Raw genomic sequence first — 72089 nt, 5'->3', positions numbered from 1 at the left:
GCACGTGGAGTGAGCGCAGTGGTCTGGAGGCAGAGGGTGAGTGCCGCCCATGTCCACGTGGCTGGTACTGCCTGGCTGGGGTGTGGGGGCCGACTGGGAGGTGCAGCTCTGGACATTACTGCCCTGAAGGTAAGGACTGAAACACATCCATAGGAGAATAGAGTAGAATATAGTATAATGGAATAGAAGCCCCTTTTCTGAGTAGATATTTTGGATAGAAATATACAGTATAACGATAATGAAGAAGCCATGTCTTTTATATATCAAAATATATGCACTCACTAACTGTAAGTCGCTCTGGATAAGAGCGTCTGCTAAATGACTAAAATGTATATATAAATATAAATATATATATATACACTACCGTTCAAAAGTTTGGGGTCACTTAGAAATGTCAAAGAGGCACTGAGTTTGAAGGTAGGCCTTGAAATACATCCACAGGTACACCTCCAATTTACTCAAATGATGTCAATTAGCCTATCAGAAGCTTCTAAAGCCATGACATCATTTTCTGGACTTTTCCAAGCTGTTTAAAGGCACAGTCAACTTAGTGTATGTAAACTTCTGACCCACTGGAATTGTGGTAATGTGAATTATAAGTGAAATAATCTGTCTGTAAACAACTGTTGGAAAAATTACTTGTGTCATGCACAAAGTAGATGTCCTAACCGACTTGCCAAAACTATAGTTTGTTAACAAGAAATTTGTGGAGTGGTTGAAAAACAAGTTTTAATGACTCCAACCTAAGTGAATGTAAACTTCCGACTTCAACTGTGTATATATATATATATATATATATATATATATATATATATATATATATATATATATATATATATATATTATACAGTACCAGTCAAAAGTTTGGACACACGTACTCATTGAAGGGTTTTTCTTTATTTTTAATATTTTTTACATTGTAGAATAATAGTGAAGACATCAAAACTATGAAATAACACATATGGAATCATGTAGTAACCAAAAAAGTGTTAAACAAATCAAAATATATTTTATATTTGAGAGTCTTCAAATAACCACCATTTGCCTTTATGACAGCTTTGCACACTTGGCATTCTCTCAAACAGCTTCACCTGGAATGCTTTTCCAACAGTCTTGAAGGAGTTCCCAGATATGCTGAGCACTTGTTGGCTGCTTTTCCTTCACTCTGCCGTCCGACTCATCCCAAACCATCTCAATTGGTTTGAGGTCGTGGGATTGTGGAGGCCAGTTCATCTGATGCAGCACTCCATCACTCTCCTTCTTGGTCAGATAGCCCTTACATAGCCTGGAGATGTGTTGGGTCATTGTCCTGTTGGAAAACAAATTATAGTCCCACTAAGCCCAAACCAGATTGGATGGCGTATCGCTGCAGAATGCTGTGGTAGCCATGCTGGTTAAGTGTGCCTTGAATTCCAAATAAATCACAGACAGTGTCACCAGAAAAGCACCCCCACACCATAACGCCTCCTCCTCCATGCTTTATGGTGGGAACTAGACATGCAGAGATAATTCGTTCACCCGCACCGCGTCTCACAAAGACACGGCGGTTGGAACCAAAAATCTCAAATTTGGACTCCAGACCAAAGGACACATTTCCACCGGTCTAATGTCCATTGCTCGTGTTTCTTGGCCCAAGCAGGTCTCTTCTTATTATTGGTGTCCTTTAGTAGTGGTTTCTTTGCAGCAATTCGACCATGAAGGCCTGATTCACACAGTCCCCTTTGAACAGTTGATGTTGAGATGTGTCTGTGACTTGAACTCTGTGAAGCATTTATTTGGGCTGCAATTTCTGAGGCTGATAACTCTAATGAACTTATCCTCTGCAGCAGAGGTAACTCTGGGTCTTCCATTTCTGTGGCGGTCCTCATGAGAGCCAGTTTCATCATAGCACTTGATGGTTTTTGCGACTGCACTTGAAGAAACTTTCAAAGTTCTTGACATTTTCCGTATTGACCGACCGTCATGTCTTAAAGTAATGATGGACTGTCGTTTCTCTTTGCTTATTTGAGCTGTTCTTGCCATAATATGGACTTGGTCTTTTACCAAATAGGTCTGTCTTCTGTATACCCCCCCCTACCTTGTCACAACACAACTGATTGGCTCAAATGTATTAAGAAGGAAAGAAATTCCACAAATTAACTTTTAAGAAGGCACACCTGTTAATTGAAATACATTCCAGGTGACTACCTCATGAAGCTGGTTGAGATAATGCCAAGAGTGTGCAAAGCTGTCATCAAGGCAAAGGATGGCTATTTGAATAATCTCAAATATAAAATATATTTTGATTTGTTTCACACTTTTTGGGTTATTAAATGATTCTATATGTGTTATTTCATCGTTTTGATGTCTTCACTATTATTCTACAATGTAAAAAATTGTAAAAATAAAGAAAAACCCTTGAATGAGTAGGTGTGTCCAAACTTTTGACTGGTACTGTATGTTTTGTAAACTTACCATCAAAAAGTACCATAATGATTGAGTGTCCATATAGCTGTACTATGATATTTGCACGTACTAAGTAAACCTCCAATTGTTCTCCACTATTCCACCCGCTAAAACCTCCCCCCATCCCATGTTGGGTTGTCGTCCCAGTGACTGGCAGACCACCCCTGTCCACCTGGATCCTAGGGCCTTTGAGAGATTGGGACCCATCTTTTAAAAAGAGCACACAGTGGCACCCACAGAACTGAAGCAGATTAACTGCCAAAAGCATTTCCAACACCCTCATCTCGATTGTGTACAGTTTGTGTACGATTGTGTACAGTTATTTAAAAATATTATATATAAAAAAATCTTGCATATCTTCATTTATTTTCACATTTAACTAATAATATGCGTAATAATGTAGGCAGTTCATACAAAGGATTGTTACCTATAACCAGGATTGCCATTACAAAAATTACATTTTTGGCAAGCAATAATTAATTTGGCAAACAATTATTGTGATTCATCCTATATTGTCCGGAACATCATTACCCCATAGCAACAGATGTGGTATACACCCACACACACACACACTCATACACACTCCCCATCCTTCCCCCACAAACAACCACAAACTCAGATGTTCAACAGTAGATCCATCCCCGAGCCCAACTCAAGAGAAGACTTGATGTGCGAATGCATATGCAGTTGTAGCTGTTTGAGAAGGCATGCAAAATTTAGCAAGAATGGGGAGATTTGATGAATCAATGGCAAGTCCTAGCTAATGGAGCACAGATACACCCCTTTCCCATGAAACACACACGCTGGTCCCCCGTTGAGACCATTTTCCCAAGCATCTCTGTGCAGTCAGACCTTTCGATTATTTTGTGCAACCAGGGCCACAATAATTTGCCCCATCTGATTGTCCGAGTGTGACCCCCTCCCCATGGGTTACTGCAGCTAGTGTTGGAAGCCATGTCTTTCATCTGTACTCTTGTCCCCAGGAACAACGTATGGCACACAATTTCCCTGCCCCCCTGGCACCTACAGCACCAAGATGGGCAACGGACAAAGAGAGGACTGCCACTTCTGTCCTGGAGGGTCGTACTGTCCAGAGGGCACCTCCAAGCCTACACCCTGCCCACCGTAAGAGATGGTGATGATGAATGATTTGAAGGACAAGAAGGAAGATAATGGGGATGATGCTACAAGTCATTTACTGCTGTTTCCGGTCTCTTCTAGCTCTACATTTCGCCGTCTGAAAGGAGGGCAGAGCCTGGAGGATTGCTCTGTGTGCCCAGCAGGCTATTTTTGTCCCCTCCGAGCCACCATCAGCCCCAGAGTGTGTGGAGCTGGCAGTTACTCTGTAAGGCCCAGTTCACAACATGACGTCCCCTTTGAGTGGTGGACCGACTGCAAGACAAACAGAAATATACATGTTTTTCAGGCTTTTTCTCATAAGCCACTCTGATTGCCCTATTTCAATACAAAGGTAGACATGTTCCTTTTCTAATTGCTGGGGCACTAAGTATCTTAAAAAGTAGCTCTTATCAGTAAAACTATATTTTTAGTCTTGGTTCTGTTTTAAGGGCTAGCAATATCTGATCTTTCACTTTCATTGTGTGTGAATTCTATGAGCCAAGGTTACAAATGTGTGTAACCCTCTGGTACCTGCTGCCACCCAGACTCAACCCTGAACATGCTTAACGTATACATTTCCTCTTTTCTCTTCTCTTCTCACTCTCTTTTCTTTCTTTTCTTTTATTCAGGACAAGGGCTCGGTGGAGTGCTTCCCCTGTCTGCAGGGCCACTACTGCAGTAACGAGACGACCAGCGAGGAGGCCATGCTGAGTGTCATGGTCTGCCCTCCAGGCTTCCTGTGTTCCCAGGGCCTGGCCAGAGAGCCCCAGAGATCTGCCATCCTCTGCCCCCGAGGCTTCTACTGCCCTGGGGGAGGCATCGTGAGTCAGTCTCTGTCAGATTCAGATTCAGGTTTAAAAGCTCTTTATTGTCACATTAATGGGCAATTTGGTTACAACAGAATAAAAACATCTAACATCATTAAAAACAACAAAACAGAGAAAACATAACATCAATGCAGATAAGACTAAAAGGTGCAAAAGTGCTTAAGGCAAGTCAAAAGTGTGAGTCAATTAAAGTTTTTTACAGGTAGAATACAGGGTCATGGTTATTCAACGGTTTGTTCATAATTTTGACGTTTGCCCTCTGTGTTATTGAAGGACCCAAACCCCATTCCGTGTCCAAACGGAACCTTCAGCAGGCAGCCTGGTCTGCGTGACCTCACAGAGTGCGCAGAGTGTCCCGTGGGAAAATACTGCTACTCCCAGCAGCCACAGGAGCAGCCTATTATTGAGCCAGTAAGTTGTTGTTATGTTCAGTGACAATTCTTTCACTTTTGGCCCTCTCTCTCACAATGCCCATCTCTTGTTGAGACTTGTACTGTATATGCCCCAAGGCACCAATAGGAAAAGGTATAAGTAATTATTCTGTTGGGGCTTTTTTCCCCTTTATGTTTTTGTCTTTTTCCTGGTATTTTTTGCCACCCTTTCATTCAACATGGTTGTGTTTCAGACAGGGAGCTGCCCTAATGGCCATTACTGCCCTCTGGGTACTGGGTATCCATACACGTCCCCCTGCCAGTCTGGCTTCTACAGGAACAACTCTCACGGTCACCATGGGGATGTGTGTGTACCATGTCCAGCCAGGTACTACTGTGCCAGTCCAGGAACATCCACACCCACTGTCTGCCCACAGGTAGGACTACTGCTCACTGTATTCATTCATAATTGAATCCAAACACTTTCCTCCAAACAGTTTTTAGGTTGACAGCGACACAAATACTTCATTGTACAGTATGTTCTATTTCTACATTTTATATGATAAGTTACATCTATATTTTGATATTTTATATTATTATAGGGTTTCTATTGTTCTGAGGGAAGCACTGTTCCAAGGCCTTGTGAAGAGGGCACCTACAGTTCCCGTCCTGCTCTCAGTGATGTGTCAGAGTGCGCTCCCTGTGGCGGGGGCCGGTACTGCAGTGGAGTAGGAAGGACTGGGCCCTCAGGGGACTGTGGAGAGGGCTTCTACTGCAGGGAGAGAGCCTCGTCAGCAGTAAGAAAATGTTTTCTATCATTAACTTGGCTTCACTGGCCTTACACGTAACTCGTCCCACTGTAAAGACAAGTGTTTGATTTGGCTAGGATCTAAACATGAAGAAATCCTTTAAAAAATAACATTCTGACAATATCCTTTACCAGAAATGATGCATTTTGAAGATTTTCTGTCTTCTGCAGACCCCATCTGATGGGCCAACTGGTGGCTTGTGTCCAGCAGGAAGTTACTGCCCCCCAGGCTCACCCTACCCCTCCCCCTGCCCCGCAGGCACCTTTAGCAACAGCACTGGCCTCCGCAACTCCCAGCAGTGTGTTGACTGCCCACCTGGGTAAGAACTCATAGTTAGGGCCTGGTGTTTTTTCCCAGTCAGGTCACATGGTCAGAAAAACTCCTAGCCCCATCTATTTTCGAGATCTGATTCAGCTATACCTTTTAATGTTGTCATATGAAAATTATAGAAAAGCACCCACTGTATATATCATCATCAATGTGTTTCTTTGTGTTAGGTCCTATTGTTTAGGTTCGAATAACACCTCTCCAACTGGCCTGTGCTCTGCTGGTTTCTACTGTACGGGTGGCTCTGCATCGCCTGCTCAGAATGAGGCTGAGGAGGGTCATTATACCCTGGAAGGGGCCATGAGACCTGAGCCCTGTCCCCTTGGCACCTTCCAACCGGTACAGTACATATATAATCATGTAGTGCACGATGTAGGGAGTGAGTGCCGTTTAGGATGCCACGCAGTCTACTGACAAACAGGGAAATGTACTATTTCACATGGACAGTATTTCCATGTATTTTTTCTCCTTCAGGGTAGAGGCTGTTCATCATGTTTGGAGTGCCAGAGAGGCAGGCTGTGTAACCAGAAAGGCATGTCACAGCCTGGACTCTGTCCCACAGGACACTACTGTCCCCCCGGATATGCTGGGGCTCACCCCTGTCCTCCAGTGAGTAGCCTATGACTTGACCTCTGGTGATAAAAAGTGACACCCGCTCTGACATTTTAATGGATTTTATTTTGGTGTGTGTGTATTTGCGTATGTGTGTGTGTATACGATTGTGTATGTGTGATGTGTGTGTGTGTGTGTGTGTGTAGGGCTCCTATGCAGATCAACCAGGGAGAGAGGAGGTGCAGCACTGCAGCCCCTGTGATGCAGGCTGGTTCTGCAGGAGGGCTGGTCTCTCTGCCCCTCAGGGTCTCTGTGACCCTGGCTTCTACTGTACCTCAGGGGCCACCACCGCCACCCCGGTAACTAGTATACATATCTAATACATGTCACCGAGTTGGATGTCGTTTGAATGTCGTCAAGAGGTCAGTTGGCTTTTCATAGCCGAGCATTCAGAGGTCGAGACAGCAAGTGCGGTAGAGAGAGAGGGAGAGAGCGAGAGAGCGAGAGAAAGACAAAAACAGCAGGTCTGGGACAAGGTAGCACATCTGGTGAACAGGTCAGCATAGCTGAAAACTGTTGTGCTGATTAAAGAAGCAATAAAACTGGCCTTCTTGAGACTAGTTGAGTATCTGGAGCATCAGCAATTGTGGGTTCGATTACAGGCTCAAAATGGCCAGAAACAAATAACTTTCTTCTGAATCTCGTCAGTCTATTCTTGTTCTGAGAAATGAAGGCTATTCCATGTGAGAAATTGCCAAGAAACTGAAGATCTCGTACAACGCTGTGTACTACTCCCTTCACAGAACAGCGCAAACTGTCTCTAACCAGAATAGAAAGAGGAGTGGGAGGCCCCGGTGCACAACTGAGCAAGAGGACAAATACATTAGAGTGTCTAGTTTGAGAAACAGACGCCTTACAGGTCCTCAACTGGCAGCTTCATTAAATAGTACCCGTAAAACCAGTCTCAACGTCAACAGTGAAGAGGCAACTCCGGGATGCTCACCTTCTAGGCAGAGTTGCAAAGAAAAAGCCATATCTCAGACTCGCTAATAAAAATAAAAAATTAAGATGGGCAAAAGAACACAGACACTGGACTTCTTTGCAACTCTGCCTAGAAGGTCAGCATCCCGGAGTCGCCTCTTCTCTGTTGTTTTGCGGGTACTATTACATTTTCCAGGTCAAGGTTTGGCTTTTTCAGGAGAGGCTTTATTACTGCCATTTCTGGTGAGTTTGGTACACATCCGGAGGATAGGGAGCTGTTTATTAAGTTCAACATAGGAGGGCCAAGCACAGGAAGTAGCTCTTTCAGTAGTTTAGTTGGAATAGGGTCCAGTAGGAGGCTGGAAGGTTTCGAGGCCATGACTATTTTCGTGAATGTGTGGATAGATACAGGATTAATATACTTGAGTGTCTTCATTGATCCTAGGTCCTGGCAGTTCTGTTCAGACTCAGAACAACTGAGTTTTGGAGAAATAGGCAGATTCAAAAAGGAGTCCGTAATTTTCTTTCTAATGATCATGATCTTTTCGGCGAAAAAGTTCAAGAATTCATCACGGCTGAAGTGAAGGCCATCCTCTCTTGGGGAATGCTGCTTTTTAGTTAGCTTGGCGACAGTATCAAAAATACATTTTGGATTGTTTTTATTCTCCTCAATTAACTTGGTAAAGTAGGCTGATCGAGCAGCAGTGATGGCACGGTACTGTCTTTCCAAGCTAGTTGGAAGACTTCCAGTTTGGTGGAGCGCCATTTCCGTTCCAAGTTTCTGGAAGATTGCTTCAGGGCTCAGGTATTTTCTGTATACCAGGGAGCTAATTTCTTGTGACAAATGTTTTTTGTTTTTAGAGGTGCGACTGCAAGGTTAAATGTAGATCCTCGGTTAGGTGGTTAAATTATTTTTGTACTCTGACGTCCTTGGGTAGGTGGAGGGAGTCTAGAAGGGCATCTAGGAATCTTTAGGTTGTCTGAGAATTTATAGTGCGGCTTTTGATTATTCTTTTTTGGGGTCCTGATCAGATTATTTTGTTGCGATTGCAAACTTAATAAGATTGTGGTCCGATAGTCCAGGATTATGAGGAAAAACATTTAGATACACAATATCTATTACATGGGACAAAACTAGATCCAGGGTATGACTGTGGCAATGCGTAGGTCCAGAGACATGTTGGACAAAACTCACTGAGTCGATGAGGGCTTCGAAAGCCTTTTGAAGTGGGTCTGTGGACTTTTCCATGTGGATATTGAAGTCACCAAAAATGGGAATATTATCTGCCATGACTACAAGGTCTGATAGGAATTCAGGGAACTCAGTGAGGAACGCTGTATACGGCCCAGGAGACCTGTAAACAGTAGCTATACAAAGTGATTGAGTAAACTGCATAGATTTCATGACTAGAAGCTCAAAACATGAAAAAGCAGTCATATTTTGGGGGGTAAATTGAAATTTGCTGTCCTAAATGTTAGCAACACTTTCGCCTTTGCGGGATGCACGGGGGATGTGGTCACTAGTGTAACCAGGAGGAGAGCCCTCATTTAGCACAGTAAATTCATCAGGTTTGAGCCATGTTTCAGTCAGGCTAATCACATCAAGTGTTAAGCTATGGTTAAACCCAGCACTCAGAGAAACAAAACACAACTAAGGGAGTGGAAGAAACAAAAATTATTTTAATAAAAGTTCAATTTGTCTTAGTCCAAAAACAACTGAAGAAAAGGAACAGAGTGGGCTAGTCGGCTCCGGAGGAAGGAGAGGCTGAGGCAGGCAGGCAGGCAGGCAGGCAGGCAGGCAGGAAGGCAGGCAGGCAGGTTGGGAGGTATGTCTGAACTGAAGACAAAACAAACGACAGGTTAAGGAGAGTAAAGAGCCAGGCTGAAGACAAAGACAATTTAACTCTACTGGTGAGCCAAGTTACCGCTCTAGTAAGAACAACGATCTGGCGCCGGTGGAGAGCCATGCCCAGGAATTAGTAGTGCAGGTTGATGAGAGAATAGGATGCAGCTGCGTAGGCAGGAATCACTGGAAACAACCCGCAGCTGCACAGGAGAGGCAGATCCTGAGCACGCCCCCCGATCCACTCCAGACACACACCGGCAGACGCACCAACATAATGGGGACAAACACACATACAGATACAACAGACAAAGAGGGGACAAAACAAGGAGGAAGGGAAACAGAAAAGGGAGAGACAAGCTGCCCACATAACATCAAGAATATGATCAGTGATTAGTTAGTTGACTATGACTGCCTTAGAAGTGAGGGATCTAACATTAAGTAGTCCTATTTTTAGATTATTAGTATTATTATTATTATTATTATTATTATTATTATTATTATTATTATTATTATTATTATCAATCTCTTTCAATAATGACAGGAATGGATGAGGTCTGTATTCCAGTGAGATTGCTAAAGTGAACACCGCCATGTTTAGTTTTGCCCGACCTAGATCGAGGCACAGACACGGTCTCAATGGGGAAAGCTGAGCTGACTACACTGACTGTGCTATTGGCAGACTCCACTAAGATGGCTGGCTGGCTAACAGCCTGCTGCCTGGCCTGCACCCTATCTCATTGTGGAGCTAGAGCCCTGTCTATGTTGATAGATAAGATGAGAGCACCCCTCTAGCTTGGATACTCGATGCGCACATCTTTCTAGCAAAGTAACAGGCTTAAGTTCTATATCGTGGAGCTCCGCCCCATAGGGGAGCTCTGCTCCTATTGGTTTACCCACTGCCCTAAGGCAGCATCAGCCTGAGACAAAATTATGCACACACCTGCAGCCAATAGGAGTACAGGTGTCCCTACAAGAGGGGATGCCTCCCCTCAATCAGCCTCCTTTTATCTTCAGCGACTGGACTAGACTGAAGAAGCCAAGAAAAGACGAAGAAAAGAAGAGAAGACTCAGGACGAGAACGCCGTCGAATTTCCAGTCATCGACGTCGTCCTAAAATGAGCACACCAGGAGATTTTCCACCCCCAAAAGCTCTTTTCAGAGCTCAATGCAGATGCTCCTCCATGGCGGCCGGTGACTCCCACGACTTATGTTTCGTGTGTCTAGGGTCCCAGCATGCCAAAGAGGGCGTCTGCAGTCCCCCTAACTGCGCCTCCTGTGCCCTCCTTTCTAAAAAGGAGAGGAAGCAGCGTTGGGCGTTTTTTTTAGGGAGGATATCCCCCTAGAGGACGTGCTGTCGATACTAGCCTCTGCTTCAGAGGCGTCATCCAACGGCGCAGACTCAGGGGATGATGGGGACTATGAGGAGGAGGCTGACATTCCAATGGAACAGTCAGTCCCCGTCCCTCATACATTCAAGCCCCCCCTTTCCTTTGGTTAGAGAGAGGGCTTGTAGTTCCTACAGTGATGACGACACGGGCTCTGAGAAGTCAGAAGCCCTGTCCTTCACCGCAGCGTCTCTGAGAACGGACTTTCCGGGTCTCATTGAGAGAGCTGCTAGACGGCTGGAAATACCGCTGCCCCCTATTCCCTCCGCACCGGAGGTTGACTTAATGGAGGGCGGCCCCTATTCCAGGCCAAGAAGAGCGGCAGAGCCTTTAGCTCCTGCCATGCCTTCATTGGCGAAATACGTCGAGGGCTCATGGGAGGCACCTTTAGCGGCGCGTTCGCCGGCTAAAACGTACCTCCCATTCACTAGAGTGGAGGGAAGGTTCCAGGGCCAAGCTAAGGGAATCCCCAGGTTAGAGAGTGCCATGGCGGCGTATCTCGTACCGGGTTCGAGTCCCTGGCCCTCTTCCAAGAAAGCCACGTTGCCATCTCAGAAGGACCGTCTCACAGCACAGCTGTTAGAGAAGTCCTTCAATTTGGGAGCCCAAGCTGTAGCAGCAGCTAACAACATTGCCCTCTTGGCAGCCACTCTGTCCCGTTTAACCACGGGTAAGACAGAGCTGGAGCCAGAGGAGGTGGAGGAGGCGTCTAGAATTTCTGGCGCCATCCTACACCTAACACAGATATCGGCCGTCTGCTCGGGGAGGTCCATGGCCACCTCGGTGGTCGCGGAGCGACACCTCTGGTTGTCACTGACAACCATGAAGGAAGCAGACAGAACGTCCCTGTTGAACGCCCCCCTCTCTAACGACGGGCTCTTTGGAGTCGCCGTCAAAGAGGCGACTGAGAGGTTTTCCAAACTGGACGAGGAAAAGAAGCAGCTGGCCAGACACCTGCCACTGGCAGGGAGGTTAGGCCCTGCACCGTCTCATAAACCATCCACTTCCGCCCCCCAGAGTAGACAGGGATCTACAGTGAGGCGGCGTATCCGGCGTCAGTCGGCGGCCACAGGAGGCAGGAGAGCGGGCCCAGCCCCCCCAGCAGCCATGGTGGCCCCATTGCAGCCGGCGAGGGAGGTGGTGAGAGCGCCGACCAGGGCCCCTAAGGGAGGCCACAAGAGGAGGCGCACATGACGGGACGCGGGGGAGCGAATGGAGGACACGCCATCCTTGAACGTGACCACTGTTCCCCCCCACCCTTCGGTTGAAGGGATGGGTGATGATGTAAATGCTTTTGTTAATGTGTTTAATAAAGAGTTGGCTCCACCTGACTTTGTCAAAAAAGAGCCCCTTTTCCATAATACGTCCGAGAGCTTTCAAATCTCACCCTCTCTCCCTTACCACTCTAAGCGCCGTTCAGCCCACCAAGGGTGCGTTGCTGAACAGGCATTCAGAGTAGGTTCACATAACACTTCAGGTATAAGAAGTGCTTCACATAGCAGACGGCAGTCTCTGTCAGACTCTGACATGATGACGCAGTCGCTATTTGGGGATGGCGCACTATCACAGACTAAGGTCTCTGTTAGTATGACCCAGACCCATGCTGCGTTCAAGGAGGGCCCGATTACCACGGTCACGAAGGTGCCCAGTGTATCGGCGCCCCCACTTTTTTCTGAGCGCGCCAAGGCTCACCACACTGAGTGTAGTTCAGCCCACCAGAGGTGCAGAGCTGAACGCACACAGGAGGTGAAAGGAGGAATAATACCTAGATGCCGTCTTGGTTTATCTCAAAGAGACCTCACATTACAGACTCCAAGGAGTACTGTAGTGAGTGCCTCTCATAGCAGGCTGCAGTCTCAGTCAGGAGACATGATGACGCAGCCACTATTTGGGGATGGCGCACTATCGCAGACTAAGGTCTCGGTTAGTGCGATTCAGACCCATGCTGCGTTCACGGAGGGCCTGATTACCACGGTCACGAAGGTGCCCAGTGTATCGGCGCCCCCACTTCTTTCTGAACGCGCTAATACTCACCACACTGAGCGTAGTTCAGCCCACCAGAGGTGCAGAGCTGAACACACACAGGAGGTGAAAGGAGGAATAATACCTAGACGCCGTCTTGGTTTATCTCAAAGAGACCTCACATTACAGACCCCAAGAAGTACTGTAGTGAGTGTCTCTCGTAGCAGGCTGCAGTCTCAGTCAGGAGACATGATGACGCAGCCGCTATTTAGGGATGGCGCACTATCGCAGACTAAGGTCTCGGTTAGTGCGATTCAGACCCATGCTGCGTTCACGGAGGGCCCGATTACCACGGTCACGAAGGTGCCCAGTGTATCGGCGCCCCCACTTTCCTTTGAACGCGCTAATACTCACCACACTGAGCGTGACTCAACCCACCAGAGGTGCAGAGTTGAACACACACAGAAGGTGAAGGGTAAGACGGTATCAAGGCGCCACCTTGTGTTACCTCATAGAGACCTCATATTACAGACTTCGAGGAGTATTGTAGTGAGTGGCTCTAATAGCGGTTTGCAGTCACCTACGATGACGCAATCGCTTGCTGGGGATGGTGCCCTGTCACAGGCTGTGGCCTCGGTCAGTGCAATTCAGACCTGCGCTGCGTTCACGGAGGGCAGGAATACGACGGTTACGGGTTTAACTGACGTTTCTGCCCCCCCTTTTGGTTCAGAACGCACTAATGTTTCCTCTCCCTTTCTTGGGAGGCCCGCCTTGGGCTGTTCCACCACCTCAGTGTTGGGGAACAGCGGCGGCAAGGGCCATAGAGGAATACAGGTCCTTCCTACTGAATGTACCACAGCTTCGCGCTCGGCCGCTTTCTCTGTATTGCTGGCAGTGGCAGCGAAGCTGCACCCTCTCACGCTGGCTACAACAGACGTTGCAGAAGGGTTATGCTCTCCAATTCCACCGGACCCCACCCCCATTCAGGGGAGTGGTGGAGACGGTGATGAAAACGCCCAAAAAAGTGGCCGCTCTGGTTTCAGAGATTACCGAACTTTTGGCGAAGGAGGCGGTCACAGTGGTTCCCCAGGAGCAAAGGAACAAGGGGCTATATTCGCCCTACTTCCTAGTGCCAAAAAAGACAGGGGGAATGAGGCCAATATTGGATTTACGCATTCCCAACGAGAGCGTAACCAAACGGCCCTTTCGAATGCTAACGACAAAACGTCTGCTGGAATGTGTCCAGAAAGGAGACTTTTGTACGAGCATAGACCTAAAGGACGCGTACTTTCATGTGTCGGTACAGCCACGTCACAGGAAGTTTCTGCGATTTGCCTTTCAAGGGGTGGCGTACGAATACACGAGGATGCCATTCGGGTACGCCCTGGCACCTCGCACGTTTTCCAAGTGTGTGGAGGCGGCATTGGAACCGTTGCGTCGTCAGGGAATACGGCTACTAGCCTACCTAGACGACCTACTGGTTCTCGCCCCGTCAGCAGAGCTGGCGATCACTCACACAACACAGACAGTGATTCATCTCACACGTCTGGGGTTCGCTGTGAATTGGAAAAAGAGCACGCCCTGGCCCAATCATCAGATTGTCTACCTGGGGATACAGCTAGACACTGTAATGATGAGGGCTCGAATTTCGGACCCCCGAAGGGTAGCCTTGTTGCTAGCCCTGAGGAAGTGTCGTCCGAATCACACGGTGACGGCGCTGTCGATCATGTCACTCTTGGGTCTCATGTCGTCAGCCCACTCTGTGGTTCCGCTGGGACTCCTGCACATGCACAGGATGCAGCGATGGTTCGCCCAACTGAGACTAGACCAGTTGCGTCAACATCATCGGTTGGTGGTGGTTCCCCTCTCGCTCAGTGCAGATCTGAACTATTGGAGAAACCCGATAGGCAAAGTGTCCTCTTACATCCCAGTGTTCACAGATGCGTCTCTGACGGGATGGGGAGGGACATGTCAGACCCAAGCGATAGGAGGTGTGTGGCCTCCTTCGAGTCGCCACATCAACCTCTTGGAGTTGGAAACGGTTCGACTGGTTTTGACCCACTTCGCGTCTACCCTTCGGGGTCACGATGTGCTGGTCTGGTCAGACAACCGGACCACAGTAGCCCACATAAATCGCCAGGGAGGAGTCAGGTCTCCTGCTCTCCATCGGGCGGCAGAGGAATTGTGGCTGTGGGCTCACGAGCACCTTCGCTCATTGAGAACAGCACACATTCCGGGCTACTTGAACGTAGGAGCAGACCTCATGTCAAGAGGGGGTCCTCGAGACGACGAGTGGTGTCTGCATCCGGACATTGTTCTCCAAATTTGGGAACAGTTTGGGAGAGCCGAGGTGGATCTATTCGCGTCACGTGTGAACGCGCAATGTCCCCTATGGTTCTCTCTAAGGGAACAGGAAGAACCGCCACTAGGAAGAGACGCCTTTGCGCATCACCCGTGGCCGAGAGTTCTTCTGTATGCATTCTCTCACTGTTAGCCAGGGTGAGATCAGGAGGGCTGTCAGTGATACTGGTAGCCCCCGATCGCTCCTTGGTTTGCGGAGATGAGTCAGATGTTGATTGCGCCACCTTGGCCAATTCCACATCGACGGGACGCGTTGTCTCAGGCGGGGGGCACAATAGGGCGGTTGCCTATAATCGGCCAACCACTGAAGGCCTGGCTGCTGAGAGGGACAGGCTAGAGCGCCGTGGGTTATCTGATGTGGTGATCAGGACCATACAGGGTTCACGTGCCAGTTCCACTTCTAAGATGTACGCCAGTAGATGGAACGTGTTTTCACAATGGTGTGTCACACAAAGTGTAGACCCCATGAGCTGTCAGGTTGAGAGTATTCTCTCTTTCCTACAGCTTATGTTTGACAAGCAGCGATCGCCCGCCACCATTAAGGTGTTTGCAGCGGCGATTTCAGCTTGTCATGAGGGGTTTGGCAGAGACAATGTCTTTAGCCACCCTCTAGTGAAACGTTTCCTATTAGGAACGCGGCGGCTTAGGCCAACACCTAGAGCCACGCTTCCTCAGTGGGATTTGGCTTTGGTACTCGAAGCGCTATGTAAGTCGCCGTTCGAGCCATTGAATCAAATACCCCTCAAGATGCTGTCTTTGAAGACAACGCTGTTCCTCGCTTTGACTACGGCTAAGCGTGTTAGTGATTTGTGTGCTCTTTCGACGAGACCCGACTGCCTGGCCATTAATGGCGATCTGAGCAGAGCGGTGTTACGTCCTAACCCGGCATTTGTGCCGAAGGTTATTAGGAGTTCATATAGATCACAGACCGTGGAGCTGTGGGCTTTTTCTCCTCCTCCTCATAGAGAGAGGAGTGAAGAAAGGCTCCATCGCCTGTGCCCAGTACGCGCCTTGGCGTGTTACGTTGAGCGCACAGCAGCGATTAGGTCATCGCCTCAGCTGTTTGTGTGTCATGGTACGGCTGCACTAGGTAGACCACTTTCGAAACAGCGTCTGTCTCATTGGCTCTGTGAGAGCATTGAGACAGCTTATGAGGCAGCAGGGCGACAGTTGCCTCAGGGTATCAGAGCTCACTCCACTCGTGGAGTAGCAGCTTCTACTGCCCTTTTCAGAAGAACAGGGGTAGAGGATATATGTAGAGCGGCGTCATGGTCAACACCGTCTCCATTTATCCGTTTCTATCTCTTGGATATGTCTTCTAACTCTTTGGCTCAGTCTGTACTCAGCGTGGCTGAAGGGAGACTTTGAGCTAGGAGGAGAGGAATGCAGGACTGTGGAGACAGGGTCTCTATCAGGTCCGCTTCCGATAGAAGGACATATTTTTGGCATGACTCCTGACTGACATGTTCAGTACAGTAGAAGGCATGCATTGATCTGCCACCAGTGAATAACTGGGTTGAGGCGGGATGATGAGGGATAATAGTAGTAACCTGGGTTACGATACTATTAGACCGGTCATGACAATTGGACGGAATGTGACGTCATCTATCTGCTTGTTCAGATTAGTATGAATCATGTTCTGGGATCTGCCCACTAATCTCTGGGGTCCATTGATTGAGTGAGGCGGCCTACCGTGTACACAATGTAGAGTGACACTTTGTGTCATTCCATTAGTGGTCGGTAGTATTGTAACAGGATACTGAGGTACCATCTATCTGCTAGTTCAGATTAGTATGGCCTGTATTCTGGTGATCTGCCCACTAGTCATTGGTGTTGCCATTGGACTAGGTGGGGCGGGTCTTTAACCGATGACGCGGTATATTGTGACGCCCGTATGGGTACAGTGGTTACAGTACTGCGGGAATTGGTTGCAGCCATTGCTAGGCCTGACCTTTTCATTTTGATGGGAAGTGTTGGGCTCGGCAGGGAGTACATTTTGGAGCGCTACGCTCCGCCTTAAACCAATAGGAGCAGAGCTCCCCTATGGGACGGAGCTCCACGATATAGAACGATTAGTTACTGGAGTGTAACTCCAGTTCTATGAGTGGAGCGGAGCCCCATAGGACTTAAGGCCCTGCCGACCCTCTCTAGTCTCGCTGAAGATAAATATCTCAGGAGGCTGATTGAGGGGAGGCATCCCCTCTTATAGGGACACCTGTACTCCTATTGGCTGCAGGTGTGTGCATAATTTTGTCTCAGGCTGATGCTGCCTTAGGGCAGTGGGTAAACCAATAGGAGCAGAGCTCCCCTATGGGGCTCCGCTCCACTCATAGAACTGGAGTTACACTCCAGTAACTAATCGTTATGTTGCGCTTGGTGACCTCTGACTGTTTCATCCTAACATCGTTGGTGCCGACGTGGATAACAATATCCCTATACCATCTACACTCCGCAGTTTTAGCCTCAGCCAGCACCATCTTCAAATTAGCCTTAACGTCGGTAGCCCTGCCCCCTGTTAAACAATGTATGATCGCTGGATGATTATTTTTAAGTTTAATATTGCGGGTAATTGAGTCGCCAATGACTAGAGTTTTCAATTTGTCAGAGCTAATGGTGGGAGGCTTCGGCAGCTCAGACCACGTAACGGGTGGAGGGGAGACTTGAGAAGCCTCGGGCTCTGACTCCGACTCGTTGCTTAGTGGGGAAAACCGGTTTAAAGTTTCTATCGGCTGAATGAGTGACACCAGTTGACCATGCCGAAAGCATTTCTTTCCTGAAGCCATGAGAAAATGGTCCGGCTGCTGGGACTGTGCAGGGGGATTAACACTACTACCTGTATTTACTGGTGGCACAGACGCTGTTTCATCCTTTCCTACACTTAAATTGCCCTTGCCTAACGATTTCGTCTGAAGCCAAGCTTGCAACTCGGCTATCCTCACCATAAGGCGATAGTTCTCCTGTATATTAAGAGTACAGCGACTGCAATGAGAAGACATCATGTTACGTAGCTTATTGTTTTTGGCCTGAGGAGGTCCTGCAGATCGATGTCCAGAGAAAGCGTCCGTGGTGAAAAAGTTGAATTAAAAAAGTTGTGAGGACAAAACTAAGACCTTAGTAAATTTGTTAAATACAGAGTTTGATTAAATAGTTATTAAGAGTAAAAAGCAAAGAAGTTTGACAGGTAGCACACACACTTATAATTTTAAGTCATAGTCTGACATGATGAATGGTTGTACTTTGAACAGATTGCGTTAGGTAAACGTTTTATGTCAATGTGAATGTGTATTATCTGATCTCTCCAGGTGGGTGTAGACTCTGGTGATGTGTGCCCAGTGGGCTATTTCTGCCCACTAGGCACCAGGTTTCCCCATGAACACCCCTGTCCTGCTGGGACCTGGAGTAATGCAGTGGGGACCCAGGGCCTGTCCTCCTGCTGGCCGTGTCCTCCAGGCCTCTACTGTAACACCACAGCCCTCACACAGCCCTCTGGGATTTGTGCTGCAGGTATATATTATTATGAGGGTATTAAATGGACATTTCAAGCGATGCCGTAGGACACGGTTTTATCCTGTCATTAGACTACTTTAGAGGTCTGAAAACATCTGACACATTTTTTACCTATGTCTTAACCAGGCCAGCGCCAGGGCCAGTGCCATATAATGGAATTGGGACAGCACTGCATTTAGTATGGCTAGGATATTGATGCTTTATGTTATAGCATACTGTATGTTTTTAGCTATCAGTGTTTCATGAACTCTGTGAATTACAGGGTTTTACTGTTCAGGTGGAGCAAAATCCCCAAAGCCGATAGATGGAGTGACAGGGGACACTTGTCCTATTGGATATTACTGTCCTAAGGGCTCAACGTCCCCCGTACACTGCCCTGATGGCTCCTACTCAAACACTACAGGTATAGCATTGCCAGATTCCATGGCATCCCTTCCATACTGTACGCATACATGCGCTTGACCCTTTTTTCTGTTTCTGTTTTGATCTGAATAATATCTGTCACCCTACTAAACCTCCACCTTGTGAAATCAATACAGAAGACCAGTGTATTTTAGGCATTTTTCCCTTTTGAATGTCCTGTATACTGTAGGTGCTACAGAATGTCTGGAGTGCCCTCCTGGGAGATACTGCCTAGAGGGGGAAGGTGTTCAGCTCTGCCCCAAGGGTTTCTACTGTCTGGGGGGCACGGTGGAGGACGTATTGCCCTGTCCACCAGGCACATACAGCCAACAACCAGGACAGAGCCAACTGGAGCAGTGCCTGCTTTGTCCAGCAGGTGAGAGCATTGTCTATTGAATTCAATGAAAACCCTGCCTCGGCTACAGTCACTATTTCTACTGCAGTTACTACTTCTGCTGTCACCATCCCACTAACGGCAACTATCCCACACTATTTATAATACAGTCACTACTTCTACTACTACACTAGCCTCACTTTTTCAACACTAGCCTCTAAAACCCTTCTAAACTTCTTCCACAACCATAAAAATGATCTTAAGGCCAATCTTGTGTGGGATGCCACTTCTCACTTTTTGCTTGTTTCTCTCAACGACAGGAATGTACTGTGAGGACTGGGGATTGGCTGAACCAACTGGGCCTTGTCAGGCAGGTTACTTCTGTTTAGCAGGTAACGTACCCTACCACTAACACTGCTACAGTGCAAGGTATCTCTTTAAGGACAGTATACCGTGTATTGGTTTAATACGTTTCAATAATACATTTTACAGTGTAATACGTTTCACTCAGTACTCAAAAAAATAACTACAAATAACATTTAATGTCCCCAGGTCTAAACTTCAGGAACCCAGATGGGAACATCAGTACAGGAGTGGGGGGAGCCTGTCCAAAGGGTCATTACTGTCCAGAGGGCACCAGTCTACCTCTACCCTGTCCTCTGGGGACCTTTTCTAATAGGTTATAAACTGTTTATTTATGGTCTTTGTATATGGACACATAAAGGCACACACCTAGATGGGCTTGAACACTTATAAACCATTTGTATAATGATAATCAATATTCATGAATAGATGTATGTGACTAGGATTTAAACCAGCGTGTTTGTGTGTGTGATTGACTGAATTGAAATGGAATTGACCCCAACCCTGTAAGTTTGGAGCTTACACAATAACCAGCTGTCTACAATTGATAAGCATTGCTCAGGAGAGGAGATGTCCTCAGTAAATAGTCCATGTGTGTGTCTGTGTGTCTGTGTGTAGTCTCCATGTGACAGAGGTCTCCGGCTGCAGCCCGTGTACTCCAGGACAGTTCTGTGGTTCCGAGGGGCTAACCCGTCCATCTGGAGCCTGCCAGGAGGGATTCTACTGCCCAGGGGGGGATCGCTTAGCCACGGGTACATTATAATCAGAGCACATTCATTATCATAGGCCCTGCGATACACTAGCGTCCTGTTCAGGGGGTGTTTGTGTGTGTCAAGCTGCTTCACGCTACAGAATCAGGAGATAGGCTCCTGCCCTATGGGCCGTTCTGGCTCGGACAAGGCTTACTTGTCCAAGGCTTGCTTGCTTACTTACTTACATTCATTATCACAGTCAATCTAGTCTCTTCCCACAGCCTCTGTGTCTAGACCCAAGAGTTTGGCAAAGCGAGACTACAGTCAATGATATAATCAGATCAGTTAGAGTTTTAGATGATAGTCAATGAATACATCCCAATTACACATTGATTTGATCAATATTAGCAGCTCTAATCACTGTTTCTAATTGAAATCTCCTGTGCAGGGTTTGAGGGAAGAGGAGGAAGAGAGGGAGGAGGAAGATGGGGAGGGCTCTGCCCCCCAGCCCATTACTGCTCCCCTGGCAGTGCCATCCCAGTGCCCTGCCCAGCTGGCACGTATGCCAGCCTGACAGGCCAGACGCAGTGCCCCCGCTGCCACGCTGGTTACTACTGCCCTGAGAGGACCAGTAACTACACCCTGTTCCCCTGTCCCCCTGGCTTCTACTGTCCTGATGGTAGGAAACCATATCCTCATGTCTTATTAAGGTTTTCCAGCACATGGTTGGTTGAAAAGGTTTGAGTCCTAAGCAAGTTGACCAGTGGGTGAGTCCATGTTGTTTGAAGTGATTACCAACCCAACAACAGTACTCTAGCGCTGTGTTTCTGAACCCTTTTTTGTACGAGGGACTGACAAGTTGAGTGTGTTGGGACCAGCCAGAGTTAAGCAAGTGTCAAAGCTGAGTGTGTTGGGATACCTTGTTAGTGTGACTGCACATAGGTCAGGATTAAGGTTGTGGTGCTTATTTTGGGGATTTCATTAAATAACTGCAAAATCTGTCTATTCCACACAGTATGGCCATTATCAGTGGTGTTGTGTTGTGTGTTACAGTGTGTTGTGTGTTACAGTATGTTGTGTGTTACAGTATGTTGTGTGTTACAGTATGTTGTGTGTTACAGTGTGTTGTGTGTTGTGTGTTACAGTATGTTGTGTGTTATAGTATGTTGTGTTGTGTTCAAGGCACGCGGCATGCCACCCAGTTCCCCTGTCCCCGTGGCTACTACAACCCTGAGCCCATGACCCAGAGCCTGGACAGCTGTCTGCCCTGTCCCCCTGGACACTACTGTGAGAAGGAGAGACTGACCGCTGTCTCAGGGGAATGCAAAGCCGGTCAGTTGATAGGCCTCTATTATCTGAAAGACTCTCTCTAGGGCCAGGGGTTCTCCCATACCATGTGATCTGACCAGAAATAACTCGCAGCTGTATTCGTAAATATAACTAGGGCAGGAAAACCTGCTGGCCTTATGCCCTTCATATGAGTGATTCAGGATACTGTGTCTTGTATGGCTCTCTCTCTCTCTCTCTCTCTCTCTCTCTCTCTCTTACACTCGCTCTCTCTCTCTCACACTCTCTCTGCCCCTTTCTCCATCACCCCCAGGTTGGTTCTGTGTGTCCGCTGCCTGGAACTCCCAGCCCTTTGACCTGGACAACTACACTAACGCCAACTGCCTGTGTCCTGCCACCTCCACCGGGGGGCGCTGTCAGGAGGGCTTCTACTGCCCCCAAGGAAGCCCTGAGCCTCTGCCCTGCCCTCCAGGGGCCTTCTGCAACATCTCTGGTAGTGTGTGTGTCACACCCTATTGTGTCACCCCAATCAAGATTCCTTTTTCAGCTTGTTGCTCATTAGAGTAGAACACCACATGCGGGCCTTATGTCTGACACCCCTGTGGGTGGTTTGAGTACATTTTATTCTGAGAGAAAATATCTCAATTGACATGACTAAAACCAAATTGAAACTGTGTAGAAATGATAATGGACCTACATTTATAGTCTCTTCACTCTGTCCAGCTTGCTAACAGTCATCGAAACGAAAGATAGAGGGTCAGCGAGCATTGAAAATTCCAAAAGCGATATAGGATGTTTTTTTGCTAATTTTGACAGCAAGAAATATAACACATTTTAAGTGCGGCCCTTCGGGCCTCGGTGAAGACCGAATGCGACCCGTGGTGTAAAATTAGTTTTACACCCCGGCGTAGAATTTAGAATACCGTACTGAATTGAAATGGAATTGACACCAACCCTGGGAGTCAATTTGGAACTGAAACGGTAACTCAGTATACAACTCTTCAGTAAATAGTTAATGGATGATTGTAATCTGATGAAGCAGAGCTTTCAATTGCATACACACTCATACAGTTAGTTATATACTCATTCCTCATGTTGTCCAATAGGTCTGGCCCTGCCCATGGGACCATGCTCCCCTGGCTTCTATTGCACAGAGGGAGCCACTCGGGCCAAACCCACTGACGGAGAGACTGGCAACATCTGCCCTCCTGGAACTTACTGTGGTAATTGATACAGCAGCACTCACCCTGGTTCTTAATTAGTCAAAACACATCTGTGTTCTTATTGGACACTTTAAGGTAGTAACCCCACATTTCCCTCGATTTCAAAACGTTTTCCACCTACTGAAGTGTGGTGAGCTTGATGTGTGGAGAGCTTTCTGGCACAAAATGTCTGCTACGCGTTGGCAATGGAAGAATTTAGTCTCTCTCCCCCCCATACACTGCAAAGGGCTTTGAACACCTGGAAAAGTCCCTTGCAAATCAAATCTATTATCATTTTTTAATTGCCTCTCCATCTTGATGACAACTGTGAATCGTGTTGATAGCCATTATCTGTCTTTACTAGCAGTGGAGTGAAGTTGTCTTTTCCTCTCAGGTGAAGGTTCTGGGGAGCCAGAGCTGTGTCCTGCTGGTACTTTCTCCCAAGTCTCAGGCCTCTCCAATGTGTCTCAGTGTCAGGCTTGTACTGCAGGGTTTTACTGCGCTGCTGCAGGCCTGAGGGATCCTACTGGGCTATGTAGCGAGGGTGAGTTCATTTTGGCTCAATCCTAAATCGACCCCCAGACCCTATGCACTTGTGAAAATCAGGTGTAAGCAATATGGTAATAGCTCCACTTGCTCACTGATATGCTAGGGGGAAGTTTCATCATATTGCTTATACAAATCAAATTCTCTCGGATCTCCACAAGTGCATCTCCACAAGAGCGTATGGTTTATGGGTAAATTTGGAATTGGGCCATAAACTGTACTTGTGTGGCTTAACTCTGTCCTCCTTGCTAGACGTGCCTTCAGGTCTCCCATCAGTGGTAGAAATCCTTTCACGCTACTTCCTATTGTTACGCTATATTTTATTGATCCTTTGTACCAGGTATTCTCATGCCTTATTGTTTAATTATTTATCCATGTGGGTCCATTGAGATGGTTACTGTATCTCTAGCCAAGAGGTAGTGTCACAATATAAAGGCTGTCACTGTAACCAGAGGAAAGAGAGACTGTCGTATTGTAACTCTGTCTCTATCGCGGTGTTCTAGGTTACTGGTGCCCTCCAGGTCAGAGGGTGGCCACAGCCCTGGCTTGCCCAGCAGCCCACTACTGTCCCCATGGAAGTGCAGTTCCTGAGCCCTGCCCCTCTGGAACCTTCCAAGACAGAGAGAAACAGGCCACCTGCAATATCTGTGAAGAGGGTATGTACTGTAATTGTATGAGCTCTCTCTCTCTGTTAACAGTACACTGTTCTGTGTTCTGGATCATTCCACATACTTAGGGCACAGAGTTTTTCCTTACTATGTGACCTGACCAGGAAAAACTCTGGACGCTAGTTATAACCTATATAACTCTGGACCCTAGTTATAGCCAATTACAAGGACCCAGAGTCAGGTCACATGGTCAGAAAAAGCCCAGGACAGATATTGGCAAGCTAATTATTGATCAAAGTTGTGCACTAAAATACACAAACAACACCGTATCTTTCCATCTAGGTTATTACTGTGACCTGAGGTTGGGCCTGGAGAATGCCTCGGTGCTTCGGCCCTGCCCTAAAGGACATTACTGCCCCCGGGGCACCGCCTTGGCCACCCAGAACCCCTGCCCCGCAGGCTCATTCAACCCCAGAGAGCGAATAGACCGCCTGACAGGCTGCATGCTCTGTCCTCCAGGACAGTTCTGTCCTACCATGGGACTCGCTGAACCTGCAGGTGAGATAGATCTCCTTTCTCCTGAAGTGTGCAGTCGTTCACTGCTTCCCACCAATCTAAAAGCATTGGATTGGGGGAGGCATGGGCTAGAGGGAGTTTTCACTACATTTCTTATACCAGTCATTTCCTGGTATAATCAGTAAAGGGAAGTGGACAAGTGCACACTTTGGGAGGAGAGATAATTGGGATATAGCCAGAGGTTATTGATGTATCACCTATTTTTGTGACTCTTCTCTTTTTCTCACCCAGTTTCTCGTCAACTATACAATCAGGTCCATAATTATTGGCACCCTTGATAATGAATAGCTAAAAATTCTGTATAAAATAAATAATACAAATACTGAGCTATATTGTATGCAAAAAAAAAAAAAGTTTGATGGGAGCTATATATACAGTATATATATATTGGAAGTTAAGTTAACTCATCGTGACATAACCAGAGCTTGGCTCCTATGCTTGGTAATGCAATGCAGTGTGACAGGTACTGTACAGTAGGAAGAAGCAAACACTGATGATATGTTTTGTAACATTGTACGTAGGTTACTGCAACGCTGGCTTCTGGTGCAGGGAGGGGGCGTACTCCCCCAGTCCTGTGGACGGCCTCTCAGGCTTTCTGTGTCCTGCTGGACAATACTGCCCCTCAGGTAGCTCTCTGTTCCTTCTCCTACTCTGTAGCTCTCAAATACTTGTTATTTTGCTTTGAGTAGCCAGAGACTATGTATAATATACTCAGTATTAATACTGCATCTGACCAGTTTGATCATTACAGTACTGTTATAAACTGAGTGGAGGTTTCGGACAAGTAATCTCGCTGCATGGTGTATACTGCTGCATCAATCAATCAATTGATTTGCGTATACAGTTTATGATGGGATTTTACAACACACCAGTTGCTAAGGCATTGTAGGCATTGAGATTTCTCTGGACCTGCTCTGCAGGTACCCCTGCCCCTGTGCCCTGTCCTTTGGGCACCTGGTCCAACAGTACAGGCCTGGCGAACCAGGAAGAGTGCCAACCATGCCCTGGAGGACTCTATTGTGACTCTAACAGCCTCACCGCTCCCACTGGGCCCTGCACTGGAGGGTATACAGTAAATACTATCTCACTTATACACAGGCTGAGTTCCAATTCCCTACCCCTTTCCCCTGACGTGTGTTTCCTTACTCCCCCTTGTGGATTTAAAGGGATAGTTAAAAAATAAAGTTTGACCTTTTTTTCCTAACTACACCAAGCATTTGGTTGATGTAAGAAGGGGAGTCATATTTCTTACACCATCCTTCCATGGGGAGTAGACAAGGGCACACTCAGGGGAAAAAGGGTAGATAATCTGACAAAAGCTATAGTGTTTGTTTTTTTATTCAGTAGTTCAGTTATCATGTATTCTTCCTTTTCTGTGCAGATATTATTGTCTTGAGAGAGCAGTGACACCCACTCCCACTGATGGCTCCACAGGCGGACCCTGTCTAGAGGGTCACTATTGTCCCGTAGGAACCACTCAGCCGTTGCCCTGTGATCCAGGGACATACATGATTGGAACGCATGCAACTGAATGTGAGCCCTGTACCCCTGGCTGGTACTGTGTGTCAGGCACCCTGCAACTGTGTCCTGCAGGTCAGTAGAGCAATTCTTATATCTTTGAACTTTCGTTGAAATACTAATATAAGGTATCATTGATAAAACCCTCGACAACAATACGGCTGAATGTCTCTCATTACGACACTACATTGATAAGGATATGAGAATCTGCAACTATCTATATAATCACAGCACCCCACAGATGGGAAAAAGTGGAACTTTTGATTGAGTGGAACATTGGTTCGTACTCTTGCACCAAGAAAAGTCCAATCTTTTTTTCTTTCTTTCTTTACCCTCTAGGTTTTTACTGTCACGAGGGAACGGGATATGACTTGAGAGCTTGTCCAGAGGGCACGTACAGCCCTGAGCTGGGCCTGACGTCCATCAGCCAGTGCAGGCAGTGTGACGGTGGCCATTACTGTCCACTTAGGAATGGCACCTCGGTCACAGGACAGTGCCTGGAGGGGTATTACTGCTCCTACGGAAACACCTCTCCACAGCCTCCCTCTCACTCTGCAGGTGACAATGTCTATCTAATAATGGTTCTGGTCACACATTAAATTGACTGCAACTTATAAAGGATTCATAGAATGTTCATAAAGTCTTCATGAGAACTATATACAGTGCTATGAAAAAGTATTTGCCCCCTTTCTAATTTTCTCTACTTTTGCATATTTGTGATACTGAATGTTATCAGATCTTCAACCAAAACCTAATATTAGATAAAGGGAACATAAGTGAACAAATAACACAACAATTACATACTTATTTCATTTGTTTCATAAACAAAGTTATGCAACACCCAATTCCCCTGTGTGAAAAAGTAATTGCCCCCATACACTCAATAACTGGTTGTGCCACCTTTAGCTGCAATGACTCCAACCAAATGCTTCCTGTAGTTGTTGATCAGTCTCTCACATCGCTGTGGAGGAATTTTGGCCCCCTCTTCCATGCAGAACTGCTTTAACTCAGTGACATGTAGGTTTTCAAGCATGAACTGCTCGTTTCAAGTCCTGCCACAACATCTCAATTGGGATTAGGTCTGGACTTTGACTAGGCCATTCCAAAACTTCCAATTTGTTGCTTTTTAGCAATTCTCATGTAGACTTGATTGTGTGTTTTGGATCATTGTCTTGCTGCATGACCCAGCTGCGCTTCAGCTTCAGCTCACAGACGGATGGTCTGACATTCTCCTGTAGAATTATCTGATACAGAGCAGAATTCATTGGGAATTCATTGGGTGTTGCATAACTTTGTTTATGAAATAAATGAAATAAGTATGTAATTGTTGTGTTATTTGTTGGATCTCCTGAGTGGCGCAGTGGTCTAAGGCACTGCATCGCAGTGCTAGCTGTGCCACTAGAGATCCTGGTTCGAATCCAGGCTCTGCTGTAGCCGGCCGCAACCGGGAGACCAATGGGGCGGTGCACAATTGGCCCAGCGTCGTCCAGGGTAGGGGAGGGAATGTCCGGCAGGGAGGTAGCTCAGTTGGTAGAGCATGGAGTTTGCAACGCCAGGGTTGTGGGTTCGATTCCCACGGGGGGCCAGTATGAAAAAAAATAAAAAAAATAGAAAAACTGTAAGTCGCTCTGGATAAGATGTTATGTTCCCTTAATCTAATATTAGGTTTTGGTTGAAGATCTGATAACATTCAGTATCACAAATATGCAAAAGTAGAGAAAATTAGAAAGGGGGCAAATACTTTTTCATAGCACTGTATATGCTTTATAAATATTTGATAAGCAAATGTCTTTACGTCTGGTGATATGCCAAATGTGGCATAACCCTTTTGCCATCCATTATAATGAAATCTGCTTATGAATGGTTTCTAAAGCATCTAAGGCCTTACACATGGTCTATGAATGGTTCACTATACTGTCTTTGCTTCAGGTGGAGGGCCATGCCCTGCAGGTCACTACTGCCCTAGGGGCACCATCAATCCTCAACCTTGCCCCATTGGCACATTCAGCAACCTGACCAAACTAGTCTCCCAGGTATGTTAGTTTCCCAAGGCTCAATACGCTCAATATTCCTGACATTTCATCCCAAGACCACAGCACAGTGACTGCAGCCTGAGCGGTTGTTGCTATGCTCTACCTTCTCCCATAGAACGGCTGCCAGCCCTGCTCCCCGGGTTATTACTGTGACGCGTCTGGGCTAACAGCGCCTACAGGGGAATGCTGGGAAGGTTTTTACTGCCGCCGTGGAGCAGTTGTCCCCAACAGCCCTATCAGAGACAGCCGAGGAGGGCCGTGTCCACGAGGTAACTAACCAATCCACACCTCCTCCTCTGGGTTCGCAAATATAAAGGGCTCCCCAGAATGTTGTCTCCGTCTCTCTTCTCTTTTCTCTCTCTCCCTATTATCTCTGTCTCTCTCTGTCTCTGTGTCTCTTTCTCTACCTCTCGCTCTCTCTCTCTCTGTCTTTCTCTCTCCACTCATTGTTTTCTGTTTCTCACACGCAGGTTATTTTTGCTCTAACGGTTCTGCAGCTCCGCAAGAGTGTCCCCAGGGAGCCGTCAGTGTAGAGGAGGGCCGATCCAGCTGCAGCCCCTGTCCCCAGGGGTACGGTTACACACACACACTGCTCTCTCAGGGCTACCTCTCTCTAATACTGCTCTAACAGGGTCACACTCACTGTGCACACACATGCCCATAGGCCCCATGGGATTAAAGCTGTGAAGATAATATTATTGAATCATGTTGTTATATCTATGATGTAATATCTACAGCTTCGAGCCTGTTCCTCTTTCTAAGATCTGCTTTTATGGAGTACATCATGAAATCTGACAAATTGTTATGCCCACATGTTTTATTCCCGAAGAGTGTATGTGTGTGTGTGTGTCGCGTGCGTGTGTGCGAGTTCTCTTTTGGGTATGTGTGCATACACTATTATGATCAATCAGATCACAGGTTCTTACATACAGTATTTATTTCCTTTTCTCCAGTTATTACTGTCCTGGCAACAGCTCCCTCTATGAAACTAATGAGTGCCCTGTGGGTCATTACTGCCCAACTGGTACCTCCTCCCAGTACCAGTACCCATGCCCTGCTGGGACTACCAACCCACACACTCGGATGGGCAGTCCACAGGACTGCCTGCCATGCCCCCCAGGTGATACACATATCTATCTGGTTGTTATTGTCTATTTCATCTTATTTCTAATTCTTTTAATATATCAAACAGTATTAGATATAAAAAAGTTACTTTTCAAGATGCCTGTGCTGCGATAATGCACACCATTAATTTCACAAACTCACCCAGGGTGACGCCAAGCGTCAAATTCATTAGCAATCATCTAACAACATTGTACAATAACCATTATAATGAAATACTTTCTTAAATAGGCCCCTGGCAGTGCAGTGACTTCCATTTTGAAACCCAGGTTATTTTTGCTGGACTGTATAAATTAATTTTTTTATGCCCCCAACTGTACATCATCTGAACAGGTATAGTAACTGATAGAATTACACAAGTCTTTTATTTAAACATTTCTTAACATTTAACATGTTTGAGGTGCAAGTGGATGTCACATTCACCCATTGCCCCGTTTACAGCTATTTTAAAAGGAGATCTATCTAGTGATCCTGGTCTAAGATCAGTTTGCCTAGATTATAATGAATAAGATTACATGGAAAGGGAGGACCTGATCCAAGATCCGATGAAAACAGGCCCTGGTCTGATTGGTCCGACCTCCTTTTCTCAGGGTTTTTCTGTGGCTTTCCTGGACTGAGTGCCGTATCGGGCCAGTGCATCGCTGGCTATCTTTGCCACTCCGGAGCAGTGTCGCCGACACCTGAAGACGGTGTGACCGGTGACCGGTGTCCCCAAGGTCACTACTGTCCAGAGGGCTTGGCTGCAGCGCCACGTCCCTGTCCTCTAGGATATTACAGCAACACTACCAGGAACACACAACTCTCTGACTGCCTGCCCTGCCCTGCAGGTTGGTGCTGATCAAACACATTTTATTTTAAGTACGGACCACTATTCTTTATCTTATGAGGAAACATTTTCTGATGGATATTTGACTGATATACTGCACATGAAGTTTCTTCATGGAAGAAAAGTTATTTGAATAGCGATTTATATTTGACTGGCATCAAATTGACTTTTGTTAGGCTATTTTTTGATTGTGCATCAGTGAAGTCGTCTCTCTCAAATGCAGGGTTCATTTGTGCCAGCAGAGGGCTCTCCCTCCCTTCTCATCTCTGCCAGGCTGGCTCCTACTGCCCTTACCGACACAACTCCAGCCTCCCTGGCTCTATCACCTGCTCAGCTGGGCATATGTGCCCACTTGGCAGTGCCATCCAGGTTCCCTGTGTCCCAGGGACTTACCAGGACCAACCTGGGCAGGTAGGGAGGAGGACATTCATAGCAGTATATTTCATCTTGACCACCATTCTAGTAAAGCTGAACAGTTTGTAGGGCCAGGAGTTTTTCTTGACCATGTAATCTGACCAGGAAACACTCAGGGCCCTAGTTGTAGGTTTTAACTGTGCTTAAAATAAATCCTGGTCTGGTCAGAAAAAACTCCAGACCCTACATACACTGCATACTGAGTGTTAATGATATTCTATGTCATCCCTTTCACAGGCAGAGTGTTTTACCTGTCCAGCAGGGTTTTACTGTGCAGGCTCAATACATCCTAACACAGGAGAGGTGACGGGAACACACACACCGACCCCTTGTCTAAAGGGACACTACTGCCCCCCAGGTAGTGTATATAGGGCACTATACTATTTGTCTGTATTGAAATAAGTGCCACACATACCATAGTGGCAAAGACACATTGCTGAGAATGACACTAGACCTATATGGCATCTGTGTGTGATTTCTTTGTTCTCCAGGCACACAGTCTGGTGTGGAGTACCCATGCCCAGCTGGCACGTTTAGTGGGCAGACCAGCACGTCTAATAAGAGGGGGTGTGTACCCTGCCCTCCAGGGAAGTACTGCAGCTCTGCAGGGTTGGCAGTGCCTACTGGGCAATGCTCTCCTGGGTGGGTGGCAGCATTATAAATCATTTTTTCATGTTGAATCGTATCTCTGGTTCAGCATGTATGGTCCTTGAGATTTATGTTGCGTTGTCTCTACAATTGTGTTCCCATTTCTTCCTCTAAATTCACTCTCTCCCTCTATACCTTTCTCTCTTGTTTCTATCTCATTCTTTCTCTCTCTCTCTTTTCTCTCTTCTTTTCTCTCTCTCTTTCCCTCTATCTCCCTCCCTCCTTCCCTCATCCAGGTACCTTTGTATCCAAGGTTCTGTTACTTCTCAGCCAGCTGGAGATCCTACAGGTGGGAAATGCACCGCTGGGTCCTACTGCCCACTGGGTACCAGTCACATGCTTCTCTGCCCGCCTGGCACTTTCAGCTCTTTAGAAGGTGACATTTAAACTGGGGACATTTCAACATGAAGGTCTTTTTTTATATATCCTGTACTGTATGTATCACATTTATGTAAGCGTGGTTGCTGTATATGGCCCTTATAAATGACAGGTTTGTCATTATCTTTCATATAAAATGAACACATTCATATTGATTACATATGACTCAATGGAAGCCCTGAATTATATGAAAATTATGACAATTAATTAATGTCATATATACAATTATTATGAAAATGAGCTCCATGTGTTCTGGTGTGTTTGCTGTGCAGGGGCAGTATCTGTGGCTGCGTGCCAGCCCTGTGTGCCTGGGCAGTACTGTGCAGACTTTGGACTTGCCTCCCCATCTGGTCCCTGCAGCGCCGGGTTCTACTGCCCAATAGGATCCAGAACCCCCACGCCAAATCATAATGTGACAAGTAATAATGCGACAATTAATAATGCGATAAGTACTTGAATCAGGTGTGCTAGTTCATGGCTCCAACAAAATTGTGAAATGTCTGGCGGTCCCCAAGAAGAGGTTTGAAAAAGGCAGATTTATACAATATGAGTAGAGCCAGGAGTTTTTCTTGACTATGTGTGACCTAACCAGGAAAAACTCTGGTCTAAAGTAATAGGCTAGATCTAGCATCCTGGCTTTTTCTTTGACGGGTCATGGGGTCAGGTAAAACTCCAGGCCCCACTAATGATAATGACATAACATGTTGTCCCGGTTACAGGAAATGCAACTTCTGTATATCCTCCTCGTGATGGAGAGGTCTTGGGACAGATCAATGGAGACATTTGTCCAGGAGGCCACTACTGTCCGATTGGGACAGCTCAGCCAATACCCTGCCCCCCAGGTACACTATAATAAAGACATAATGCATTCAGACAAGTTCCAAGGGCAATGAAATCTAATAGGTGTACCAATAAAGCTGTCTTTAAGGCAGCTCATTAGAAAATCACTCGTGATCGATGTGGCAATGTTATGCTATTTATATTTAGTGTGTGTGTGTGTGTGTGAGTGTGTGTCACTTTAGATAACACGTGATGTGGTCCTTTAACAAGATTAGACAATGCTACACCAAAAATAGATATTCTTTTTTTGGCAGCATGATTTATGTTAAGTGTCTACGACTGACCCTAGATTGAATGAACTGTCCATTTAGTGCTCCAAGTTGTGTCAGATACAAGACAGACTCTTGGCAGGCTACATTATGTCTCTCGTTGGTAAAAGGATAGTCTTTCTGTAAAACAATAATCAAATTAGACGCAATTACTAGATATACTAGAACATTTCCCCCCTCGAAACTCTCGTGGACAGATTATGCAAGATTTTAGTTCAGAGTTAACCGAGATTACCCTCTCTCCATTTCTTCTTTTCCAGGCACCTTTCTGGGTAGATATGGTGGTCAATCAGAGGCAGACTGTGAGGCTTGTCCGTCTGGATTCTACTGCCCTGTGTGGGGGCAGACCACCACAGACCTCCGCTGTCCCCAGGGTTGGTTCTGTCCAGTAGGCTCTGTATCAGGGCATCAACCAGGTAAACCGGGTACAGCCAGAAGAGGATGGCCTGGTTCCTCCCTAGATTCCTCCCTTCTTTTAGTTTTTACTGGCCACTGTGCTTTTGCTTTGCTTGCTCTTTGGGGTCTGAGCAGGGTAATTGTAAAGCACTTTGTGTCATCTGCAAATGTTAAAAGGACTTTATAAAACAAACTTGATTGTTTGCTCCATGCTGGTTATTATGTGCGGTCTCATTCCTCTCACAGTACTCATCAACCAGGGAGAGAAAGAGAAAGCCAGGGATGGGTGAATTACTGTAGATAAATGGGGATAATGTCCACTCATTGTTTGTATGGCATGACAATTAACAAATGAAGAGTTGGATGCAGCACATACAGTATAGCTCTGTGCTAGCCAAAAGTGTTCTTTTTTGTCTATTTCCTCCATTGGTGAGGTGCTGACTAACGGAAAATAATCTATACAAATGAAAAATAAAGTTGCACGCTCAAGAACAGATGAGTGTGACTTTCTTTTTCATTTGTCTAGTTTCTGTGTCAAATTGAATGTGCATAAACACTCTCGATTTCCTTGGATGCATTTCCTCATCAGCAAGGTTCGTAAATAGCCTGATGCAACTCCTCCATGCTGCCACAGTCATTACACCCACTTCTCCCTGCAGTCCACAGGGTCTCCCAGCAGGGGCTAAAAAAATCCAATAGCATTGCCATGACACCGAATTTAATATTTATAACGTTTGATTCTGTTTCCTGTTTTGTTGCACTGTGTTTAGAATGTCAGTGCCCGTCTGGTCATTCGTGCCCGTATGGAAGTGCCGAGCCTGTCATCTGTGCCCCTGGCACCTATCAGTCTTTGACTGGTCAGTCTACATGCAAGACCTGCCCACCAGGTGCCTACCATGTATGCCTGTATGATTCAAGGACACTTTTCTAACACACAGTCTTATTTTCTATGCTATTCGGGCCAAATCCTAACTTGGAGATCCACCCTTTTTAGCTAGCCCAGCTAGCCCATTCAGATAGCCTGGTCTCAGATCTGGTCATTGTCACGGTGTTGGCAAGATGGCACAAACTCATCTGGACCAGGCTAGGATTCCACACTACGTGAAATTTGTCATCCATTTAGCATAGCGGTTAGGTCTTAATTGGTAAAAAATACTTATTGATAATAAAGAACATTCTATTCTAGTCAGCTTTACTGTTTACTTTTCTGTTCCAGGTTTTTACTGTGTGGAGGGAACCTCTGTCCCAGCACAATGCCCAGCTGGCAGTGTGAGTCAGGCTGAGGGGAGGGCATCTCAGAGGGACTGTTCTCCATGCCCTCCTGGGCTCTACTGCAACAGCAGTTCTCTCACCTCTCCCTCAGGTCCCTGCTCTCCAGGTCAACACAGGATAATAACATATCAATCATGTTTTAATAACGTTTTAATATCATCATTTCAGACTTCTGAAGCTCTCCAGGTTAGATACACTGTACAGTTATAACATATGAAGAACATTTTAAATATATATATTATTGCCCATGTGCTTGGGGGACCCCATTTTTTCCGGCAGAATTTCTCGTGACCCCACCCCAAATCTAATGACACAACCTTAAAGTCTGTAAATTTACATTTTTACATCGACAAATAACCTTAAATTCATTGCACTTGCATCTCTAATCAAAATGAAAAGAAACCAATAAATACAATAATCTTTCTCAAAAACGTTTATATATTGTCCCATACAATAATCTGTTCTCTTAATTTTTTATTTGTTTTAAAATTTTGGCGACCCCACTGTCGTGACCCTGACTTTGAATACCACTGCCTTAGGTGATGGCAGTCTTGGTTTCTGTTTTAATTGACTAGCTGTTCATTGTCTTTACTCCTGTATGTCTGAAAGGCCACTTCTGTTCCCGTGGAGCTACTATTCCTGCCCCAGTCTCCCAGACCTTTGGGGATGTCTGCCCTCTAGGACACTACTGCCCAGAGGGTAGTGGGTCGCCCAGGCCCTGTTCTGTGGGTAGCTACCTTCCAGAGAGGGGTGCTTCATCCCCCTCCAACTGCTACCCTTGTCCCCCAGGAAGATACTGCCTCAACCCAGGCTCCTCACAATCCACAGGTGTGGAAAAACTCTCAACATTGCCTGTCTCATATCAACTAATGACTAAATGTAAACTAGTGCTTGGAGTTTTTCCTGGTCAGGTCACCAGGGGTGTAATCATTACGCCGATTCTCTTTCAAAATGTTTCGTATGTTGTAAAATGTTTTCCAACAGAAACCGTTTACTCCAAACGGAAAAAGCAAATGAGAGTTTCTATTGGACAAATGTAGCTATGTCCTTCCATGTTTTGTTCTCTTTGCTCTGTCTGCTTCCGTTTGGTTCTTAAACGGTAAACGGTTTCCGTCAAACCAGGGCCCCAACTTTTTCATGTTCATATCATGTGGTCATGTGACCAGAAATAAAAACCTGTGGCTACATATCACACAATTAGGTTAATTTGCACATTTGCAATATCATGTTTTATGTTCACGTTAATGCCACACTCCTCTATAGGTCCTTGCTCCCCTGGTTTCTACTGTAGTGGGGGTGCAGACAGTGCTACACCCCAGGCTAACTCCTCCCAGCTCAGCTGCCTGTGTGGCATGATAGAGCTCCATCCTACTAACCAAGACCTTTGTTCCTGGTTACACAACACTTCCTGCTCACCTAACAGTAAAGATACAGGTAAGGCAATGTATATTTGACCGGCAGAAAAAAAATGGTGGCGGACGGTGGTACGCTAACCCAATGTTAAAGGCCCAAAGCAGACGTTTTTATGTCAATATCAAATTGTTTCTGGGTAACAATTAAGTACCTTACTGTAATACTTTTTATCAATAAAAGTCTGTGTGTTTTAGCTAGAGACTTCCAGTGCAATGTCTGGGAGCGGCGGTTTTAGTGAGATGAGTGAGGATCTTCTGAGCAGTTTCGTCGCAAAAAACATCTGTAAAGATCGAATGGTTTGAGTTACAAACTATTTAACCTAACCCTCATTCCCAAACCTAACCTTAACCATTAATTAATTTTGACCGCTGTGCCTAAATTAAGTTTTTCTTCTGCTGGTCGACTATCCACTTCCGACAGGTAAACCAATGTCATCGACTCTATAGTCTCTACTAACAGACTGTCTAAAAGCTGTCCAGCACGCACCTAAAATGTGGTTCTCGGTTCTTCTGAAATGATGGACTGTAGAGCTTGGAGGTGAATGTAATTGAGTTACAGTTGGAGGCTATAGCCTAAACATATTTTTATTTCATTTTTAGATGTAGATGGGAGCTGGATGGATGTCGTAACTAGGCCATGGTCAGGTCAGGCCTTGGCCGACTCTACACCTCATCTCAAGAGCCCACTTTATAAATGTGCTAACTTCAAAGGCGATGTATGTCCCAAAGGTATGCATTGCCTGCTATGTGAACTCTTGCACTCTAGTGGTTGCTTCTATTTATGCCAATAGCCTTAGAAACTGTGCAGATAAATATAAAAACAGATAGCTTTTTTATTTAGTAGATAGTCAGGCTTGCTGTTTAACCGTGTTGGATTAAAGTGTGTTTTCTCGTACTGGATTTATATAGTGTTTTTCCAGGTTTTCAAAGTGCTTTACATTGTATGGGGGTGAAACTCACCTCATCCACTACCAATGTATAGCATCAACCACAATATGTGTATGTCTGTCCTATAGGTTTCTACTGTCCTGTAGGATCGGCCTACCCTCAGCCCTGTGACACTGGGTCCTACTGTGGTCAGACTGGTCTGGATGCCCCCAGTGGCCTCTGTACCCCAGGCTACTTCTGCTCCAGGGGTTCCACAGCCCCTCACGCCTCACTCTGCCCCCCTGGACACTACTGCCCCCAGGGCACACCTCTCCCTCTACCCTGCCCCCCTGGAACCTTGATGGGTAAGAAACAAAAACACAAGCCTGGTCCGAGATCTGTTTATGCTGTATAGCCAACAACAAGCTTAGGAGTTGGATACAGCACAAACAGATCTGGGACCAGGCTACAACAACACTGTTGCTTTACTGTTAATGAATCCCTGGTTAAAATATTGACTATGATGATCATTGCAGGATATTTATAGATCTTTGAATATCCTGCAAGGATCCTATAGGTCAAGATACTGTGAAAGATTAGAGGATAGGCCACGGTTTTAGAAATAAGTTGCAAACGCAATCAGGAAGTACTGTACTAATCCTCATCAGTGTTCAGTGACATCACTCTGTTGTTGTTGTCGATGCTGATGTCCTCACATACCCTGCTATCGAGCATTTCTTATTGTGAAAATTCTGATAGAACCTCCCCATTTCGGACCATTTTCCTCCCTTTCGTGCCTACTGAACGTGACCCTGATGCCCTTATGTACGCCACTGGCTGTCACCCTGCTAGCTGTTTACTGGTACTGTGGAATATGAAAACATAGTTAATTTAAAAACATTCTCACCCTGGCTACTATGACAGAGAGGTTGGTCACAATTTAATCTGTGTTTTGGAATGGGGCAATTCAAATCCTATTATAATCAATGTTCTATAACGCTCAGAAAATGTTACGTCAGTCTGATGTGATTTTCTGATGCTGACTGACTGATCGGTGCCACTGCGTGTTGTTAGGTCGGTCAGGCGGGTCCACAGTGGACGACTGCCAGCCTTGCCCCCCTGGTCATTACTGCAATCAGACCGGCTTGGCCGAGCCTAGCGGTCAGTGTGCTGCTGGCTACTACTGTCCAGGGGGACAGAGCACTGATAGACCGTCGCAACATGTGTGTGGAGTTGGTCATTTCTGCGAGGAGGTTAGTGCAAATGTCCTCAGGGCTTGTGTAGTATACAGTATGTCTAATTTACTATATCCATACTGTACTAGCATACCACTTAGAATGCATGTCCAGTACATTGCTTCTTGGAAAATCTCATTCCACAGATAACAGTGGCAACTTATATTATACTAATATTAGACTATGTAATATGTCATATTACAAATTAAATGTGTGTGTTGCTGGTCTTTCAGGGTAGTGTGAGAGAGAGAGCCTGTGCCCCAGGCAGCTACCAGCCTAGTGAGGGTCAGCACCAATGTGAGGTGTGTCCTTCTGGCTTCTACTGTCTTGAAGAAGGTAAGAAGGTGCATCTTATTCAAAAGAAGATATACAGTACCAGTCAAAAGTTTGGACACATCTACTCATTCAAGGGTTTTTCTTTATTTGTACTATTTTTTACATTGTAGAATAATAGTGAAGACATCAAAACTATGAAATAACACATATGGAATAATGTAGTGACCAAATATATTTGATGGGATGGCGTATCGCTGCAGAATGCTGTGGTAGCCATGCTGGTTAAGAGTGCCTTGAATTCTAAATAAATCACAGACAGTGATTTATTTAGAACAGACAGTAAAGCACCGCCACACCATAACACCTCCTCCTCCATAAACTCCCCAGACCTTAATCCCATTGAGAACTAGTGAGGGAGGCGGGTGGACAAACAAAAAAACACAAATTCTGACAAACTCCAAGCATTGATTATGCAAGAATGGGCTGCCATCAGTCAGGATGTGGCCCAGAAGTTAATTGACAGCATGCCAGGGTGGATTGCAGAGGTCTTGAAAAAGAATATAAATATTGTCAAATATTTACTCTTTGCATAAACTTAATGTAATTGTCAATAAAAGCCTTTGACACTTATGGAATGCTTGTAATTATAATGCTTGTAATTATACTTCAGTATACCATAGTAACATCTGACAAAAATATCTCATAACACTGAAGCAGCAGTTTTGTCATTCTCAAAACTTTTGACCACGACTGTATATTGAAAATATCTTAATTCAAAAGATATTGTCTTTATTTCTCTTTTTGTTTAAAATACTTTAAAATAGTAAATACTTTCCTTCAGATTGGGATAGACTACAAAATAAAGTCTGAGAAAAGCATTTAAACTGTAATGAATCAACAAACATTAAAACTCTTAACTGTTTAACTGACAGGTGTGATGACCAATGCAATGGGGCTGCGTTTTTACCATTATCATGAAGGCAGTGACAGAATAATGGATAGAGTTTCTTAGTGAAGGTCTGACCAGTGAAGGATTAGATATGAGACCTGTTGTCCACATCATAGGAGACCTGACCCATGACATAATCCACAAACACCCCCACCTTCTTGGGATTCTGACTGAGAGAGAGGAGGACCCGAGAGCCTTATAATCATCTCCATTCCTCAGCCACACTGTCCAGTATCCATTGTCAGGGCTCAGTGAGATTTCCCCTTTCCTGTTGATGGACTCTCTGGCCACTCCTAGATCCCATTCGGTATTACCCTCCACCTGCACCTCATAGTAGAATCTAGGAGAAGCCCTCCTTTCCTAGGACATTGACAACCTCGTCAAACTGCACTGGGTTGTCAGGGAGATTCTTTCCTGTCTCTAAGTCTCACCTGTTTCCCATCTTTAGACAGAATGAGGTAGGGGTGTGCTGTATCAGGGTCTAGTGTCACATCCGCTGAATCTTCTTAAACTCATGTTGAGTTCCACTGAGTGTTGGACCTCCATAACCTTCTTCAGGTGCTCCTTATCCACTACCTACGACACCACGAACCACCAGATCCTCTTCTCCATCCTCTCAGGGCTGGGCATCTACAGGCTCTGCACATTTTTGGATTGCATCCTACCTGGCATGTCGTTCCTACCAGATGACGTGGGGAGGATCTGTGTCTGCACCACGTGTTCTCACTACTGGTGTCCCCCAGGGCTCGGTTCTAGGCTCTCTCCTCTTCTCTCTGTACACCCAGTCACTTAGCTCCGTCATATCCTCACATGGACTCTCCTGTCATTACTATGCGGATGACACTCAGCTCCTTTTTTCCTTCCCTCCTTCTGACACCCAGGTGGCGACACATATCTCTGCATGCCTGGCAGACATCTCAGCTTGGATGTCAGTCCACCACCTCAAGCTCAACCTTGACAAGACAGAGGTGCTCTTCCTTCTGGGGAAGGCCTGCCCGCTCCAAGACCTCTCCATCACAGTTGGCAACTCTGTTGTGTCCCAATCTCAGAGTGCAAAGAACCTTGACGTGATCCTGGACAACACCCTGTTGTTCTCTGCAAACATAGAAGCAATGCCTTGCTTCTGCAGGTTCATGCTCTACAGCAGGGGTGTCAAACTCTTTTCCCCTGCGGGCCAAATTCGGTCTTCACCGAGGTCCGGGGGTCCAAACTTAAAATGTATTATATTTCCTTGCTGTCAACATTTGCTACAAATAGTCCTCTATCCATCACATTTAGAATTTTCGATTGGTCTCTGACTGTCTAGCTTTCGTTTCAATGACTTTTAGCAAGCTGGACAGAGTGAAGAGACTATAAATGTAGGTCCAGTATCATTTCTACACAGTTTCGATTCGGTTTTAGTCATGTCAATATCGATTGAGATAAACTTTCACCTGATTTTACCCCCCCAAATAAAAAAAATAATTATTCCATGCACTTGTCATCTCCCATTTGGACTACTGCAACTCTCTGCTGGCTGGGCTCCCGCTTGTGCCGTCAAACCCATTAAACTCTTCCAGAATGCCTTAGCCCGCCAGGTGTTCCACTTTCCCAAGTTCTCCCACATCAGCCCGCATCTCATTTTAAGACCATGTCAGGACAGCTGGGTCCCTGCCCATTTTACTGAAACATCTGAAAACCAATTTTCTTTCAGAAAAAAGATGACAGTAAAGACAAAAACCTTGCCTTTCTTGCACTTGTCTGTTCTCACTAGCACTGACTTTGCTGATAGTTGCTTTATTGAGGAAAACATTGACTTAATATGACTGTGATATGTGGTTGTCTCTAGCTACCTTAAGGTGAATGCACTAACTACTGAAATGTAAAATAAGTAATGAATCATTTTTTAATTTTGGTAATATAGACTGAGTGTACAAAACTTTCCATGACATGGACTGATCAGGTGAATCCAGGTGAAAGCTATGATCCCTTATTGATGTCACTTGTTAAATCAACTTCAATCAGTGTAGATGAAGGAGAGGAGACAGGTTAAAGAAGGATTTTTAAGCCTTGAGACAATTGAGACATGGATTGAGTATGTGTGCCATTCAGAGGGTGAATGGGCAAGACAAAAGATTTAAGTGCCTTTGAACGTGGTATGTAGTAGGTGCCAGGTAAACCAGTTTGAACTGCATCGCTGCTGGGTTTCCGCTTAACAGTTTCCATGTGTATCAAGAATGGTCCACCACCCAAAGGACATCCAGCCAACTTGACACAACTGTGTGAAGCATTGGAGTCAACATGGGCCAGTATCCCTGATGCTTTCGACACCTTGTAGAGTCCATGTTTTCTAAACTTAGTGTATACATGTAAACAGGAATAACAGTGACCAGTAGCAGGATAAATAGATAGATACTAATAGTAATGGCAATCAATAATCAATGGACAGCAGAGTAATGGAGTAATACATCTAATCATTCATAATTTTAGCAGAAGCGTAGGTTGTGTCTGAGTGGGTAGAGACCTGTGGATGGGCATAGAGTCAGTGTGGATAGTCTGTGGGAGAGGGAGAGCACTAGTTGCTAGCCATTTAACAGTCTTATGGCCAGGGGATAGAAATGTAGAGGTAGAAGCAATGCAGAGGTAGAAGCACAGTGGCTAGGAAGAAGGCAGGAACCTAGGAAGAAACCTAGAGAGCGACCAGGCTCTGAGGGGTGGCCAGTCCTCTTCTGGCTGTACCGGGTTGAAATGTAAGAGTACATGTGGCCATTAAGGCCAGAACGTTTTCAAGATGTTCAAACATTCATACAGTGCTATGAAAAAGTATTTGCCCCCTTTCTAATTTTCTCTACTTTTGCATATTTGTGATACTGAATGTTATCAGATCTTCAACCAAAACCTAATATTAGATAAAGGGAACATAAGTGAACAAATAACACAACAATTACATATTTATTTCATAAACAAAGTTATGCAACAATAAATTCCCCTGTGTGAAAAAGTAATTGCCCCCTTACACTCAATAACTGGTTGTGCCACCTTTAGCTGCAATGACTCCAACCAAATGCTTCCTGTAGTTGTTGATCAGTCTCTCACGTCGCTGTGGGGGAATTTTGGCCCACTCTTCCATGCAGAACTGCTTTAACTCCAGGTCCTGAGGCAGCAAAGCATCTCGTCCAAAAAGTTGACTCAAGTTTGCCAAAAAGCACCTGGATGATCATCAAGACTCTTGTAAGAACGTTTTATGGACAGATGATTCAAAAGTATAACTTTTTGGACTACATGGTTCCAGTAATGCCTGGCGAAAACCAAACTCTTCATTCCACAGTAAGAACATCATACCAAAGGTCAAGCATGGTGGTGGTGGTGTGATGGTTTGGGGATGCTTTGCTGCCTCAGGACCTGGATGACTTGCCTTAATAGAAGGAACCATGAATTATGCTCTGTATCAGAGAATTCTACAGGAGAATGTCAGACCATCCGTCTGTGAGCTGAAGCTGAAGTGCAGCTGGGTCATGCAGCAAGACAATGATCCAAAACACACAATCAAGTCTACATGAGAATTGCTAAAAAGCAACAAATTGGAAGTTTTGGAATGGCCTAGTCAAAGTCCAGACTTAATCCCAATTGAGATGTTGTGGCAGGACTTGAAACGAGCAGTTCATGCTTGAAAACCCACACGTCACTGAGTTAAAGCAGTTCTGCATGGAAGAGTGGGACAAAATTCCTCCACAGCGACGTGAGAGACTGATCAACAACTACAGGAAGCATTTGGTTGAAGTCATTGCAGCTAAAGGTGGCACAACCAGTTATTGAGTGTAAGGGGGCAATTACTTTTTCACACAGGGGAATTGGGTGTTGCATAACTTTGTTTATGATATAAATGAAATAAATATGTAATTGTTATGTTATTTGTTCACTTACAGTAGGGAGAACAAGTATTTGATACACTGCCGATTTTGCAGGTTTTCCTACTTACAAAGCATGTAGAGGTCTGTAATTTTTATCATAGGTACACTTCAACTGTGAGGGACAGAATCTAAAACAAAAATCCAGAAAATCACATTGTATGATTTTTAAGTAATTCATTTGCATTTTATTGCATGACATAAGTATTTGATACATCAGAAAAGCAGAACTTAATATTTGGTACAGAAACCTTTGTTTGCAATTACAGAGATCATACGTTTCCTGTAGGTCTTGACCAGGTTTGCACACACTGCAGCAGGGATTTTGTCCCACTCTTCCATACAGACCTTCTCCAGATCCTTCAGGTTTCGGGGCTGTCGCTGGGCAATACGGACTTTCAGCTCCCTCCAAAGATTTTCTATTGGGTTCAGGTCTGGAGACTGGCTAGGCCACTCCAGGACCTTGAGATGCTTCTTACGGAGCCACTCCTTAGTTGCCCTGGCTGTGTGTTTCAGGTCGTTGTCATGCTGGAAGACCCAGCCACGACCCATCTTCAATGCTCTTACTGAGGGAAGGAGGTTGTTGGCCAAGATCTCGCGATACATGGCCCCATCCATCCTCCCCTCAATACGGTGCAGTCGTCCTGTCCCCTTTGCAGAAAAGCATCCCCAAAGAATGATGTTTCCACCTCCATGCTTCACGGTTGGGATGGTGTTCTTGGGGTTGTACTCATCCTTCTTCTTCCTCCAAACACAGCGAGTGGAGTTCAGACCAAAAAGCTCTATTTTTGTCTCATCAGACCACATGACCTTCTCCCATTCCTCCTCTGGATCATCCAGATGGTCATTGGAAAACTTCAGACGGGCCTGGACATGCGCTGGCTTGAGCAGGGGGACCTTGCGTGCGCTGCAGGATTTTAATCCATGACGGCGTAGTGTGTTACTAATGGTTTTCTTTGAGACTGTGGTCCCAGCTCTCTTCAGGTCATTGACCAGGTCCTGCCGTGTAGTTCTGGGCTGATCCCTCACCTTCCTCATGATCATTGATGCCCCACGAGGTGAGATCTTGCATGGAGCCCCAGACCGAGGGTGATTGACCATCATCTTGAACTTCTTCCATTTTCTAATAATTGCGCCAACAGTTGTTGCCTTCTCACCAAGCTGCTTGCTTATTGTCCTGTAGCCCATCCCAGCCTTGTGCAGGTCTACAATTTTATCCCTGATGTCCTTACACAGCTCTCTGGTCTTGGCCATTGTGGAGAGGTTGGAGTCTGTTTGATTGAGTGTGTGGACAGGTGTCTTTTATACAGGTAACGAGTTAAAACAGGTGCAGTTAATACAGGTAATGAGTGGAGAACAGGAGGGCTTCTTAAAGAAAAACTAACAGGTCTGTAAGAGCCAGAATTCTTACTGGTTGGTAGGTGATCAAATACTTATGTCATGCAATAAAATGCAAATGAATTACTTAAAAATCATACAATGTGATTTTCTGGATTTTTGTTTTAGATTCCGTCTGTGTACCTATGATAAATATTACAGACCTCTACATGCTTTGTAAGTAGGAGAACCTGCAACATCGGCAGTGTATCAAATACTTGTTCTCCCCACTGTATGTTCCCTTTATCTAATATTAGGTTTTGGTTGAAGATCTGATAACATTCAGTATCACAAATATGTAAAAGTAGAGAAAATTAGAAAGGGGGCAAATACTTTTTCATAGCACTGTAGATGACCAACAGGATCAGATGATAACCATGATGACTATAGAGGGCGCAACACTATCACGCTTCAAAATTCAACGTCAGTTGTCTATTCACAGTCAGGTATTCAAAGTTTCAAAGTAGAGTTTCAAAGTAAATCGAAAACTAGACCGGACCATCTACTTTCTAAGAAGAACATGTACTCTGTACCTGGCGAATAAACTTTGAATAAATGTTGAACTTGCTCTTTGGGGTGTTAGGATGGGTATCTATAAAGCCCTTTGTGAAAACTGCTGATGTAAAAAAAGGGCTTTATAAAATAATTTGTATTAATTTATTGATTTCATCCACCCTGAATCCAGGAAGGACACACATGGTTCCATGCGGAAGAGGATTCTATTGTCCCCGTGGAACAGCCAATCAGCATCCTTGTCCATCCGGGACCTATGGAAGCTTATCAGGAATGGCTGACGAATCGGAATGCTCTTTGTGTGATCCGGGGATGTACTGTAAAGGAATAGGTATATATTAGCCTCATCCCATACTGTGTCCCTAGTCTGCATCCCAAATGGCACCCTATTCCCTATGTACTGCACTACATTTGACCAGGGCCCATAGGGAATAGGGTTCCATTAGTGCAGGGTATAGCAGGCTATCATTTGGTACACAAACTGTATGTGCTCTAGCCAACTCTTCTGTCGTCCATTGTCATGCCATACAATATCATAGGAGTTAGGCTACAGCACATGCAGGGAACGATGCTAGATACAGTATATGACACTAACAGTTTATTTGAGTTCACAATCATATTTTACTTAAAACCACATCGTTTTTCTGAATATCTGTCTTTGAAGGGAGAATTTCCCCCAGTGGTCCGTGCAGTGCAGGGTTTGTGTGTTTTGGGGCCGCCTCTCAACCATCCCCCTCAGACAACATCACAGGAGCTCCATGTCCTCCTGGATTCTACTGTCCTGTTGGGAGCTCCGTACCATTGCCCTGCCCTAAAGGCACATTCAGGTACCCACTGTGTGTGATATCTACACAAAATAAAGGCAGCTATTAAAATATTGTCAGATTATATTTCATATTTACATTTTGTGTTACATTTTAATAGATTTCAGATTTTATTATTATTATTTCCAATATTATTGTCACTGAAACATGTATTTATAATATACATATAGTGTAAAACAGTTCTAAGTATTCCGTAACAATGTGTACCCACCTGCCAATGTAGTTAGTGCCATGATGGTAAAACTTTCCAGATCTGTAGCCTTGTTAGTTAATGTTCAGGGCGTATTTTTTCTTGCAGTGAGCAAAGTGGACTAACGGAGCCCTCCCAGTGTCGTAGATGTATTCCAGGGTTCTATTGTGCAGAGCCAGGCCTTAAAGCAGTCACTGGAGCCTGTCTGCCAGGTGAGAGATTAACACTTATTTAGCATTAAGTATTGGTATTGTAGCGAATTCGGGGGGAAGCCCCGCCTGGGACTCAAACCCGGGTCTAGCCAACACCTTAACCGTTAAGCCAAGAGGTCCGAACCTGTTGACAAGGTCGCTAGGTGTTGGGTTAAGCTCGCTACATTACCCCCTTCCTTCGGGAGAGCGTGTTCCCATGCTTCTCTATGCCAAGTCCCTCACGGGTACACGCCTCTCTGATGGCCTCATGGGCACCATCCCACTTCTGACACCAACGTAGCGATTTTGTAAGGTTGCACCGGCCGGGACTCGAACCTGGGTCCAGTAACTGTCAAGCCAACAACTTAACCATCACGCCAAGATGTCCGAACCCATTGTCGAGATCGCTAGGTGTTGGGTTAAGGTCGCTACACTATTATTTTTCAATTTTCAATCCATTATTCCACTTGAAGGACTTCATTGTGTTGCTTGATATTGCAACCGTGATATGGCATGTTCAGTGTGAGAGGTACCTACATAAGGTCGGACCACATAACACGTTCAATAGCTTATGTAGTGCTTATGAATGCAGTATGTATGTATGAATGCATTATGCATGAGTTATGACGTTTTCATGTAGGTACCGTTCAATTGAAGTGTTACCATATATTTGCAGGTTTCTACTGTTTGGAAGGGTCCCAGAGTGCTGCCCCCATGTCAGGTGTATTTGGAGGTGTTTGCAACCCAGGCCACTACTGTGAGAGTGGTAGCAGTGTGCCTGCATCCTGCCCTGCTGGCACCCACAACAATGACACTGGAGGGAAGAAGAGAGATGACTGCAAGCCATGTCCTGATGGTAACTTAATGATCTTCAGAGAAATGTGAGCTGATGAAATGTTTAAAATTGTACGGATGCCCAATCACTCTACTACTACTACTACTAGTTTGTAGTGTCTGTTTAAGAAATCTGTGTCTCCTGGCTCATAGACTACTTTCAGGATAAGGAACCATCTAACATTCAGTTGTAAAATACTGAACTTATCCGTTTCGATCAGCAAATTATGACATTCGGATGTAAGTTACATAGTATAGAAAGATTTCTCTGTGAAATGTCCATACATTGTATCTCATCTGTTCACAAAAACCAAACGGCATACAGTATGTGACGTTGTTTGTGACATTGTAGGTTGGTTCCAGGACTTGGAGGGCCAGAGGGAGTGTAAGCCCTGTCCCCCTGGCTTTCACTGCCTGACCACCAACACCACTGGCAGCACCAGTGGCCCCACCACCCCTCTGCTCTGCCCAGCTGGCTATGTCTGCCCCAGAGAAAGCTCATTCAGCCAACCCTACCCCTGCCCCAAAGGCACCTACAACCCTACTCTGGGTCTCACATCCCCTGGTGAGAAATAACATACTATAGTTAGGGACAGGAGTTTTTCCGGACCTAACGAGGTAGATGGTATATGTTTTTCATCACAGTCAACAACTGTACTCCCGAGTGGCGCAGTGGTCTAAGGCACTGCATCGCAGTGCTAAACTGTGCCACTAGAGATCCTGGTTCGAATCCAGGCTCTGTCGTAGCCGGCCGCGACCGGGAGACCCATGGGGCGGCGCGCACAATTGGCCCAGCGTCGTCCAGGGTAGGGGAGGGATTTGGCCGGCAGGGGATGTAGCTCAGTTGGTAGAGCATGGCGTTTGCAACGCCAGGGTTGTGGGTTCGATAAAATAATGTATGCACTAACTGTAAGTCGCTCTGGATAAGAGCGTCTGCTAAATGACTAAAATGTAAATGTAACTGACCAGGAAAGACTCTTAGCCCTAGCTTTAGTCTATAACAAGTGCCCAAAGGGCCCAGAGGTTTTCCTGGTCAGGTAATGCAGCAGCCAGGACAAGACTACTGGCCGTACATGTACTATCTACCTTATTTGAAATGGTAATCAGCCATAACCCTTTGAATTACTGCTTTTTTTAACTTTTTTTTTTTTACAAATAAAACAATTATGATAAAATTGCATTTTGTTGTGTCAGAGCCAATGCACACGTTTGTCTCACTGCGGTTGCAGGGGAGTGCTTGGTTTGTCCGGCGGGCCAGTTCTGTGGATCAGAGGGTCTGGTTGAGCCCACTGGACCCTGTGCTCCTGGGTTCCTCTGTGTTACCAGGGCCACAGTGCCAAACCCCGCTGACAACAGGACAGGGTCACCCTGCCCCCCCGGGGCATACTGCCAGCTAGGACTCAGAGCAGGTACAGTACAGAGGAACTCGCTTATTGTCTCTACACTCTGAGGGCCCGATTCAGACTTGAGTGAAGTAGACTTAACATGGACTTAAGTCAATTAAACATGGACTTAAGTCAACAAAAAGTCCATGGTAAGTCAACTTATCTCAAGTGTGAGTAGGACCCATAGGACATTTGCCTTAAGATGTTTGTTGTTGTTGTTACGATAAGTACAAACGGTTACTTGCTATGTGTACATTTGTTATATGTACGGTACCAGTCAAAAGTTTGGACACACCTACTCATTCAAGTTTATTTTTATTTTATTTTTTTACTATTTTCTACATTGTAGAATAATAGTGAAGACATCAAAGCTATGAAATAACACATGGAATCATGTAGTAACCAAAAAAGTGTTAAACAAATCAAAATATATTTTAGATTTTAAATTCTTCAAAGTAGCCACCCTTTGCCTTGATGACAGCTTTGCACACTCTTGGCATTCTCTCAACCAGCTTCACCTGGAATGCTTTTCCAACAGTCTTGAAGGAGTTCCCACAAATGCTGAGTGCTTGTTGGCTGCTTTTCCTTCACTCTGCCGTCCAACTCATCCCAACCCATCTCAATTGGGTTGAGGTTGGGTGATTGTGGAGGCCAGGTCATCTGATGCAGCACTCCATCACTCTCCTTCTTGGTCAAATATCCTTTACACAGCCTGAAGGTGTGTTGGGTCATTGTCCTGTTGAAAAACAAATGATAGTCCCAGTAAGCCCAAACCAGATGGGATGGCGTATCGCTGCAGAATGCTGTGGTAGCCATGCTGGTTAAGTGTGCCTTGAATTCTAAATAAATCACAGACAGTGTCACCAGCAAAGCACCCCCACACCATAACGCCTCCTCCTCCATGCTGCACGGTGGGAACCACACATGTGGAGATCATCCGTTCATCTACTCTGCGTCTCACAAAGACACGGTGGTTGGAACCAAAAATCTCACATTTGGACTCATCAGACCATAGGACAGATTTCCACCAGTCTAATGTCCATTGCTCATGTTTCTTGGCCCAAGCAAGTCTCTTCTTCTTATTGGTGTCCTTTAGTAGTGGTTTCTTTGCAGCAATTCGACCATGAAGGCCTGATTCATGCAGTCTCCTCTGAACAGTTGATGTTGAGATGTGTCTGTTACTTGAACTCTGTGAAGCATTTATTTGGGCTGCAATTTCTGAGGCTGGTAACTCTAATGAACTTATCCTCTGCAGCAGAGGTAACTCTGGGTAATAAATGATTCCATGTGTGTTATTTCATAGTTTTGATGTCTTCACTATTATTCTACAATGTAGAAAATAGTAAAAATAAAGAAAAACCCTTGAATGAGTAGGTGTGTCCAAACTTTTGACTGGTACTGTATATATAAATTAGTTGGCGAGCAGAGGTGGTTCCAATTTTTCCACGATTGAAAATTATGTCCATTTGTTTGAATAAATACCAATGAAACAAACAAGTAACTCATAGGTTGGGCTCCCGAGTGGCGCAGCGGTCTAAGGCACTGCATCTCAGTGCACTATAGACCCCCTGGTTCGATTCCAGGCTGTATCACAACCAGCCGTGATTGGGAGTCACATAGGGCGGCGCACAATTGGCCCAGCGTCGTCCGGGTTTGGCCGGTGTAGGCCGACATTGTAAATAAGAATTTGTTCTTAATTGACTTGCCTAGTTAAATAAAGGAAAAATAAATAAATAGGTTATTATTGTGTAATTACAATTTTACCAAGTAAAAAACTAGCCATGTCTGTACCGCTTAAATAATGTTCAACCTCATGTTAATGATGGGAAACCCTTGTAGGTGCTTGCTCCCCTGGGTTCTTCTGTGACTGGGGCTCCAGTAGTCCTGAGGAGGCCCTGTGTCCAGCAGGCTGCTTCTGTCCAGGAGGAACTAGGACCCCCCTGGCCTGTCCTGCAGGGACACACAGCTCAGTGACAGGCAACAGTCACCAGAACAACTGTACAACATGTCCTGATGGCTACTACTGTCAGGGTGGGTGAGATGGTTGGATTTCTACTTCAAACATGATTATCAGTGTCATTTTAAAACCTTAAGATCAGTAATTAGTTTAACATTTAATTATATCTGATGATTTATTTCATGTCAGTTAAATTATTTTGATAAACAATATATTACATAATTCCTATTAACTGTGGTATTTCCACCAGGTTTGGGGCCATGTAATTCCAGTTTAAATACTATATTTTGCGTTGGACATAGAATTTTGGTTGAAAACACTCTGTGGTAGAATTCCCCAACACTTCCACTCCATACATTAGCAAGATTCTGTGTAATGTTTCTCATGTCATGTGTGGAGCAGGAGAAGGGGTGGTGCATCCAGTGCTCTGTCCTCTTGGTCACTACTGTCCTCCTGGGTTGGCCGTGGGTGTGAAGTTCCCTTGTCCCCCTGGCACAGTGCAGAGCAAGCCTGGAGCCTCCAGCCTGGACCACTGTCTGCCATGCCCTGCAGGTCAGGCTTACACAGATATACAGTATGCATTATCACCGATTAGGGTTTCAACATTCCGGTAAAACATATTTTTCGCGTTTCAAATGACATAATCTTATACCCTATCTAATGCACTTCTTTTGACCAGAGCCAACGTAGTGCACTATATGGGGGAATAGGGTGTCATTTGAAATGTACTGTCGTATGTCCACAGGGATGTTCTGTGCCCTCCCTGGGCTCTCCCATACAACGGGGCCTTGCCAGGCAGGATACCACTGTCCTCCTGGTGCCATCACACCCAATGCTACTGAATACGAGGTACCTTTGTAGTAATATTGAATGAGGAGGCGCAAACAGCGGTCGTTATCTTTTGATATGTTTACTCTTTCTGTGCATGTCATACACAAGCACCCTACAAGGGACATTTTACCACACCTTTACCATAAAACATCACAACTCCCCACAATGTGATGGAGTTGATCAAAATCAAACCGTACACAAGGAATTCATGTTTCTTCATTGGGTTGTTTTCCAGCGGAATTCCACCAGTAATAATCTGTGCCCCCGTGGCCATTACTGTCCAGCTGGCACTGGCTACCCTCTTCCGTGCCCACCGGGCTCTCTCTCCAGCTCCCTGGGACTGAGGGGCGTAGAGGAGTGCCAGCCTTGCCCCCCTGGGCACTTCTGTGACAGGCCTGCGCTGGCGCTGACCTCAGACGCCGTCCCGTGTAGCGCTGGGTAATATAAACACATGCTGCTCATCTCCTAATGAGGAGCCCTCGGCTAATGCCTGACCAAAATGCATCTAAAACTGATACAATTTATGTAGTTAATCTGGCAGTATCTCTCTATCTCAACTGACCTGGAAACAGCGGAAAGGAAACGACGTAGAAAATGCTCACTGACTTTCTGTTCCTCTTGTGCTCATTGCTGTTAGAGAAATGAACAAAACAGACTCAAATCAGCCAATCAAGAGATACAGATTGAGATAAGCATTTCCTGTCTATCTATTGTATATATCTACACTGTACAGTTTGTGGTTGACTCTTTCTCTCCTTATCTAGGTATGTGTGTCTAGGTGGTAGCTCCAGTGCCCACCCCTCTGATGGTCTCCATGGTTACCTGTGCCCCACAGGGCATCGCTGTCCTGTTGGCACAGCTTCAGAGGTACCCTGTGAGCCTGGCACCTACAGTCCTGCCCCTGGCGCTGCACACTGCCTCACCTGCCCTAATGGCACCATGTGTCCCTCCTCTGCCACCCAAGAGCCCTCTCTCTGCCCTGCTGGTGATTATAAAAATGATATCATAATATTATAGAATGTAATATAACTATTACTTCTCAAATTAAATGTAGAAATTGCATCTTAATGGGAATTAATGAATTTCAATACATTTCAATATAATTCATATTATATACAACACAGTTTATTGCCAGTTACTTTATAGATTCACTAGTATACTGTAAGTGAATGCACTTATTCACAGCAGGCATTTTCCGCTTCTCTCCTTTTCCCACCCAGGTCATTTCTGTCCCGCCGGGTGTGTGTTACCTCTGCCCTGTCCTGTTGGGACCCTCAGTGAACAGACAGGAGCCCCCTCCCCCTCTGCATGCAGGCCCTGCCCTTCTGGGCTCTACTGCAGCTTGCCTGGCACCTCACTACCACAAGGTCTAGTCAGAGAATACAATAGCAAAGAATAGATCTGTAGTAACAGTACTACACTCTTAGAAAAAAAGGTACTATCTAGAACCTAAAAGGGTTCTTTGGCTTTCTCCATTAGAGAACCCTATTTTGGTTCCAGATAGAATCATTTTTGGTTCCAGGTAATAATAATATAATAATATAATAATAATAATAATAGGACTGTAGAACCCTTTTCGGTTCCATGTAGAACCCTTTCCACAGAGTGTTCTACATGGAACCCAAAAGGGTTCTGCCTGTAACCAAAAAGGATTCTATCTGGAACCAAAAAGGGTTCTCCTATGGGGACAGCTGAAGAACCCTTTTGGAACAACCCTGTCTGTTGTGGATGAAACATCTGACCGATTGCTTGGCTGATAGTTATTGTCACCCACAATGAAATTGGGGGGGGGGGGGGGGGGTACTATGGATCTGTCTCCACCGCCCGTTCGTACGAACGTACGTTAATACGTACAGTGCATTCGGAAAATATTCAGACCCCTTCCCTTTTTCCACATTTTGTTACATTACAGCCTTATTCTAAAATTGATTAAATCGTTTTTTTCACTCATCAATCTATACACAATTACCCCATAATGACAAAGCACAAACATACCTTATTTTTTGTTTGTTTTTGCTTTGTCATTATGGGGTATTATGTGTAGATTGATGAGGCAAAAAAACAATTTAATACATTTTAGAATAAGGCCGTAACATAACAAAATGTGGAATAAGTCTAGGGGTCTGAATATTTTCCAAATGCACTGTACGCTATATTTCAGACATCACTGGCCCGATTTTGACAAACAAATTGAGGCTGTTCTGAGGGCAAAAGGGGGTGCAACTCAATATTAGGAAGGTATTCCTAATGTTTTGTACACTCAGTGTATATACATCTCCTCATGAGCAACAAGTTTCCCATGAGGACCTATAAGCTCAACCCATTACATTTTCAGAATTTGAACAAACATATCTCCTGTTTGAGCTACGGTCATGAAAATGTGTAGATATATGCATCTCCTCATGAGAAACCAGTTTCCCATAAGGATCTATAAGCTCCGCCCATTCACAAAAGGTGAACATTTTGGCACTGTAATTCCATACAGAGACAGTTGACAATTAATAATGTTGGTAATGTTGTTGTTTTTTTTCTCTCTTTTTTTGGTGGAATAATTGGGGGGGGTGGGGGGGGGGTCTGTATGGAATCTGTCTCCGTATGTTCGTACATACACTACGTGACCAAAGGTATGTGGACACCTGCTCGTCGAACATCCAAAATCATGTGCTTTAATATGGAGTTGGTCCCCCCTTTTCTGCTATAACAGCCCCTACTCTTCTGGGAAGGCTTTCCACTAGATGTTGGAACATTGCTGCGATCAGGCAGTGATGTTGGGCGATTAGGCCTGGCTCGCAGTCTGCGTTCCAATTCATCCCTAAGGTGTTCGATGGGGTTGAGGTCAGGGCTCTGTGCAGGCCAGTCAAGTTCTTCCACACCGATCTCGACAAACCATTCTGTATGGACCTCGCTTTGTGCATGGGGGCATTGTCATGCTGAAACAGGAAAGGGCCTTCCCCAAACTGTTGCCACCAAAGTTGGAAGCACAGAATCGTCTAGAATGCCATTGTATGCTGTAGCGTTAAGATTTCCCTTCACTGGAACGAAGGTGCCTAGCCTGAATCATGAAAAACAGCCCCAGACCATTATTCCTCCTCCATCAAACTTTAAAACCGGCGAGCTTTACACCACTCCAGCCGACGCTTGGCATTGCTCATGGTGATCTTAGGCTTATGTTCAGCTGCTCGGCCATGGAAACCCATTTCATGAAGCTCCTGACGAACAGTTGCTTCCAGAGGCAGTTTGGAACTTGGTAGTGAGTGTTGCAACCGACTGTCAGCAACGGTATGGCTGAAATAGCCGAATCCACTAATTTGAAAGGGTGTCCACATACTTCTGTATATATACAGTAGTGTACTTTTGTAAGTTAGTCACTCGCGATATTTCAGACACCACTGGGCCAATTTTGACGAAACTTGGGTGAATGATGCGTCTTGCCATGGAGATCCGACATTTACAAAATTATAGTGATTGGCCCAAGGGGGGGGGGGGGGGGGGGGACACATCTTTACTGTTGCCTTGTTTTATATTAAATCTGAATTTCTTGCACCGATTACCATTGACTAGATGTTATCCAAGGAACCAAGCAGGAGAAGCAGATTGGATAGAGTATAAAAGCAAACAGGTTGGTGTGATTGTGATGTGTGTTTGGTGGTTGTTACCAGGCCAGTGCCAGCAGGGCTACTTCTGCCAGCGTGGAGCGCCAGGTCCAGCTCCCCAGAGCTCAGCCATCTTTCCCAGGAATGGGCCCTGCCCTGTGGGCCACTATTGCCTGTCTGGGACCCTCTCCCCACTGCCGTGTCCTGCAGGCAGCATCCGAAACCACACTGGTACTTAGAGATACACTACCAGTCAAAAGTTTGGACACACTTAATCATTCAAGGGCTTTTCTTTATTTTTACTATTTTTTACATTGTAGAATAATAGTGAAGACATCAAAACTATGAAATAACACATATGTACTCATGTAGTAACCAAAAAAGTGTGAAACAAATCAAAATATATTTTATATTTGAGATTCTTCAAATAGCAACCTTTTGCCTTGATGACAGCTTTGCACACTCTTGGCATTCTCTCAACCAGCTTCATGAGGTAGTCACCTGGAATGCATTTCAATTAACAGGTGTGCCTTCTTAAAAGTTAATTTGTGGAATTTCTTTCCTTCTTAATGCGTTTGAGCCAATCAGTTGTGTTGTGACAAGGTAGGCGGGGTATACAGAAGATAGCCCTATTTGGTAAAAGACCAAGTCCATATTTGAGCAAGAACAGCTCAAATAAGCAAAGAGAAATGACAGTCCATCATTACTTTAAGACATGAAGGTCAGTCAATAAGGAACATTTCAAGAACTTTGAAAGTTTCTTGAAGTGCAGTCGCAAAAACCATCAAGCCCTATGATGAAACTGTCTCTCATGAGGACCACCACAGGAATGGGAGACCCATAGTTACCTCTGCTGTAGAGATAAGTTCATTACAGTTACCAGCCTCAGAAATTGCAGCCCAAATAAATGCTTCACAGAGTTCAAGTCACAGACACATCTCAAGATCAACTGTTCAGAGGGAACTGTGTGAATCAGGCCTTCATGGTCGAATTGCTTAAAAAAAAAACACTACTAAAGGACACCAACACCTCCAGGCTGAGTAAGGGCTATTTTACCAAGAAGGAGAGTGATGGAGTGCTGCATCAGATGACCTGGCCTCCACAATCCCCTGACCTCCACAATCCCCTGACCTCAACCCAATTGAGATGGTTTGGGATGAGTCGAACGGCAGAGTGAAGGAAAAGCAGCCAAAAAGTGCTCAGCATATGTAGGAACTCCTTCAAGACTGTTGGAAAAGCATTCCAGGTGAAGCTGGTTGAGAGAATGCCAAGAGTGTGCAAAGCTGTCATCAAGGCAAAGGGTGGCTATTTGAAGAATCTCAAATATAAAATATATTTTGATTTGTTTAACACTTTTTTGGTTACTACATGATTCCATATGTGTTATTTCATAGTTTTGATGTCTTCACTATTATTCTACAATGTAGAAAATAGTAAAAATAAAGAAAAACCCTTGAATGAGTAGGTGTGTCCAAACTTTTGACTGGTACTGTACATCAACATGATAAGGATACTTGCTGGGATTCAAGCCAACACAGATTAACGACCTGTGTACTACGATTGACTTTTAAAGGTGATTTATGCTTGAGCTGACATCCACGGTGACACAATCTCAGGGATCATCTGGGAATTGCCTTTAAAGGTTCATCGCAGTGTGCAGGTTGTTAATCTGCGTTGGTTTGAATCCTGGCCTTAGTGTTGTTTTTCTTGTATTAGATACAGTTGACTCCTGATAACTGCATATTGGTTTAGTGTAAACTACGAAGTGCCGTTACAAATCAGATGCATACCTTTTTTTTTTACTCACTCCTGATATCGGCATGTTCTGCTTTAGTGCTAAATGGCATGCATTTATCAGGAGTCAACAGTGTTCTGAATGCTCATTAGCTCATGGCAGCACAATGCCTTGATTCAAAGATGTGATCTGAATAATGCTAAATTGAGTCTGAATTTATTTTGTTACTGTTATCCAACAGGTGGGTTATCCATAGACAGCTGCTCCCCCTGTCCCCCCGGACACTACTGTTCCATTGAGGGCCTGGCCTCCCCCAGTGGCCTGTGTGCTGCTGGCTTCTACTGCCCATTTGACTTCTCCTCCACCACGCCCTATGCCTTCCTCTGCCCTAAGGTGAGCCCTGTCCTGCTCGCCTCACTCCTGTCCAATTGGACTACGGTAGAACCTCAAAGATTTGAACCTCAAAATGTACGGACTGACTGGTCAAAGGAATGGTCAATATCAAACCGGGACATGTATAAAATATTTTCTATTGTGGTTTGATGTGATTTTTGACATTGCAGTATTCTGAACGACTACAATTCCCGACGTGTTTGTATATCTGTGGTCCTATAGTAATGAATAATAATGGTAATCGATAGGATTTATTTATGACTTTTCCAAGGGATCAAATGATTTTTTTGTAGACAGTTCTAGAAACAGGGGTAGATGGATGAGGAGGAGAGAGTAAGAGTGATGGACGCGGGGGCAACCCCAGTCTCCGGGTTCGATTGTGCTACCACTCAATCACATCCTCTGCACCAAATCAATTTGACGAACTTAGCTCATCCATTTAAAATGTACAACACCCACCAGAGAGAATCCCAAATTGCTCCCTAATCCTCCATTTGGCCTAACCCTTCAATGTTTATAAATCTGTAAGGAACAATATGGTGATTCGCAGATTAAAACCCCATCAAAATACACTGAGTGTATAAAATATTAGGAACTTCCCAATATTGAGTTGCACCCCCTTTTGCCCTCAGAACAGCCTCAATTTGTCTGAATGGCATACATACACAATCCATGTCTCAATTGTCACAATGCTTAAAAATCCTTCTTTAACCTGTCGCATCTACACTAATTGAAGTGGATTCAACAAGTGACATCAATAAAGGATCATAGCTTTCACCTGGATTCACCTGGTCAGTCTATATCATGGATAGAGCAGGTGTTCCTAATGTTTTGTACACTCAGTGTATGTTGATGAATGCCGTGTTTGTGGTGACTTACAATTTCAATAAATCGCAGACTGTTGGCCACACTCGATACACTAAACTTTTTTCATAACCTGTAGTTAGACAGGTAGAGAGTTGTTTTGCCTTCATCAACTCGATTGGTAGGAAAACAGTGACGAACATAACACTGCTGGGAGGAATGTACTTGAAATGTAACATCCAATCAAAATGCAGCCACTGGAAGCCAGCGTGCCATTCTAGCCGTTTCGGCTAATACTAAATTCTCCAGACCTCCAAAGGAGTGGCGTGACAACAACGTGATTTGAAGGTATGGCTACGTGACACTATACCTTTCCAGATCCTTCAGATCTGCAAACACTGAAGGGTTAGGGCTAAGAGAAGGTTTAGGGAGCGATTTGGGACCGGCTCTGAGACTACTGAAATGTCTCCCTACCCAGGGTCACTACTGTCCAGAGGGCTCTCCCCTGGCCCTGCCCTGTCCTACAGGAGAGTACCAGCCCAACCCAGGCTCTGACTCCTGCATCCCCTGCCGCCCTGGCTTCTACTGTGAGGAGGCTATTGTTGGAGACCCCTGGCCCTGCCCCCCACACTCCTTCTGCCCTGCAGGTACACAGATATTGGTTATATGTAGGGCCAGGAGTTTTTCCTGTCTATATGATCATACCAGGAAAAACTCTTGGACCTAGATATGAACCCAAGGACTCTGAATTAACTTTGGCAAGGGTTCAATATTACAAGAGTTCCGTTTTTCCTTGTCAGGTCTCAGGATCAGGAGGGACTCTAGGAATTAGTTATACACACCAATATTAAGTTAACTCATCTGGCCCATATCTACCAGATTCCAAATCCGAAAATGTTATTACCATGCAACAAGTGTTACTAGGAATTGATTTAGATGTGTAGGCCTACACAGAACAAAAACATCAACATCAGCTGCAAAAATGCAACCTTATCATACTGTCATACTGTTTGCACCTTTGTCTTTACCAGCCACAATGGTTCCCCAGCCGTGCCCCAACGGTACGTTCACCCCTGCTGACCTAGAGGGGTTACAGGAAGAGCGGGAGTGTCTGCCCTGCCTCCCAGGGAGGTTCTGCAGGTACGGTAACAGAACACTCTCTTCTCATTAAGACCTTTATTATTTTATTTTATTTTATTTTTTTACACCTCACTCTACAGTCACACATTAAACTCTCAGTTACGTACCAAATAAGAAAGGCCCTTAAGCATGTGTGGTTCAGTGATTATGGTTCAAGAGGGCCAATTAGCATATTATTATATTTTAACTGTCTAATAAATACATTTCATATACAGTATGCTATCGGCAGTGGTGGAAAAAGTACTCAATTGTCATACTTAAGTAAAAGTAAGGTTACCTTAATAGAAAATGACTTTAGTGAAAGTCACCCAGTAAAATAATACTTGAGTAATAGTCTAAAAGCATCTGGTTTTAAATATACTTAAGTGCAGTGGTGGGAAAAATACTAAATTGTCATACTTGAGTAAAAGTATAAAGTAAATGCTATACATCAAATTCCTTACATTAAGTAAATCAGATGGCATGATTGTTTTTTATTTGATCTTTTATTTACGGATAGCCAAGGGCACATTCAGACATAATTGACAAATGCAGTATTTGTGTTTAGTAAGTCCGCCAGATCAGAGGCAGTAGGTATGATAACGCGTTATATTGATAGGTGCGTAAATTGGACCATAATTCTGTCCTGCCTGAGCATTCGAAATGTAACTAATACTTTTGGGTGTACAGGAAAATGTATGGGAGTAAAAAATACAGATTTTCTTTAGGAATGTAGTAAAAGTAAATGTAGTCAAAAATATAAACAGTAAAGTACAGATACCCCAAAACACTACTTAAGTAGTACTTCAAAGTATTTTTACTTAGTTACTTTACACCACTGGCTATCAGTAGAATACTCATTTGGTGGTGTTTATGAAGGTCTTAGGTAACATTAGAATACAAAAAAACATACAAAACCAACTAATAGCATTTTCATTAATTTATGTTACTGAAGGCTATATGTAAAAAAAAAACACTAAAACACCACAATCACAAAGAAATCCATTAGTATTTTGTTTTGGTAGGTCTTAAGAAACATTATGGAAATAAGAAAATGTATTTAAAAATAACAGAATAGCATATTTTAAGTTGTATTATGTTACTAGTCTTTGCTTAGTAGCCTGAGCAATGTTGCCACGACTGCTTACGTGGAACGCATCGACAGCACGGTTATTCTTGGAAAAGGGTATATTTTTAAATAGAGCTGAATTTTGAGTTATTTGACTGTGTTTGGGAAACCGGCCCTTCATGTATAGTAATGAACTGCTTGTTTGACGGCAGACGCAAAGCATATTTTCCCCAAAGGGATTCAATTAACTTAATTCAAAGTCATAGGTAAGGTTGTGGGAAGATCCTCTGTGCCACAAAGCGTCTCATAGTAGGAGTGCTGATCTAGGATTAGTTTAGCCTTTTAGATCATAATGAATAAGATTATATGGACAGATCCTAGATCAGCATTCCTACTCTGAGATGCTTTGTGGATACGGACCCTAGTCATTAATAATGTACTGTAACTATTCTAACTGTAGGGCTGGAAAGATACAGGGCCGTTGTGCAGCAGGGTATCTGTGTATGTCCGGCAGCTCTGAGTTCACACCACAGGGTCCTCACTCCTGGAGCCAGTGTGAATGGGGGATGCAGTGTGCCGGCCCCTGTCCAGCAGGTGGGTCACTTTTTATGAGTCGTTCAAAAACAGGATAACATACAATGTTTTATTTCAAAGTCCAAGATTACAGGGGCGACATTTATTGGCCGTTTATTGGATATGAGAGATTTGGGATTATGATTTTGGAGTTCCTGTGTTCGATGTTTGTTGTTACATTACTTGGTCATACAGGTCTGAGTATCGATTTTAATGTGTAATGATTGGGAGTCTTTGTTGTCTCAGGATTCTACTGCCCAGAAGGTTCAGAGAAGCCTGAAATCTGCCCTGAAAACACTATCAGAGTTTCACCTGGAGCAGCCAATATCCACGATTGTCTGGCATGTCCACCACAGCACTGGTGCAAAAAAGGTAATTATAACACCTAATAATAATGATGCCTTATGATGCTTATTCCTTCTTCCCATTTTAATCAAAACATTGGAATTCAAAGACATGAGACTATGAGACACTAGACCTAGGTTCAAATAATATTTGAGATCTTTCAACTACTTTTGGGACTATATTGGTAATATTGGTTCCATTGCAACATGCAGCTCAATCTAGCACAGTTAAAGAATTTTAAATAGTATTTGAACCCACATCTGTGAGACACCATTAGTATTTAGTCCACATTTTTAGAATTCCATTGAACTCTTCTACAGGTGACCCTGTCCTGCATCTGTGTCCTTCTGGTCACTACTGTGATGGGGTGGCTGGTGGTGACTACGAGGGAGGGACTGGACCCAGGGAATGTCCATTATTCACCTACAGATCCACCCCCGGGGCAGCCAGCAAGGGGGACTGCCACCCCTGTCCTCCTGGATCCTATTGTAACTCTACAGGTCAGACTGAAACCCCTTAGACTTCAATATCTTACAATACTATTACTGTGCCATTGGGGCGGCAGGAAGCCTACATTTACATTTTAGTCTTTTATCTTATCCAGAGCGACTTACAGGAGCAATTAGGGTTAAGTGCCTTGCTCAAGGGCACATCGACAGATTTTTCACCTAGTCGGCGCGGGGATTAGAACCAGCGACCTTTCGGTTACTGGGACAATGCTCTTAACCACTAAGCTACCTGCCGCCTAGAGGTTAGAAAAGCGGGCAAGCATCCGGAGGGTTGCCGGTTGGACAGGGAAAAAATGTCTGAGCGGGAAAGAATGTCTAACAAGGAAAACATTTGTCAGGGCAAATGTCTGACAGGGGAAAAAATCTGGTCCTACATGGCATCTCCTGCCATTTTGCCTTGAGCAAGCCACTAAAACCCTAAACTGCTCAATGGGCGCCATAGTGTGGTTGCCCTGCTCCAACCTCACCAACCTCTGCATGTGTATGTATTTCGGAGGGGTTGGAGTAAAGCAGAAGACAAGTTTCTGTTAGACACAATAATGCATTCTTCTTTCATTGATTCTGAAGTTCCTTCGTGAAAGACAACATTCGTTTATGTCCTGAAATAGGAGAGCAGAGGTGGGTAATGAGCTATAATAAGGGGAATCTGAAACACATTTTCCTGAGGCAAGACAAATGAGTACCCTGTGGATTTACACATAACTAAAGTAATCCATTAACTTTCCTTGACAAACCGCATACTATTAGAACTACAATTATCTTCCAACCCCATTGATTTGCATTTTAATAAAGCTGTAATGTAATCATTAGGCTCAAATCACCAGCAGACTTTTACAGTGCTTGCTCTCCCTGGGTTGTTTTTTCAGGTCTTACAGATTACTCTGGCTACCCCTGTCCCCCGGGCTACTGGTGCAGTGGCACTGGTCTACCCATCCTATGCCCGGCGGGTACCATGAGGCCCCTGCCAGGGGCAGCAGCTGCCAGTCAGTGTGAGCCGTGTGCAGGGGGCACCTACTGCCCAGACCCCATGTCCACAGGGCAGCCCAACATTGCTGGAATCTCCTGTAGAGCCTCGTACCAGTGTCCCCCTGGTAGGTGAGGATGTATGGAGGAATAGTATGTCTTAGGGCCAGGAGTTTTTCCTGACCATGTGGGACCTGACTTGGAAAAACTCCAGGCCAAACAACCTGACAAAGGAAAAACCTAGGCCCTAATAATTATGAGGGCTCCGAGTTTTTCCTGATCTAGTAATTGTGTGTGTGTGTGTGTGTGTGTGTGTGTGTGTGTTGTGCGTGTGTGTGCGTGCATGTATGTTGGTCAGGTGCGGTCTCAGAGAGGCTGTGTAAGGCTGGCTCCTACTGTGGGCCCCAGACTGCAGAGCCTGAAATTTGTCCTGAAGGCTACCTCTGTCCAGAGGGATCTCACACTTACAACACACCAAACCAAGTGTGAGTAGGCCTAACTCAAAAGTGATACTTACCCCAGTTCATAGGCATATTCATTATGGTCCTTAACATGACAAGAAACAGTAACATTTATATTAAATCTAAGCTATGACATCATAGATTTACTTTGAAGATAACATTGAAAATATGATCATTGGTCATTCCACAGTTGTACGTTTCCCTACTACTGTCCTGCCAACAGCTCTGCCATGCTGTCATGTGAGGGGGGCTCCGTGCCCCTTAACACCAGTGGCCCCAGAGCCTTCCAGGACAGCAGCTGTGGGCTGTGTGAGGCAGGGACCTACCGACCTCGGCTGTCCCCCCAACCTCACTGCCTCACCTGCCCACCAGGGTACCACTGCCCTCCAGGTTAGCTGTTTGTGCTACTTTTAGTTTAGTGTGATTGCTTTAGCAAGATTTAGCTATCCTTTCCACAATATATCCATCTTTCCAACCCTCTTTTATCCATTCGTTCATTCTTCGAACCTTCATTCATGCATCCTTCCAATTTTCACCGATCCACCCATCTTTCAAAGTTTTATCGATCCATCTATACCTTCTTAGCCTCGTACGAACCATCCCTAGCTACCGTGTAGCGAAACAGAATGTAAGCTTGTGAGATCAGGATGGTTTGTACGAGACTAATACCTTCTTGCCTACTTAAATGAATCCAACCAACCACCATCATCCATCCATCATACCGTCGTCCTCCTTCCATCCATACATCTATCCAATCTTCAAGCCTAACATTTAGTTATCCATCCATTCTTCTTTCTTCATCCATTCATTCATCCATCCATCCATCCATCCATCACACTTTTCATCTTTCTTGATTTCAAATGCTTCCTAACCATAAAGCTGTCCGATATTTTCTGTCCATCAGGGACAGAGCACTACCACAGCAACCCCTGTCCCCTGGGCTATGTGTGTCCACTGGGCTCATCCAGTCCTGTCCCTTGCCCCCCTGGTTCTTTTGGTAATCTCTCCAACGCTGAACACCTGGAGGACTGCTACCCATGTCCGCCTGATACCTTCAACCATCTGGCTGCCCAGAGAGCCTGTTTCCCCTGCGGAAGCTCCTCTACTGCACCCCAAGGTCTGATCAAACAGGTGCACTACACTAAGGGCCGGGAGTTTTTCCTGATCACATGACCAGACCAGGAACAACTCCTGACCCTTTTTCTGTTTGTGTTTGTGTGTACGTGTGCATTTTTTGTGTAACATAATTAAGGCCATGCGTTTCCACTGCTCCAGAGTCCAATGGCGGCGAGCTTTACACCACTCTTGCCGACGCTTGGCATTGCGCATGGTGATCTTAGGCTTGTGTTCTGCTGCTCGGTCATAGAAACCCATTTCATGAGGCTCCCAACAAACAGTTATTGAGGACAGACAAGTTTTACACGCTACACACTTCAGCACTCTGCGGTCCCGTTCTGTGAGCTTGTGTGGCCTACCACTTCGCGGCTGAGCCGTTGTTGCTCCTAGATGTTTCCACTTCACAATAACAGTACTTACAGTTGACCGGGGCAGCTCTAGCAGGGCAGAAATTTGACGAACTGACTTGTTGGAAAGGTGGCATTGTATGACGGTGCCACGTTGAAAGTCACTGAGCTCTTCAATAAGGCCATTCTACTATCAATGTTTGTCTATGGAGATTGCATGGCTGTGTATTCGATTATATACACCTGTCAGCAACAGGTGGGGCTGAAATAGCCGAATCCACAAATTTGTCCACATACTTTTAAATATACTGTATAATGTAATATGCTTTTCATGTCCTCTGTTACTAATTATGAAAGGGAGGACTGGAACACTATCGGTCTCTAAAACAGTTTGCTGGAAATAATTCTGGAACCCCTGCGTTTAGGGTGAATCCTGTCTCTTTTAAAAAGTGCTGGTTGCTCCCACATCAAATAAAAACTGTAACAAAAGGAGATATGTCATATCAAAGTTTCTTCAGGTACTTGTTTAGGGCAACGAGGCAACAGAAACTTTTCGAACCCCTTCGATAACCTTTATTTGAGGATAATGCTGCACCATCTTACATAAAAAGAAAAGGGGACAGTTTGATAAAGCTTTAAATAAAGGTCATGTGACATGATTGTCCAAAACACATTTGATGTCGCCTCATCTCAGTTTGAAAGTGTGCTTCGATTACACAGACAGCCCAATTCTGATCTTTTTTTACCACTAATTACCAATAATTGGACAAAATATCAGAATTGGGCTGCCTGTGTAAATGCAGCCTAAGTATCACAGCTTGACTTTTACTATACCACAGGGGCCTCTTCCTGCACCTGCGTTGGGAAGAACCGTGCTTTCCAGCACTCAGACGGCTCCTGTCTGTGTCGAACTGGCTTTATTTTCTACAACGATCTGGATTTCAAGAGCTCCAGCTCTGACAGTGAACTGGACTGCCAGCCTGAGGTTAGATTCAGCAATCAGTGTAGTCGGATGCATCTGTGTTTGGCTGCTCGGATACAGATGTAACCATACATGACACTTGTCATGTTTTAGAACTGTTCCTTGTGAGTGCATGTTTGTCTCCTACTGCACTAATGCAGGGAATAAGAGTAGAAACCCTCTCTGGTCTCTGGACTGTAGGTGAACAAGCGCTGCAGTGCGGGACAGGTGCGTCTGGCTGCGTCCAGAGAGTGTGTCTCTCCTTCTCACCACTACTGTAACGTCACCTGTGGACCGCAGGGAGGGAGTCTGGATGTGGAGATGGGCATGTGAGTACTCTGTCAACACAACAGTCAATGTAATATAATATAATATATGCCAATTAGCAGACACTTTCAGTCATGTGTGCATACATGTTTATGTATGGGTGGTCCTGGGAATCGAACCCACCATCCTGGCATTGCGAGCGCCATCACCAACTGAGCTACAGAGGACCACATGTCCAATTTGTACCGTTCAATATTTCTGTTGTATTTACTGTTTGCTTATTCAAAACTATCTCTGGTCTATTGAATTAACTGGAATATTGTTCAATGTTACAAGTTGGTAAGAGTGTGGCGCTCGCAACACAAGGTCGTTGGTTCAATTCCCGCAGCGATCACATATACTTACTATGTATGCCCTCCCTGTAAGTCACGTTGGATAAAAGGGTCTGTTCGCTCGTATTTGTTTATAAGCAGATCTATTTTATATTAATCTATGCCATGATATATAGTAGCCTATATACTATAAATCCCTCCTACTTCCAACTCAGTAGCTTAAAGTCTCTCTCTCCTCATCAGCTGCCACTGTGAGCACTACGTATCAGCAGAGGAGCTGTGCAACACCTCGTGTCTGTCCCGACTGCCACACATCTCTGCCAGGCTCTCCCCAGATGGACAGCTGCTGCTGGGGATCAAAGAGCCAGATGAAAGCCGAGCGTGGAGCAGAGTGAGCACCACCACCACCAGCCACCACCGCATGCTTACTGTACAGCCTTAAGGCCCTATCCATCTGGAACTTTCTGAGAAGTCACACACTCAGGGGACCTGACCTCCATCACATGACTGTGCCCAAGATGGCTTCAGGAGCTTCGAAGCCATACTGTATGTGCTATAGCCAACTCTGCTGTTGTTGTGATGGCATGACATGTATGGCACGTGGTAATGTTTGAAAACTAGAGTTAGCCTCAGCACATACAGTATGGATACAGAGATAGCTGCAGTGTGATGACTTGACTATTAAAGCTTGTGGTGAAGAAACATAGTATGGATCAGAGTTGGGGTCAATTCCTTTTCAATTCAGTCAATTCAGGAAGTAGACTGAAATTCCAATTCCAAATGTTTCCTCATAGAAGAGCATTGGGGAAAATTGGAATAGGAAATTGAATTTCAGTTTACTTCCTGAATTTACATGGAATTGACCCCAATGCCGGTATGGATTCACATCCATTATTTACACAGTAATATAGCAGACAAATACAATAATAATAATTATCCATTTACTCCTATTATCATTAGATCCTTAATGACATGTATCCTTTCTTTCCTGTAGAAAATGATGGATGTTTTGGGACCAGACGTCCATGTGAAGAACATTGGAAACATCCACTTTGTTCAATTTGATTCTGAAGGTGTATTCGGTTGGATTCTGATGGACCGAAATGTTATTGAAATGGCCCTGACAGGTAATTGGGTTTGATTGAATTACATCAGTTTCTGTTATATGTATCTAAGCCATTTCTTAAAGTAAAACTGTATATTTTCAATAGTTCCTTATTTGCCTGCAGCAGAGCCAATCGAATTTATTGACAGGCGATCAAGGAAGAGGAGGGATCTAGAATCCAAGGCAGAACTTCTACACTCCAATGTCCTCCCTCGTATCCCCAACCCCATAGCATGCCTCTCCTCCAATGACATGCTCATCTTCCAGCTCACCATCAACTACACTGGTATGTCATTCTTTCAACCTGTATTTCAAACCTTCCCTTGGGCTCTAACTTAAAGGGATAGTTCACTTGTTTGAAGTTTTTGCTTATTTTTTTAGGATGTAGTTGTTTCATCCAATCCGCTTTTGAGTTTGTTTGCTGGGTATTTAGCAACGTCCATAATCTCCTGGCTAGCATTTTTGGAACATGTAACAATGCTAGTGGAAACGAATTGTATCATCTTACGGTAAACTTCAAGAAAGTGAACTATCCCTTTAACTATTCTGTTTTGAGACATTCATATTTTATTACAATTCATTTTGAACCCAGACCGTCACCTCAGCCACTTCCCAGTGTATCAGAAAGACCATCTCTTCAATAGCAACCCTAGCTGGGATTTTGGGGCGTTCCGGCGGCTAGAGCGACTCATGAAGCATACTCAGTTCAACTCTACCAGGTATGAAGGTACCTTATGGTCTTTAGTCTTCAGTTAGGTCACATTAGATTCACATTACCAATCTAAAGCATCTGTTCTCTCATTGTGGTTGCGACCAAAATGGCACCTATTCCCTATATAGCCCAAAGTAGTGCACTATATAGGGAATACATAGGGAATAAGATGCCATTTTCTTAGTGACTCTTCTTTTACCATATACAGTGGGGAGAACAAGTATTTGATACACTGCCGATTTTGCAGGTTTTCCTACTTACAAAGCATGTAGAGGTCTGTAATTTTTATCATAGGTACACTTCAACTGTGAGAGACGCAATCTAAAACAAAAATCCAGAAAATCACATTGTATGATTTTTAAGAAATTGATTTGCATTTTATTGCATGGCATAAGTATTTGATCACCTACCAACCAGTAAGAATTATGGCTCTCACAGACCTGTTAGTTTTTCTTTAAGAAGCCCTCCTGTTCTCCACTCATTACCTGTATTAACTGCACCTGTTTGAACTCGTTATCTGTATAAAAGACACCTGTCCACACACTCAATCAAACAGACTCCAACCTCTCCACAATGGCCAAGACCAGAGAGCTGTGTAAGGACATCAGGGATAAAATTGTAGACCTGCACAAGGCTGGGATGGGCTACAGGACAATAGGCAAGCAGCTTGGTGAGAAGGCAACAACTGTTGGCGCAATTATTAGAAAATGGAAGAAGTTCAAGATGACGGTCAATCACCCTCGGTCTGGGGCTCCATGCAAGATCTCACCTCGTGGGGCATCAATGATCATGAGGAAGGTGAGGGATCAGCCCAGAACTACACGGCAGGACCTGGTCAATGACCTGAAGAGAGCTGGAACCACAGTCTCAAAGAAAACCATTAGTAACACACTACGCCGTCATGGATTAAAATCCTGCAGCGCACGCAAGGTCCCCCTGCTCAAGCCAGCGCATGTCCAGGCCCATCTGAAGTTTGCCAATGACCATCTGGATGATCCAGAGGAGGAATGGGAGAAGGTCATGTGGTCTGATGAGACAAAAATAGAGCTTTTTGGTCTAAACTCCACTCGTCGTGTTTGGAGGAAGAAGAAGGATGAGTACAACCCCAAGAACACCATCCCAACCGTGAAGCATGGAGGTGGAAACATCATTCTTTGGGGATGCTTTTCTGCAAAGGGGACAGGACGACTGCACCGTATTGAGGGGAGGATGGATGGGGCCATGTATCGCGAGATCTTGGCCAACAACCTCCTTCCCTCAGTAAGAGCATTGAAGATGGGTCGTGGCTGGGTCTTCCAGCATGACAACGACCCGAAACACAAAGCCAGGGCAACTAAGTACTGGCTCCGTAAGAAGCCTCTCAAGGTCCTGGAGTGGCCTAGCCAGTCTCCAGACCTGAATCCAATAGAAAATCTTTGGAGGGAGCTGAAAGTCTGTATTGCCCAGCGACAGCCCCGAAACCTGAAGGATCTGGAGAAGGTCTGTATGGAGGAGTGTGCCAAAATCCCTGCTGCAGTGTGTGCAAACCTGGTCAAGACCTACAGGTAACGTATGATCTCTGTAATTGCAAACAAAAGTTTCTGTACCAAATATTAAGTTCTTCTTTTCTGATGTATCAAATACTTATGTCATGCAATAAAATGCAAATTAATTACTTAAAAATCATACAATGTGATTTTCTGGATTTTTATTTTAGATTCCGTCTCTCACAGTTGAAGTGTACCTACGATAAAAATTACAGACCTCTACATGCTTTGTAAGTAGGAAAACCTGCAAAATCGGCAGTGTATCAAATACTTGTTCTCCCCACTGTATATGCCCACATGTTCTCTGAGACAGGGAAGTATGTGATTGGGCTCTGGGCAAAAGTAGTGCACTATATACACTCATAGAAAAAAAGGTGCTATCTAGAACCTTGAAAGGTTCTTCGGCTGTCCCCATAGGAGAACCCTTTGAAGAACACCTTTTGGTTCCAGGTAGAACCCCTTTGGTTCCATGAAGAACCATTTTGGGTTAAATGTATAACCCTTTCCACAGAGGGTTCTACATGGAACCCAAAAGGGTTCTACCTGGAACCAAAAAGGGTTATCCTATGGGGACAGCCGAAGAACCCTTTTGAAACCTTTTTTCTATGAGTGTAAGTAATTTTTCTTCTTTTCGCATTAGATTTGCACACGTGTTCTCGGAGACAGGGAAGTATGTGTTCCTGGACAACGCCATTCCAGAGTGGAGTCTAGTGGTAGTGGTCAGTGAGAGAGGGACAGAGTGTGACCCCACTGTAGCCGTTTTCCAGCCCATGACCCCCGCCCAACTGGTCAAGCACGGGGTCATCAAACAACACCGGCTCAACCTGCTGCCTGACTGGGGCGCCATCGTAGGTGAGGTACATTCTGTGTGTATTTCAAATGGCACCCTATTCCCTAGTTAAGGTGCATTTCTTCAATGGTAAACACCTTCTCACAATGCAACTGTTTTGAATATTCAGAGATTGTAGACACGTCTCTTTTCAAGTACCAATAATCACCCTGGGTGATGGAAACACAGTTCCCAAAATATCACTAGTGCTTGAACCCCAAAAGGACTGGAGTGACACCTATGGAAAAAAACCATTAGGACACTACTTAGGGCCCAAAGGGCTCTGGTCAAAAGTAGTGCTCTATATAGGGAATAGGGTGCCATTTGGGATGCAGCCACTGACCATTCACATCTGAAAGGGTATGTAATCAATAACAATACTTAAACACAGAGAGAGAAATCAAGGCACAGTACAATAGTAGAGAATCACAGACTGATTCTTAGGTGTGAATCGATTGGTCATGTGCATATAACCCTCCTGTTTTTCTTTGAATTGATTGGTTAACAATTTATTTTCCTCTCTGTGTTCCATTTCTCCATGTCATTGAGAACCAATTCATGAGCAGTTTGTCATACAGCAAGAGAGAACTAGGTATCAAAAATATGCTCAATCGATCCAAGGGTCTGAATAGACTAAGAACAAGTTAAGTTGTGCCTTGTCTCTTAAAACCAGTAAACCTGAACGCCAACAACACAAAAAGGTTCTATAGAGCAGGGTTTCCCAAACTCGGTCCTGGGGCCCCTCCTGGGTGCATGTTTAGTTTTTTGCCCTAGCACTACACAGCTGATTCAAGTAACCAACTCATCATCAATCGTTTTATTATTTGAATCAGCTGTGTAGTGGTGGGGCAAAAACCTAAATGTGCACCCAGGGGGCGCCCAAGACCGAGTTTGGGAAACCCTGCTATAGAGCACAACTGGTTACCAATCTCTGTGCACCTCTCTGTCATATGTCATGACACTTTTTACACTACATATTGTAGCCATGTGTATGTCAGTTCCTCCACAGGAAAATACAGTTATTTTAATTGAATTTGAATTTAGGGTCGTTTCACTTCAAACGAGCACAAGAAAGAGAATTTCGATGCCAACCATCTCAGATTGTTCCAATTCGGGTGCAATCAAGTAGCTTAATTTCTCAGAGATCAAATAATATTTCAACAAAAACCTTTAGAACAATCTGAAATAGTGTGTGTCATGGCTTGCTGAATTGACATGGAATGAGTGACTATTGAATCTCCTCACTGTAGGTGTCCTGAGTCTCCTGCTTGTGCTGATCCTGGTGCTCACCACCACAGCTCTGGTTCTGAAGCCCAGTCAGGCCAAGTTGGTGTGCCATGGCAAACTGAGGCCTAAGTGGCGGAGCCTGGGAGAGCCCATCCTTCCAGTGGAATACGTCTACAGTGGAGAAAGGTCAGCCAGACGCAACCAAACGATCAATACTGGTTTATTTTATTAGCTTGGCTAATAGCTTTCAAGAAGTGTGCCAGCCATTTATCTGATATCTGATCTTACCACAGTTATGATTGAGAGTTGGTAGATAGCAGGTAATGGCTCTACTAACAGCTCTCTTCTCAGAAGTCAATCATGGCAGATAATGGGTTCTCTGAATTGTATTTTCAGAGGTGTATTTGATTTGCACTGCAGCATGTCCCTTAGAAATCAGCAGTCCTGTGGCATGACCCATTCAATTCTGATGGTGAGCATGGCTGAGAAGTCCTCAGGTGCTTCATGCAACAGGACTGTTGTTTTTCCAAATCAAGTTAACTCCATCCATCTGACCAGGGACACCTTGCTGTGCAAGTGAAACTCCCCTCTGAAAACCTCCTTCTGAAAAGCCACTATCTACAGTGATTGACTTCTATCTTTTGTTTGTGTCTCAGCCTGAATGGCCAGGGGGTGCTGGGTTGCAGGGGAGTGGGAGAGGGGGCCGAGGCTGAGGAGCCTTCAGTCTGCCGTGGAGGAGGTGACCAACTCAGATTACCCACTGCATTAATGATGATAGGTTCATAGTCATGATGGGTTAATGGCCATCTGCACTGCAATTTCACAACCACTCATGATACATATACAGTCACGTACAAGGTTATTTACCCCACTAGATGAATAGTTGAAGTTTTTGATTGTACCCACATATTATAGACACTGAAATACCATGGGTAATGGGTTCAGGAGTATTTTGCTCTGCCATTTCCATTTTGAATCGATTATCCATTTTATACCAAAATCCAACTCCTTGGATGACAACATAGCTAAACCATGATAATGTAGAAGTGAGGTTATTTCCCTCTAGATCAATGAAATGATCAGTAGTCTTGCGCTGGAATTTCAAGTTATTATTGTTATTATTATCCACTGTTTCCACAAATGCTACCCAAGGATAC

The sequence above is a fragment of the Coregonus lavaretus genome, assembly GCF_964263955.1.
Source record: "Coregonus lavaretus genome assembly, chromosome: 26".
NCBI classification, from domain to species: domain Eukaryota; kingdom Metazoa; phylum Chordata; class Actinopteri; order Salmoniformes; family Salmonidae; genus Coregonus; species Coregonus lavaretus.
Note: the sequence above shows the minus strand (reverse complement) of the source record.